At 34.9% G+C, this 60948-nt stretch overlaps 3 protein-coding genes across 4 annotated transcripts; 2 read left to right on the forward strand and 1 right to left on the reverse strand.

Moving 5' to 3' along the window:
• Positions 1–209: 209 nt before the first annotated feature.
• Positions 210–4597, reverse strand: LOC100264457 (U-box domain-containing protein 44). Of its 2 annotated transcripts, XM_019224604.2 has the most exons (4): positions 3476–4597; positions 3101–3401; positions 812–2280; positions 210–717 (listed from the first exon to the last, which is right to left on the reverse strand). In XM_019224604.2, the coding sequence occupies exons 1-3, from the start codon at positions 4379–4381 to the stop codon at positions 827–829; spliced, it is 2661 nt and encodes an 886-aa protein (XP_019080149.1). In that variant the 5' UTR covers positions 4382–4597; the 3' UTR covers positions 210–717; positions 812–826. The 2 variants fall into 2 exon arrangements, with proteins under 2 accessions (XP_019080149.1, XP_002265222.1); XM_002265186.4 differs by having other exon boundaries at positions 210–2280; positions 3476–4596.
• Positions 4598–22005: 17408 nt separating this feature from the next.
• Positions 22006–23881, forward strand: LOC104881230 (protein FAR1-RELATED SEQUENCE 5-like). The gene is made up of 2 exons (XM_010660617.2): positions 22006–23565; positions 23849–23881. Exons 1-2 carry the CDS (start codon positions 22006–22008, stop codon positions 23879–23881), a joined length of 1593 nt encoding a protein of 530 aa, XP_010658919.2.
• A 6936-nt stretch (positions 23882–30817) lies between these two features.
• Positions 30818–47628, forward strand: LOC100261020 (uncharacterized). Its single transcript, XM_002265415.4, has 8 exons — positions 30818–32073; positions 35883–35967; positions 36227–36323; positions 36548–36611; positions 36729–36785; positions 41173–41210; positions 41322–41403; positions 47230–47628. Exons 1-8 carry the CDS (start codon positions 30982–30984, stop codon positions 47317–47319), a joined length of 1605 nt encoding a protein of 534 aa, XP_002265451.1. The 5' UTR covers positions 30818–30981; the 3' UTR covers positions 47320–47628.
• Positions 47629–60948: the final 13320 nt, after the last annotated feature.

Genomic DNA, 60948 nt, shown 5'->3' on the forward strand with positions numbered 1-60948 from the left:
AAAGATAGTCGTAATCATGCTATAGGACAATATGCATATCATAGGGTTTATACTCACAAAATGAGAAAGTCAATCTATTTATCCTTTGAAAGAATGCGAAAAAATAAGGCAGGGGACATTTCATGAAACTCCATACAGCATAAACTATTGGTTAGTCATAAGGGCAAGTCATTTTATATTATTTTTACAGTTCAGTTAGAAATTTCAACTTATCGAGAAAAAGAAAAATTTCCAGTAAATATATATAAAAGAAAGAAAAACAAAAACAAAAATTGAAAACATAAAAAAATAACATTGTTACTTACAGATGTAAAATTTTACAAGAACAGCAGTACAGCATAACCTCCACCCTGGTTATCTGTTTTCTCTTTGAAATTACAGTGCACACAATCAATGGAAAGTTACCTTACACAGGTGAAAATTCACCCAAAAAAACAAGAGGAATAAGGTGGATGGGGGACATGGGGGTTAGTGCGTTGTGGCGATGCTGTGTGGGGATGATTTACATGCCAATGGCTAGCCTTGTCACAGTCAAATCTAAAATATGGCTCTACTCAATTTGTGATTGACATACCAGGAATTTGAGGAAGAAGAATTCTTCATCACGATCTTCATCTTCCATTCTTTATTCTTACAATATCAAAACCACTTCATGTGCATCCATATTATTGTTTCTTTAATACGCATCAGGTGTTGTGGATTCTCATGGCTCATCCACTAAATAACACAATACAAACAGAGGAATGGAAAAAACGTATATCAAAAGGTATCTGAAAAACAATGTAAGTATTACTTGCACAAGGTTGCTTACTTGATATGAACTGTCTCAAAAGTAACTAGATTGGGCTTGCAAGAGCTCAAGTTGTGCCAGTAACTTAGCAATTGTTGATTTCAATTTGGGATCGCCCTTCTGTGCCAGATCAATGAGCACTACCTGAGCAGATTCACCATACTGTACCCTGTGAGCCTCAACCCTAAAAATCCTCTCTAGTATCCATAGTGCCTTTTCTTGAGCTTTGACAGTCCCCAATTCCAAAACCTTTATAATAGGCTGAGCGCCTGATATTTTGGTAATGTGATTGATTCCATGTTCCCAAATTTCATCCAGGGCAAGAGTTGCAAGAGCACTGAGAGCAGCTTCATCTGCTTCTCTCTCATCACCTTCCAAGATTTGGACCAAGGGAGAAATAGCACCTGCCTTGAGTAAACAAAATGTACTTTTGACAAAGCAGAAACCATCGTGAATTTCACAATATGCATCAACAGAAGGAGGAACACAAAACCATCTCGATGATCTGGACTTCTGAAGAGATAATGAATTCTGTGACAGCTGAGCTAGTGAAGTTGCAGCTCTACATTTAGCAACTGGCGATCCACTAGAAAGCAACTTCACAAGCAAAGGTATTACTCCATGTTCTGCTGAAAAAAGTTGCAATTTCTTATCAGAAGGAACTGTAAACCGAATGAATACACCTGCAATGCTCTCCACTAACCAGCAGGTTGTGGGGGTTGAAGTTGCAGGGAAGGAACTCATTATGGAGACCAAAATTGGCAACAAATTTGCCCTCTTAAGAGTATCTGTCGCTTTTTTGTTATTAACTGGGAGATTGCTCAGTATGCCAACAGCAGCAGCCTTTTCACTATCAGATGTTGATAATGAGATAATATTTACAATAATATTGAGATGGGTCTCACTGAGCTGCTCTGTGAACTCTGCTGGTAAATATTTGGAGAGAGTGTATAGTAAATTCAAAGCACCAGTTCTGGTCTTAGTGTTGGTTTCACTCAGGAAGGGGAGGAGAAGCTGAATCGCACCATTTTCCTTCATTTTATTTCTGACTTTGGACGCACTGGAATGAGCAGAGATGCTATTCAGTGCCTGTAAGAGGTGATATTGAATTACAGGACTGGAAAGGTTTAGAAGTGAGAGCATTTGTTGAGCCACATCTTGGTTGACAAGAATAGATTCGGACTGAGCTATCCTTGCCAGAATAGCAGATGCTGGCTCCCGAAGTGTCATGAGCACAGATGTGACAGAGAAAAGGAGCTGAAGCAAAGCAACTACGATCCCTGAACTGATCAAACGTTGGATGTTCTCAGTCAACATGGACAAATTTTGCAATGCGCTTAAAGCAGATAACTTGGATTCAAGCTTCCCAGCATTAAACATTTTCACAAGGGGTTCAATTGCCCCATCTTTGCCAAGGGAACCTCTGCTTTGATCTGTGAGCTCCATTCTTGAAAGTGCTGTTGCCATGAGAATTTTACTCATGTCAGAACCTGTAGACATGGTAAAGGAAAAATTAATCACACTCGACAATAGGAATTTCCTGAGTTCAGAACACCGTGAGACCTTTTAGATTAGAGTGCCACTAGAGGGTCAAATTGTTAAAATCAAATTGCTAAAGGTGAAAGATAGAGAAATCAAAATAACATATACCTAATCGGCCAAGAAAACGACTACACTTCTTTACTAAAGATTTATGGTTTATTAATTAAAATCACTACATATTTACAAACAGTTTCTCTGGTTATGTAAAATCACACAAGCTAAAAAAAAGGCAATATGTTATCAAATCTACCAGTCAAGCTCCAACTTCATCACCATGATCAGCAAAACACATCAAGTCAAATAGTTTTCTGTGAGCATACAACTTCTCAATCTATTGAGTCTGTGCTTTTGCCACTGTTTTCTTTCCTTCTTGGTTTCAAACAAAAATAAAATAAAATAAAACGAATCAAATACCACTTAAAAAAATAAAATAAAATAAAAAAATTGAAGAAAGGAATAAGGGCTCATTTTCTTAGGCCATCCACTCCTTAAGATCAAAGATACACCATGCTTGGTACATCGACCCCACCATATATTGTAGTTCAATCAACAGAGAATAGACACCAGCCCCTAACCCCAAATGTCGTGAATTTTGAGGTTTATATGCAATTTCAAAGTTTCATGTAACTAAATCCACGAATTCATTTGCGATGACAAACTAGGACACTAAATTGGCAATGGAATCATAAAATAATTAATACACATCAAAAGGAGGGAAAAAAAAAAAGGCAAAAGTAAAGGAAAAAGAGATTCAATCATTATAGTCACCTTCCTTTAAGTAATGCACTAATGGCTTAAAGTACCCAGCCTCAGCCATATGAAGAGCATTCTGAGTATTACTAGATAATGCGCTTAACAACTTCCCTGCATCACGTGAAGCAACTGAATCTTCTCCATTAAGAATCGCAACCAACATGACAATACACCCTTGAATTCTACCAATCCGCCTATGAACTGCAGGAAGGTCTGAGAGGTCAAGCAACAGCCCCACAGCCTCCCTCCGTTCCTCGACATCCCGAGTCAAATATTTCACAATGGTTGACAATGAATTTGGGTCTGCCAACTTCTCCTACACATTACCTGAAAATGTAAGATCAACAACAACATTGGAACTATAATCATCAGAATTAGAATGTCATATACCTTGTTTTTAGCATTCTCCACAAGGTTGCGCAGCATTTGAATTATAGTCAACCTATTGTTTGGCTTGCTCGAACCCAATCTATTGGATAGGATTAGAACAACCCCTTCATCGTTAATCCATTCATCATCCACCATTTGGTCCCTAATGAGTGACCTCAATCCCGAAAGTGCGAATTTGAATTCTTCATCATTACCATACTTCAATTGTAGCACAACATCATCGATGTCAAGATTGATAATCTCCTCCTCTATCTCTTCTATCTCCTCCACCTCCGCCACCTCCTCCGCTATCTCGTCTTCTACTCCGAACTCATTTACAAATTCTGTTTCGCGATCAAACTCAGATTCTTCGCGGTCGGGGCTCGAGCTCGTATCAAATTTTGCATTCATCTCCTCCACTATCTCGTCTTCTACTCCGAACTCATTTACAAATTCTGTTTCGCGATCAAACTCAGATTCTTCGCGGTCGGGGATGGAGCTCGTATCAAATTTTGCCTTCATCATTTCCTTATGCAATGCTCCAATCTTTTCTTTAACATCTACTGACAAAAAATCAAGACTAGCAGACAGAACCAGGCCCAGAGATCGCCCCAGACCTCGAGTCAATTCCTCGATTTGCTTAACCGATATTTTGGGGTTAGGGCTTTTCATCAAACCCCTAGCTCGACCAAGCTCTTTCTCCAGCGACTCCACCGCTTCTCGAATCGAAGGCGTGTCCATGACCTTGTTCTCCCTCAAATCATCGAGAATCGGTCCGAACTTCGCAACCAGAGATGCAAATTCAGCCAAAATTTCCTGCTCCGTCTCAGAGTCCTTTGACAGAGACGCAACCTCGCCGGCCGACGCCTGTCGCTCCGCCTGTCGCTCCGCCAAAAGCTCCGAGAACGTCTTAGTTTTGCTCCCCATGCTGTGAAGAATCTAGACAGAAGACTGAGGGAAAGTGGGAGCCAATATTTTCTTCTTGGTTTGAAGACTTTGAAGATAGGTTGGATTGAATTTGAAGAGAGTGGGAGTATGGTAGATTCTAGGGGCATTTCGGGGGATTTGTCGTGTTTCTGCGTTCTTTCTTTCGTTCTCATTCTTCTCTCTGGAGAAGACGAAGTCAAAGCTCACACGCTCGTTTATATCCGCCTCTTTTATATTCATTTATTTTTATTTATTTATCGGCTCTCTCTTTCAAGCGTTGACTTTGAAAGGCGATTTGGGGACTTCTCCTGCCTGCCTGTTTGCGTCAACGTTATTTAAATTATTATTATAAGCTTTTAAATCCTTTTAAACTATATTTTAATTTATACCCGCAGCACCCCCCACAATCGCCGGCGGAGACAACTAGTCTTTATTTCCCCTCCCCCCTCCCCCCTCCCCCACTAACAACGGCGCCTGTATTTGTTTGAAGGGTTACCCTCCTTAAATTAACTGTTGGCTCCGCCACTGTCCACGATTGGCATAAAGAAAAAGCTTATGGTTTAAGGTAGAGATACAAAGATTGAGGAAAAGTCGGATGTTTTGGGACCTGATAGTTATAATAATTATATTAGTTTTTGTCCTATCATATTCTCTTTTGTATATTAGAACGATCTCTCTTGCATGTAAAGATAGACATGGTTGATCGAATCACATTAAAATCTCGTGTACTTTTATATATAACTTACTTTATTTTATATTATTCCCTTAATATATTTGTATTAGAGCTTTCGCATGCACAACAAATAATATTAAAGCTTTCATTTGCCCGAGACTAATAAAAGTATTTGAGGATAAGAGATGTACAATGATGGAGTGTATTGTGGTGATATAAAAGACCATGTTATATGAAAGGATTATTGCGAATGAAAAGACCATGTCATTGGATGGACCGTGAGTATGAAGAAATCATATCATAGAGTAAGGATTCGAAGGATCAAGTATTATAGACCTACAATTGGAGATAATGGATGTGCATTTAATATATTTTTTTTTCATTCAAAAACTTAAATTTCTGCTTAGTGTGATTAGGAAAATTTTCTAATCTAGCACATTGGGTGATGACCTTGATTGTGGCTTATTAAAGGAGTTTTGTGCATTGATAAAGGTTTATCTAAGGAGAAGAGATATATAGTGATGGAGTGTATTGTAGTGAAATAAAATATTGGTTTGATGAGATTTGTGCGGGAGATTGTTGGAAAATATCTTAACATATGAAAATGTGTCAGATGACTATTGACAGTATAAAAAATGGTCAAGTTAATAATAAAACCTAAATGTTTATAAATGGATGAATTATGTTCACTTGACAAATTGTAGAATCTCATCCAATAATTGTTCAATCTAAATTGAACTATTTTGCAAAGGAAGTGTAAAATAAAATAAAACTAGTGCTCTAAAAGCTTACCCTGATTCCATTTTTTTTTTAAATAAAAATTAACTAAATTATTAAATTTATGGATATTGATTCAATGAAGAAGCAAAATTACTATTTTGCCCCTTGCACTTCAAGTTATTTTTCATGTGAATACTTGTTACACAATTTATTTTGTTAAGTTATCATTTCACTTATTTTTTATGCACACTTGATTTTCTTTCTTTGTCTTGTTGTTGTAAGAGTCTCATAAGATCACTCTTTTAAACGTTAAAGCCCATGATGCTAGTTGTTAAACTTTAACCTCTTTCCTTCATAAAAACTTGAGTTTATTTATTTATTTATTTTGTTTCATGCTTTTCAATGAAGAAGTTTGATTGGATGATTGAATCAAGACAAAGACAAAAAGGAGGGCAACCAATGAATGATTGGGTTAGTAGATATGATGGAAGAAATATTAGGCAATTTATCCAAAGGCAAAAACTTATTCTTATATGTTGAATATTATATATATCACTTAGGTTGTACAACAATTATATATCACCCATGATTCAAGGCTTCTATAAAAATTATTAGATTCATGACATGTTTGGAATGATGGAATAGAAAATGAGAATAAGAAATTTGTTTTTTAGAGATAGGAGTAAAAATAAAAAATTTAGGTGGTGTTTGTTTTTTTACTTAATTCTAAATAGAACCTTAATACTTAATAGTATTAAATATTAGGTTGTTTGTTTTTGTAGTATTTTATTTCTATTAAGTATTAAAAAGTAAAAAAAAAACCAACATGTTATTTTTTCTATTTAAAAAAAGCTACATATTTTGGCTTTTTCTATTTAGTAAAAAGTTTATAATAAGTCATGAAAAACTAGAAAAACAAACAACCTAAATTCTAAAACTAAATTGCTTTTAGCAAAAAGCCAAAAAACAAACACCACCTAAGTCTCGTGAAAATTAAAACTCATTTTTGTGAGGATTTGATTTTTTTTTCTTCCATATGATATTGTGATTTACTTTCATTCCCATCTTATTTTCATTTCTATTATCACATACCAAATACGCCTTTGTTGTGTAGTACAAATTCAAGAAAATTCACACAATATGGAAACTTAATTAGACTTTGATTCGTCATATGAGAAAGTTAGCATTGTGATCCTCATGGAAGGAGAACTTAAACATGAAATTAGATTCTTATCATTTTTCTAACCAACTTAATGCCAAAACCATAAAGAATAAGTTTTATTAATTAAGAATGAGAAACAAAATACTCTGAAAAATCTTTAGAAAGAGATTCAATATATAGGTACACTAAATGATTACATGGATGTTTGTTCATGAATGTTGCATTGTTTTCTTTTCCTATATAATACATGTATTATATATTTTGATGGGTAATTATTTTTATATGTCCAAAAAATTGCAAATTAAAGGCTCTTAACAAAAGGAATAAAAAATAAAAGTATATCCATAGTATGAAAAGTTGGGGACTATCTATGAGGATATTACAAAAACCATAGTGGATGCTTAGTCTTCAATGTCTTAGTCCTTTAAATATTATTGGTAATGAAAATGTGGCTAGCACGGGTTTTGAGCTAATAAAAAAAAAATTAGTTCAAAGATCATGCTAGCTATTTTCCTCATTATTATTAATACATAAAGATCTCTATGTTAGGGGTAAGAATGAGTCATGATCACCATATTATCCTCATAGATGCACCATGACTTATCTTGTACTAAACATATTTATTTTGATTTATTTTTATGAACATATATGAATTAATTTTATTATCTATAAGTCTATAATAAACACAATTCATTTATTATAGATTCTAATAGATATAAATTAAGATTGCAAACTAAAAGGTCTCATGGTACAAAAAATTAGGGGAACACATATGTACTAGGATACCATAATATCCTAGTATGGTTTCAAAAGGTGTTGTCGTTTGGATATAGACACGACAATCTACATATGTGAAGTCTCAATTAAGTTACCTAAACATTACCCCAAACTTTATCTACCTTTTTCTACAAGATTATAAGGAGGAAATCTTAACATTAATTTCCATCCTCTTTTCTTTAGTGCATTTACCTTAATTTTTCTATGGTATCTAAATATAAGAAACAATTTTTCTTAGCATTGTATTTCCCTTTTTAGTAGCTTTTAGGAACCAAATATAGCCCAAAGTTTATTAATGCATGATTGAAAATGTGGCTAGTTCAAGCCTTGACCTAATAAGAACATTCAACTCAAATCACATTAGTTATTTGTTCGTTGTTATTAATATATGAAATATTTTGTGTTAAGAGGAAGATTATGCCTTTGCCACAAAGATTTGAAAGATCAAATATTGTATACTTATGATTGGAGATAATAGCTACTTATTCAATATTCTTTCATTCAAAACTTAAATTTCTACTAAACCTTATTTGAATAAGTTTCCAATTGAGGACATTAGGTGATTGCTTGATAATGGCATATCTAAGGAGTTCTATGCATTAATAAAGATAATTGAGAAGAAGTTGGATCAAAAAGCAGAATATGGAGTTTTTGTTGGATATAGCAATCTCACCAAGGGTTACGAAATTTATCAACCCTTGAAGAGAAAAATTATAGTAAGCAGGGATGTCAAATTTGATGAAGTTGCAAGATAGAATTTGGATAAGTCTAAACAAGAATAGGTTTATGCAAAAGAAAAAAAACCAGAATTACAAGTTGATGATGTGATTGATGATAAGCTTATAAGAGGTACTAAGTCACTTATAGCAATTTATCAAAAGTGCAATATGGTTGTGTTTGAACTTGTAGGGTATGATGAGGTTGTTAAGGATCCAAAGTGGATTGCAACAATAATGGAGGAGATCGAGATGATTTATAAGAATTAAACCTGAGAGCTGGTGGATAGACCACTACGTAAGAAAGTTATTGGTGTGAAATAGGTTTATAGAACCAAACTTAATGTTGATGGTTCTATAAAGAAATATAAGGCAAGACTAGTTGTAAATGGGTATGCTCAACTAGTTGGTGTAGATTTTTCTGAGGCATTGCACCTGTAGCAAGGTTGGACACCATTGGATTGCTTATAGCACTTGCAACATAAAAGCAATGGAGGATCTACCAGCTTAATGTAAAGTTGACCTTTCTAAATTGCTATTTGGAGGAAGAAATTTTTGTTGAACAATTTGAGGGTTTTGTTGCAGATGTAAAGAAAGTATACTTGTTAAAGAAGGTGTTATATGGATTGAAGTAGACTCCAAGAACCTGATACAGTAAAGATTGATGAGATTTTGCAAAAGAAAGTCTTTAACAAGAGCATAGGTGAATTAGCTTTGTATATCAAAGTTATTAATGATGAATTGATAGTTGCTTCATTATATGTTGATAATTTTCTTGTCATAGGAAGCAATGCAGAATTAGTAAAGCAATTTAAGGTTAAAATAATGCAAGCATTTGAGGTGACTAATCTTGGAGAAATGACATTCTTTCTAGGACTAAAAATTCAACAATCATAACAAATGATCTTCATTGGAAAACAAAAATATGCCAAGGAAGTGTTGAAGATATTCAATACGGAGGACTATAAGTCATTATGTACTTTTTTGGCTCAAAATGAGAAATTTAGTAAAGATAATGGTGCTTCAAAGGTTGATGAGGGATTATGCATGAGTATTATAGGTTATTTGATGTATTTGATACCAACAAGACCTTATATAATGTTTTCTATATCAATCCAAACATGGATCAATTAAAGCGAAAATTTTAAATGACATGCAAAATTTCAATCGGATACAATGTGAATTCTGAAAATATCATATCATATATAATAATATCGCATATACACAACACAAGACTAATGATATGGAAATGTAATGCATGTGTGTGCCCCCTAGATCCTAAAATTTCTCCCCCTTTGGCAACATCATAAAGAAACGAAGGGGGGGGGGGGGGGGGGGGGGGGGGGGTCTCGAATATATCAAGGCGGAGGTGGAGGAAACACTGAGCGAAGGTAGGCCATCATCTCCTCATGCTGCTGATTCATACGCTCCTCAAGACGCCCAAGTCTCTGATCGAGATGCTCAAACTGAGAGGTGAAGCCGGTCTGATACTCATCTATGCGATCCTCCATAGAGTGGAAACGAGTATCATTGATGACTGCAAACTCCTCCATACGAGTCTCGAGAGAACTGATCTGAGCGGATAAATCCATCAAATGAGCATGATCAGGTGCGTGAGGTGCCTGAAATGGTATCTCTACATGAGAAGGCTCAGTGAAGAATGACTCAGATGGTCCAGCTGTGTATGTCTGCTCAGATATCATAGGCTCAGGAAAGGATACCTCAAACTGAACACTTTCCGTCTGAACTGGAGGAGGAATGTCACACTCAGGCATGCTCTGCTCAAAGTCCCTCTAAGGGTCTAGCCCACCCTCCATCTCTCGAATCTCGGCCTCCTCGTCATCTCCAGGATGCTTCTGTCCCTGCTCCTGGTCCTGTGCTGGTGGTCGCTCAGCTCTCCTGATCCAAGAGCCATCAAGGGTCTTCTCAAACTTCATCCGCCCCAGAGACTGCTCGTCATATGTGTCATACGTGGTTGGGGCCTCAAAATCTGTCTCGCGGCTCAAATCAACCCCGACATCCTTGAATACTCTCGTGAGGAAGCGACCATAGGGGAGCACGCGGGTCTTGCTCTCACAGCAAGATATCATATGCATCATCATCAAGTACCCGACATGAATCCATCTCCCTGTCAAAATGGAATCCACTATGAAAGCCTCGAGGTAGGATACCTCGTCTCAATGTCCGCCATGTGGCAACAGAATGGAGCAGACCATGTGATGGAGGATACGACTGATCACTGTCAGGCTATGTGTAGAGGGTTTGCCCATCCCTTGGGCATCAACAAGTCCATACAGCCTCTGAATAGCCTCTCTAGGCTCAAATCCCGGCACCGTGGGCCACACCTTGGACTCATACGCCCTGAGTCCAACTGATGGGATATCGAAAATCCGGCAAATGCTCTCCGGACTCAAGGTGATCTCAACTCCTCTAACAGTGGAAGTGATCGGTCCTCCAACCCCGTAGGTCACCCGTGAGTAGAAAGTGCGAATCAGAGTCGGGAAGATAGGCTCCGAAATAGTCACCACTGGCAGCCATCTCATCCGTCCAAATATCTCTTCAAATCCAAAGTACTTAAGCTGGGAGAAATTGATGCTTCTTCCTGGAACAACTTTCCTCTGGGCGAATTTTTGTTTATGTCTCTGGAAGTCTTCGACAGAGCCGAAAAGAGCGGTGTCGTACCTCGCCTTTCGGCGAGCCTCGGACTGATCTGGTTGAGATGGCCCAGCAGGGCGCTTGCCCTAAGCCCTGGAAGCGGCTGACTCTCTCCTAGGCGCCATCTGAAATGCTAAGAGGAAGAAGACAAGGCTGAAGAGAGGGATGCACACACACTTGAAAGCCCTCACGCGCGGGAAGACACTCACGCAGGCTCTGACGCGCCAACTGAGTAGGAAATCGCCTAAATGCGAAGCCCTGGGTCCCAAAATCCAAAACCCTAGCCTCCAAAATCCAATCTGTACCTCTCAGAAGGCTGTAATGGTGTCAAAAATCCCTTAAGGGCAGTTGGAACGGCACAAGGCTTGAAGAACCAGAAGAAAGGGGTGAGAAAATGAGGCGCGGGAGGCTCTTTAAATTCTCATCCCCGACAAACCGGTCGACCAGTTAGTGAACCGGTCGACCGCATGGTCAACGGCCAATGCGGTCAACGCTTCGATTTATGTCCATTTCCGTGTCTCGTGCTCCTCCCCCTGCCCTTTTCAGTTGAAATCCCCAATTTTTGTCTTCACTCTCTTGTAGTTGCTTTGTCAAACTGATTTCATAAGTCATTCATGACCCTAAGAGTTCTATTCCATAGGTAGCTTGGTCAAATCTTTAGCTTCTTGAATAATGGTGACCTTTGTATGCCACTTTGAGGGGAGAGACCTCAATATCTTCATCACCTTTTTGGATTCATTTATGACCCTTCACACTGCTGTAAGGCCATTGGCAAATTCAGTGAACCTAGTGATCATCTCAATAATAGATTCAGTTTCTTTCATGGCACCAGCTAACTTATCCTTCTGTTACATGTATGTTTGACCTCCAATATTATAGCAATGGCAACTTTGGTTAGAGACCGGCTAGCCTTGCATCAAGCAGGCATCCTTAATCTTGTAATTGATTTACGGCCTACTGTGACTGCTGTGGACACTCACATGCATCCAATCTTCCATATAAGACCCATGAAGCCACATTCTAAGGGATAGGGTCCTGGGGTTTTGATGTAGAATGCAATTCAGTCTTTGAAGCCCAAATCCACATCCCATAGCATGGCCCCCTCATCCTACTGCCATAGGGCCACATCGAGTCCTCCCTTATCTTTCCTCTCAAATAGCCCCATTCTCTCCTCAAGCCCAGACATTGAGGCGATTTTTCCATATTTTTAAGATAGCCTCCCCGAACTAAGAAGCCTTTATCAATAAGTAGTGGCTACTAACGATAGATTAGTTGCCGATTGCAGATTCTAAGCTATTCAAGAACTACATCATCACAAATAAATATGATACACAATTTTCATAATTTTTTTTTATTTTTTTTTATCAAAAACGAAGAAGATTATATTAATAAAAGAACAAATACAGGAGAGAAAAAAGAGACAAAAGAAAGAGAAAAAAACCAAGGGAAGGATGAGAGGTCCTTCCTACACAAATACCAAGGAAAAACACCCAACAATAGAACTCTAAAAACAAAAGAAACCCATCAATCTCTAAACTCTTGAAACGCAAACCCCAATCTAATTGAGTTGTAGAATGCTTAGAGGAACTCCTCTAAAAGCTTCAGTACAAGAAGCCCATAGAGAAGAATAAAACCGGATCAAATCCCAAACCATCTCTTCCATTCTCCCTTTATCCTCAAAGATCCTATTGTTCCTTTCTTGCCACACCATCCAAATCAAAGTAAGGCAAGCAATTTGCCAAAGTGTCTTACCTCTTAATGAGTTCCCCAAGCCTTTAAAAGAAATAACCAACATGTCCTCAAGGCTCCTTGGAGGGACCCAAATCACACCTACTAGATTGAACAACCTGTGCCAAAGTCCAATGGTAACGGGACAATGAAGAAAAAGGTGGTCAATCGACTCTCCATTTCCTTTGCAAAGAATGCACCATTGAGGACAGAGGGCTTTGTAGGGTCTTCTCAATTGCAACTTGTCATTAGTGTTTACCTTCCCATGTACTACTAACCAAGCGAGGGCCTTAACCTTTGAAGGGACTTTTGAGCTCCATAAAAACTTGGCCGGAAGGAACATTAAAGGATTTGAAAATTTTGACAAGGCATAGAAAAAAGATTTCACTGAAAACGAGCCTGACGAAGACAAAGACCACACTCTTGAGTTTGATGAAGAAGGGGAAAGAAGCACAGAATTAAGGGAGGACATTAATCTCTGAAGGAGATCAATTTCTGAATCCATTAGATTGCGGCGAAAGTTAAAATTCCAAGACAATGGTAAGGAATTGCCAAGGACATTTGAGACAGTGAGGTTTTTCACATAAATAACTCTGTAGAGATCAGCAAATTGAGAACACAAAGTTTGGTTTCCCCACCAAAGATCTTCCCAAAACCAAATTCTCTCCCCATTGCCCACCAATTTTCATAATCTCTAGCTATTTGAGATAGAGGTTTGGCGAAAACAAACTTCCATTTTTCTTTTACTTCTGCAAATCTATTCATTTGTCCTTTCAACCAGTTGTTGCAGTCATATACATGGAATGTTGAGCTAAAATACACATAATACCCTCAAACCATGTTCAAACTTACAAAAAGTGGAGAAAAAAAAAAAGAAAAGAAAAACAACAAATCATCCTTAATTACTAACTCTAACAGGTTATAAATAAGATTATATGATTTTAATTTATTATAACTGTGATTCTCAACATGAAACAAAGTGTAAAATCTTCAACAAAAGAAATTATTCTTAAGTGCCAATCATATGTACGGTTTGCCACTCTTTAAATCCACATGTGCAAATAAACATAACAAGAATTCCAATAAATAAATACACACATGGATGAATGCAACAAATTACCTGGAAACATGTTCAAGCAATGCATGGGCAAATTGCAATTTGAAGAAAGTGCAATTAACTTCTACTTAACCATGAAAAGAATTAACAATTGATCAACGTAAGAAATTCTTCATATGATAAAACAACAAAAATATCCTATCCATAATACCCTTTTGATCAATAGAGAAAGAGAACTTTTTTGGTTGAAAACACTTCTTAACAAACAATGCGGTCCCTAAATATTTGGAATCTACAAGAGACCACCAAACACGATAATTTCCAAATGGAGGTCTGGAAAGAGCACGCATTAATATCTGCATGGTTCAAAAGAAATATATAATTGCTATTACTAGATATCCGATATTGGAGTAGCATGGGTTAATTTTCTTAGCTTTGAATTACCAAATTTCCACAACTCAACTCACAGAGCCCAAATCCCAACTATTTGGAGTTAACCACATAAATGTCTTTTGGCCATTCAACTTTAAAGTTATATCATCATTTAGGTCTTTAGCAATCATGTTGTTTATTACAAGTTAAAATGACTTGTTTTTCTTTACATAAAATTGTATATAGTCAATTCTAGAGAATGGTGAAACTGAGAGACAAAACATGTTGGTGGTGTATGATTAAGCAAAAAGTATGGCTTAAAGAGCATAACAGAAAACCAAGATTCATGTAGACAATAATAATACTTGGGATTAAATCTTCATGCTGTTGAATTATATTCAATTTGGAGATCCATCAGAGAGTTTTTTTTCTTTTCTTCATAAAATTAGTGCATATCAATTCAACCTTAAGTGATATAAAACATAATGGTGCCATAAAAAAAGCCTCAAGCATATCTTGATAATCGGAGCATCTTCTTGAATACTCACAAAAATTATCACATCAAATCCTCGAAACTTGGTAATTCTTCAGGACACCAACAATTAAAATGCTAAGCAAGGTCATCATAACAATTGAGAACACCATCCACACTCCCCACCCCCCACAAATAAATAAATATAAAAGAAAAAAGGAAAAAATTGCACTTCCCTGATTAAAATACTTAGGCAGAAAATGTTATGGAGTCAACTATTTTCCTTTCAAAGGGATGATTCCATTATCAATGTGATCATTCTGAATTTTGAGTTGAAACACAGACCTAAGTCCTCTTGAATCCCCATTGGGGCTTGAACTTGGAACCTCCCACAAACCCTCCCCAACCCTTTACCACTTGAACAAGGCCTCAAGGGCATTAGGTCCTCTTAAACCTTGAAACAAGTTCTAAAATTTTGGGTCAGCTATACATTATCCTTTTCACATTTTTTTAATCCCATCTAGAATCATCTTCTGTCACACCAAATGGCCATGCACTAACTTGAAAATTTTGTAGAGAAATGTTCTTGAGTATTTAAGACTTCTACTGAGGATTAAATTTTCATTGTCAACCCAATATGACCCTCCTCATTTCTCCTAGGCTGAGATCAGCTTTTAAAAAAATTGACGTTCGAGACATGACACTTGTGGGAATGGAAGTGATGGGAAACGCTTAACTACTATACCTAGTGTTGGACATAACAATAGGCAAGTATGTAGTATATAATGCACATGACAAACAATAAGTTTCCATTGCTAGTAAAATTCCATTTGACCATTAACATGTGTTGAGCATGAAAATTGTTGGTCAGAAGTAAACACTACAGTTGCAGTTGGATGTGTAATGGAAATTTAAAGGCTCACAACAATGGAAATCAATGGCTCACAAGTGAGGATTAAAAATTAAAAGTTAAAATAGTGCCCTTCATGGGGAAGTTAAAATTGCTCCCATGCCATCGGCCTGTTACCAGGAATCTCATTTTCATTAATAGCACCATTCTAGAATTGAGATTTGAACTTCAAATCTATGCAAAACACAATGGAGATATTTGTTTTCATAAGACATCCAAATGCACCTCAAATAAAATGTATTTAAAATAGTAAATCAAGAATGGTTTTCATAAGGAAAAAAGAGGGCCAAAACTTAGTACGATAATTCATGCAAGCAGGCAAGCATATCTCACCCTATTGTATTAATGAGTAACCGGTCAACCGGTTTTCTTCAACCGGTTGACCTGTGCACTCGACCGGTAGACACTGGTCATTTCTTGATGCGCGTCCCAAAATGGCCAGTGGCTACCGGTTGCAAACCAACATGCGACCGGTTGATGCTGTTTCTCAATCGGTTGACACTGCCATTTTTTTTTTGCCAAAACCAAAATGGGCACTTGCTACCGGTTGATGCATTGCCTCAATCGGTTGAAACTACCCAACTTTTATTAAAAAAAAAATATAGTAGGCTGACCATATTCGTAGACATTATAGTAGATTAGACCAAGGGAGGAGAATACATACGTTTTACGAGGAACCAATACTCAATATAACCTTCCTAACGCATGATTTTTCTATGCTTTTGATAGAAATAGTCATGACCTTCCTTTTGTCATCCGAAACCAGGGATTTCAGACTCAATATTTAAAACACAAAAATATTCATGGCACCCAAATGGGAACCTAAATTATGTGATGTCCACCAACAATTTTAAATATACAGAAGAAGGTTTAAAGAGATGAAAATAACCTATATATCAAGAGCTATAAACAAAATAAGCTAGATATAATATATACATGTAGAGGAAAATACATCATCCATATGCCATCATCAACATTGAGCGAATACATTTACGCCATTTATGTGAATGGCCGATCACTACATCCATAAGTAATACGAGAAGTCATAATTACAAAAGGTCATTTATATTAGCCAAATGTCCAAAAACAGAATGAAAGTTTAATAACTATAAAACTAGTACAAAATGTAGAAGGGGTCATATATGGTCTGGTCCATGAAGCGGGAAGTGGGATCGCAAGAAGACCATCATCTCATCATGCTGGCCTCGTATAACTTGCATACCCTCTTTCACTTCTTCGTTTAAACCATCAATGTGATTCTCCAGAGATGTCAAACGTCGGTCATTGGATAATACAATCTCCTCCAAGCGGGTACCAAGAGAGTTAATCTGGGCATTGAGGTTATCTGATGCCTCAGAGTCGTCCGGTCCAATTAGTGAAGGATGATTTGTTAACACCCTGGCTCTTACACCACCTGTTGACGGTATTCGTGTGACATTTGCTTTTGCATAAGTTCTTCCCTGTACATCTTGATCTTCATATTCTTCATTCTCGGAGGACCCATTGTCTGAAGACACATCAACCTCTGAGGGGGGAACGGAAGACTTCCTTGCTCATGAACCATCTTTCATCCGAACAAAATGCATGCGCCGAAGTGAAGCCCGATCATATGTATCAAATGATTTGAGTTTTTCCCGTCTGTCTCATTGCACAAATTGACGTTGAAGTATTTGACAATCTTTGTGATAAACATGCCATAGGGGAGAACTGAATCTTCGCTGATTGAACATGCTTTCATATGTTGGAAAATTATGTAACCAACATTAACCTTTCTTTCTGTGAGAATGCTGTCAACCAAAAAAGCCTCCAAGAAAGATACATCATCTTGGTGTCCTCCTTTAGGGATGAAAATGTATGATATCATGTGATGTAGGATACGACTCAACATAGTAAAAAAATGGGAAGTTGGTCTACTAGATCTCGGGTAACCACATAGCCTCTGTATAGCTTCTACAGGTTTGAAACCTTCCACCCTTGGCCACTTCTTAGCTTCATACAAACAAAACCCTTCATTTGGAATCTCTAAAATCCGACAAAGTTCAGCAACATAAAAAACGAGCTGTACACCGTTAATCGTGGTAGTAATGGGTCCTTCATCTTCGAATGTCATATTGGAGTAGAAACATTTGACAACCTTGGGATAAACGAACTCTTTGACGGAGACAATAGGAAGCCAACCCATTCTCGCGAAAAGCACATTGAAATGGAAATAACTGAGCTTTGCAAAATCAATGTTCCTACCCGGGATTACGGTCCGATTCGCAAAGTGAAGATGAAATCGTTGGGCTAGGTCAGGGGTTGCAAACGTAGATCGATCAAAGGTGCCTCTTACGAACCTCCGGACTTGCTTCGACGCTCGGTCGTTTTCCTTTGTTGGTGGTGCGTTGTGCTCTATCAGAGGTGTTCTGCTTGCTATCGCTGGGTTGTTGTCGGTCGGAGGTCTTTTTGTTGGTCCCGCGCATCCTTGATACCGCCGTTCTCTTCCCTTTCCTACCGGTGGAGGATGTTTCGACCGGTGCTCGTTTTGGAGCCATGAATATTCGGAGTGGCCTTCAGGTATTGCGTGAGGATGAAGAAGACTAGAGTGGAAGACGGACGAGTTCAGATCTTGCGCGAGGATGAAGAAGAATGGAGTAAAAGACAAAGGGGCTGAGGGTTACAAGTGGTTTGAACGTCGGTCAACCTTCCTAGTATATGGAAAGACATCCTAGTTTATGAACTAATAAAATTTAATTAGCTTAATGTCTTACATTATATTTGCTACACTTTTAATTTAATAGTTTCCATATGAACTCATTTAACCTATAATGGATTAAATGAATAAATATTTTGATGTACCTTAAATAAACTAATTGAAGTTAATTTCACAAAATTTATATTAAGGAAAATAAAATATGACAACCTTTTTGATATGTACGATGTAGTATAATGAACTCACTAAGATATAGTCACACCTATTAGATTAAAATTGTAATTAACTAACATAGGGGCATTAAAATTAATTATGGTTGTATGACAAATTGTTCGAATAAGTACGATATACCATGGTGAGTGACATAAATTAATGAATCTGAATTTATTTAAAATTTCCATAAGTAGAATATCATAACATATCTCATTTTACGTAATTAAGTCTAATTAATTAACCTTTCTCATATATAGGATATATCATAAACCATTAATTAAAAATAAATTACGTTAATTCATGAAAAAATATAGTATAATGAACTCACTAAGATATAGTCACACCTATTAGAATAAAATTGTAATTAACTAACATATACTACCATATGGGCATTAAAATTTATTATGGTTATATGACAAATTGTTCGAATAAGTACGATATACCATGGTAAGTGACATAAATTAATGAATCTGAATTTATTTAAAATTTCCATAAGTAGAATATCATAACATATCTCATTTTACGTAATTAAGTCTAATTAACTAACCTTTCTCATATCTAGGATATATTATGAAGCATTAATTAAAAATAAATTACGTTAATTCATGAAAAAATATAGTATAATGAACTCACTAAGATATAGTCACACCTATTAGATTAAAATTGTAATTAACTAACATATACTACCATAGGGGCATTAAAATTAATTATGGTTGTATGACAAATTGTTCGAATAAGTACGATATACCATGGTGAGTGAAATAAATTAATGAATCTGAATTTATTTAAAATTTCCATTAGTAGAATATCATAACATATCTCATTTTACGTAACTAAGTCTAATTAACTAACCTTTCTCATATCTAGGATATATTAGGAAGCATGAATTAAAAAAAAAAATCTCGTTAATTGATGAAAAAATATAGTAAGTAGGAAACGGTATGAAAACATAGTTACAATAAATAGGCTAAACAACAGTAAGAAATGTCAATATTATCAATTAAGTCCATATCTCCCCTTTATATTTTGCTAAGTTATACATATATCCATTTCAAATGGGTGTAAAAAATATCCACATTAGGCTGACTTTCCCACCTAATATAAATGTTATATTTAATGGCACCTAAAAAACTGATGCAAATATCCAAACTATCAACCACTAAGTGTACCATTGTGGTGGTAGGTTTTCAACATGTGGCAGCCTATTAAAAAATGTAATAACTCCATCAACCAACCACATACATATGTTAGTATATATTTGGGAGGGAACATATTGTAAGGAGCTTGGAGACTGAACGAGGTCTGCTATATGTTGGAGAACAGGTCACAAAAAACATCCAGAAGACAAATCTTCAGGTCAAGCTGCATCACACTTGGACTTTCCATTTTAACGGTATGATCTTTAACTCAATAAAGAATAGGTAAACAAATCCATAATACATTTTTTAAGCTGAATGCCCTCATCTTTGAAATGGATGGGGAAATATTCCCAAAACCTAATAGTGATTTTTAAATGGTATGTAATGATGTTAAAGAGTTTGGATTTTGATTGTCTATAGCACATTGTTAGTAATATGCATCAGTGATCTATTGAACAGTTGACATTAATTTATTTAATATAAGTGATTCATGTTGGCTGTAAAAATCACACTATCATCAAAATTATAGGGTAATACATATTTGACTAACTTAAAAGGAGAGAATCAACCTTAAGAAATGTGTATTATTGACTCCCAATATGGGGTAAGTTTGGAATAAGTTTGGCGGCGTACCCAAAAGCTTCCATGCTTTTAGATAGAATTATATAAAAGTGATTTTCCATGTTTTTAAAGAAAGTGCATGAGAGGTATTAATTATTGTGACTGGCAAACTCCTTGAAGATGGCAACTAAGATTAATGATGGAATTTTTGTTAACATAGTATGCCTAAATAGGGCAACATTCTAAATTTCTGATAATGAATGAAGGCCTTAATGAAATGAACAACGAAAAGAAACAATTAGCTAATCTGTTAACATATAATAACAGTGAACATGTACCGGTCGACCGGTTAAATAAGACCGGTTGATACATTTTCTCAACCAGTAAACACTGCCAAATTTTGTAAGCAGCACCAAAATGCATCTAGTGAATTTGTAGGTCAACCACTTTCTTCCACATTATAATAGCTTAGAGCAAAGGAAGAGAATAGATTCGGTTTACGAGGAACCAAACAATTGTACCAATTGTTTTTTTATGCTCATCAAGACTAACAACACCATCCCCTACCACAAAAAAGTTGGACAATCTGAAATATTGTTCTTGCACAAGGACCTCCAAAAGCACTACAACCTTAGCCTCAACAGCAGAACCATGTCTACGAAGTTGAATTTAACTATTACTTCACTTGGTTGTGTAAGGTCAATTTAAATTATGGTGCGTTTCTGTATAGATGTCAGACGTCAATCATTGTCTAACGCCATCTTTTTAGGGTATTGGTGTCGCATTTGCATTTTCACAAGCTATTTCCTCAACATAATGATTTTTAAGTGATATTTAATGATTTTAAAAAGTTTTGCTTATGATTGTGTATAGCAGACAAGTATCAATTTTGTAACATATGACCTTTTAAATTGAAAATCATGGGGAAATTATCATGTGTGCAGTCTACACCGGTTCTATAATTTATCAAATTCTCAATTTTTATCCAAAAATGAGAATAGATGACGTTGTGGAATTCGGTTTATCTTCAAGTATGCAATCAATTGATACAAAAGTGATACGATAATTTGTTAAAGTATTATTGGGGAATTTTTTTACCTTATTTATGTAATGTAGATGATGCAATCGGTGAAGGAGAAAACAATCAAGCGGGAGTTTGAAGTGAAGGAGGAGGACGTCGTCAATGACGATGCATTTATCGGTGCCACTTACCATCTGGGTGGAAACGGTTTGAAAGAGAAGGTGTTGAAGGGTATTTCAGATGAAAAAGTCTACAAATTGCAATTCGATTGCATAGATGAGGCTGAAACATTTTACAATATGTTAGCAAAAGTAGCCGGATTTAGTATTCGAAAAGATGATTTGAAGCGAGACAAGAATGGAGATATAATATCTCGAAAGTGAGTGTGTTCTAGAAAAGGACAGTGAGCAACAAAGTTTATTGAAAACGACAAGCGACAGCGTGAGCCACGATCATTGAGTAGAGTTGGATGTGAAGCTGCATTTCGTGTAGGCTTGAATAGGAAAGATGGAAAGTGGATTGTAAAGGAATTTATAGGAGATCATAATCATAATTTGGTCAATGCTATCAACACACAATACTTTCGCTCTCATCGAACAATAAGTAATCCAGATAAGACACAAGTTGATGTTTTGCGTAAAGTAGGTGTTAAAACCACACAAATTATGGACTATATGGTCAAACAATCAGGGGGACATGAGTACGTCGGTTTCACACAAAAAGATATATACAATCACGTTGATGCAATGCGTAGAAATGAAATTAAAGACGGTGATGCAAAAGCGGCAATGGCTTATTTGTGTGGAAAGGCAGAAATGGATTCTTCATTTTTTTTATAAATTCAACATTGATGAAGAAAGTCGACTAGCAAATTTGTTTTGGGCTTATTCAACTGCTCGAATGGATTATGCGTGTTTTGGAGATGTCTTAGCATTTGACACAACCTATAAGACAAATACCTATAAAAAGCCGCTAGTAGTGTTGGTCGGTGTTAATCATCACCACCAAACTGTTGTATTTGGTTGTGCGTTATTGATAGATGAAAGTGTTGGGACATATGAATGGGTGTTGGAGACATTTCTTGATGCAATGATGAATAAGAGACCCATATCTGTTGTAACCGATGGGGATAAAGTTATGCGTAAGGCAATTAAAAAAGTATTACCTGATACGTGTCATCGATTGTGTTCATGGCATTTGCAACGAAATGCATTCACGAATGTGCATATTAAGGACTTCTCAAGCATATTTGCAAGGTGCATGTTCATGCGTGGGAATGAAGAAGAATTTGAAAAGGTTTGGCATGAAATGGTTGCAAATTTGGGACTTAATGAGAATCGTTGGGTGACCGAGATATATGGGAAACGTAAAAGATGGGCAGAGGCGTATTTACGTGGAAATTTCTTTGGAGGGATGAGAACCACACAAAGGTGTGAGAGTATGAATGCATATCTAAATAGATTCTTAAAAATTCGCTTGCGACTATATGAGTTTGTACAACAATTTGATAGAGCCATACTAAGAATACGGCAAAACGAGGCAAAGGCAGAGTTCGAGTCGAACAATTCTTCACCCGTGCTTTCAACCAAACTATCCATACTTGAAAATCATGTTGCGACGGTATACACGAAAGAATCTTTCCTTAAATTTCGCGAGGAGATGAAAAATGCAGAGTTATTCTTTGTGGTAGGTCTTGTAAGTGATCATTCAATGCGGGCATACACATTATCAAAGTTTAGACATACGAACTTAAATTGGGAAGTACAATTTTACCCGGATATTGTAACATTAAAATGCTCATGCATGATGTTTGAGTCAATTGGCATCCCATGTTGCCACATAGTGGTGGTTATGAAGGTGGAGCATTTAGAAGAGATTCCTCAGTCATGTATTATGAAGAGGTGGACAAAGTTAGCAAAGGTGTATACAAGATCAGTACCAGTGAATGAGACGGATAACGACATGGATCGGTTTGTACGATATGGTTCATTGAGTTTGATGTGCAACAAGCTCTCCTACTTTGCGTCAGATACGTCATCTTCATTTATAGAGGCCAAAAATGAAATACAAAAGTTGACGGTGAGAATGGAGGAACTCTATAACTATAATTTGAAAGGGAAGAAAATAGCAGCAGATGGAGCGACAGGTACTAACCAAGTTCGTGATCCAAATATTGTGAAGACTAAAGGGAATCCAGGCAAAGTGGCTATGAATGTTCAAAAGGGAAGACGATGCAGTCGTTGTAAAATAGTGGGTCACACAATTCGAAAGTGTTCAGAAGCTACAATCCCTCAAAATGCTCAGCCGGGTTATATGGTATGTCATATTCAATAAAAAATTGCCCTTAAGATTAATTTTTGTAGTTGTACTTACATAAATGACTAACATAATTGTTTTGATGGCATTATGAGTACGTAAGAGGAAACTAATTTGTCTTCCCAATGTGACATTCAAATGGAAATGATGCCTTCAACAAATTCATCAGTTGACATTTTTGCAACCATACATGTATGTACAATAGGCTTGTTATATAATTTCCAAACATTGATAACATCTAATTCAATAATAATTGACAACACTTAATTATTGAAAAATGCAGGGAATGTTAGGGGAGCATTTGTCGAATGACTGATCTGACATGTACATAGATTGTGGTGAACTTAATAATGTAAGATCGGGAATAAAGAAACACTTTTGACATGAATTTCAGCTATGCATTATTTAATGATTAGGTTTAATTAATTGGAATGGAATTGGACAGCTGAAAAAAACAATAGAATATGCATGTGCAGATAGCAGGATTTCAGCAACATGAACAAAATATGTCAACACTATGTCAAGGTGGGGATCCAAACAAATATCCAAATGAAAAGGAAATGCAACCTTTTTTTTATTCCTTAACTGAGTAAGGGATTGTAGGTATTAAATCAGTATTTATATTAGTTGACGTTATCACTTCCACTAATGTGTACTTTTAACTTAACTATTTAATGAAAAGTTTGAATTTTGATCAAGAGTCAAGTTGATTGATAGAATGCAAAATCCTCTACATTTATAAATTAATTGATAACAAGTGATAAAATGATTGGTAAATGGAGAAACCGATTCATTTATATCATGTCGAAAAAACGGTTAATTATACAGATTTAATTAAATTCAATTGTGGTTAAAGTTTGACAATTAGGTGGTTATAAGTTAACTATAGGAAAGTAATCAATATGATATAATTCATATGAAATAGGTAAATTTAGTGATTTTACTCAAAATGGGTAAATCGTAGTTAGGTAATTTATAATGCCAGTTTCCATCAATTTCAAACCTTTGAATTGAACTTAATGGTACCTTGTCGAATGTTTACGTAGTGAAAAGTTATTGGTACAACTCATACCCTTTTTGTGGACGGTAGTCGTACTCCTAAATTGCACAATAGCATTGCAGGAGGCAACCGACTGAGATTTGGCCTCAACCGGTTGAGGAATTTTCTCAACCGGTTGAGAAATTTTCTCAACCAATAGCCACTGGGCAAAAAATTCCTCAACCGATTGAGGAATTTCCTCAACCGATTGATACAGGCGGTCGACCGGTTTCAGTTTGTTAAAAATACCTAAACCGGTTGAGCAAATTCCTCAACCAGTTGATACCCATCTTCACCCGTTTGCCACTGGTTAAAAAACCATCAACCAATTGAGAAAATGCCTCAACCAATTTGCTATATTTTTCAACCGGTTCCCACTGGTCAAATCATTCGTCAACCGGTTGAGACAATTTCTTCATTGATCAACCGCTTTCCACAACTCAAAAAATTGCTCACTCCCTTTAGAAAAATCTTCAATCACTCAATTGAACGTCGACACCGGGTGATTCTGCATCCAAAATTGTTTGAGGTGGTTGGGACAAATCCATCAACGAGTTCACACTGCATCCATATGAGGAATGTTCTCAACCGGTTGGCATAATGTGTATGCCTATGAAAAGTGGACTTAGCTAAATCGGTGGACTGGTTCTTACCGGCTAAACGTCATTCGTCAACCGGTCTACTAATGTACTAACTATATATTGTTAGCATAGATAAATGAATATTTACAAATCTGATTAGGTTAAAGATTGTACAAAATCACACATGTCGAACATGAATGATACCAATATATTACAATTTCATTTTGCCTACCATATTGAGAGAAGAGTATTTGGATATTCAAATAAAATGGACTTAATCATTAATAATGTATGGTCATCGAATATCACAACTTCCCAATAAACAAGACGATATGTGGAGATGGAAATAATAAATATTAGAAAAATAACAAATATCATAATAATAATTTTTTCATTGCTCGTGTCGACGTCTTTGTACAAACAATAGCCACAATGGTTTGTTTTTCTCTATTTCCCTCGTGTAAAACTAAATCACATGCTATTTCTCGACGTATTTTAACAGAATTACAAAAGTCGGAGCTCGTCATCGAATCACCATTTTTGAATCTCTGCATATGTCTAATGACATGCACTCCACAGTTCCACCTAAGAAAGAGAAAAGAAAAGCAAAACAACTTATTGAATGGTTGTCTAATTATACCTCAGAAAAAGAATAGTAATGTGAGTTATGTATTCGTACTAACCCATTCTCTTGGGTCAGAATCGAAGGAGCCCAATCAATGGAGAATTGGAAGACATCTTTCCCTATGTCATACAGTTTGAAGAACGTTTGACAAAATTCAACCTAATTAATTATGAAAGTGTTAATAAATATGGAAGAGAAAAAAAATAGAATAGAAGAAAAATATAAACATGAAAGCACACCACTGTTTTGACACTCTGAAACCGAAACTTGTCTCGATTCTTCGATCGTAATGAATCCAAAATTTGGATATGAGAGTTTTTGAAGTCAATGACGCACAGATACCAATGACCAGGGCATTCGTCATGCATTGGAATAAATAGCTGTAAAGTTAGAAAAACAATATATATGAGTTGGGGCACAAAAAATCTACTATATTATAGGTGAAAATAATATCTATTCTAAATTTCATATATGCAATTAAACATTAGAAATAATTACTAACCTTCTCGCAATCATCCAATTCGCTAATGTACTTACTCACGATGGATGTTTTTCTATCGAAAAAAGGATGAGGACTCCCGCACAAAATCATTTGCTAATAAGAAAACATAATACGAACATTAGTATATTGTACTTAATATGTAAGTAAACAACAAGAGAAATATGAGCTTACTGAAAATGTCGTGGGAAGATAGCATCTTATACTTCGTATACCTATGAATTGTCTTTCAAAATAATTTAGCTTTGAGGCTTCTAGATTTATTACCTGTTGTTGAACAATAACTTCAATAAATTTATTTAACTAATATAGCACGCATTTGATATAAATGAAGTAGGTACTTACAACATCCATCAAATTTTGTCTAGGACGTAAGCACTCAAAACCTCCACGAACTCCATGTTCATGACCAAAGTCAACAAGAAGCTCACTAAAATAATAATATGTTCAAACAAACTTGAGTAAATTGGAAGCATATGAAGGCTAAAATTGTAACAACACAACTATGAATGTTCTAGACGCGACAAACCTCTTTGACAATGCTTTATTGAAAACATAATCAACGACAAGAGATTGAAGTACATTGAATGATCGAGTATCCACCACGTCTTCATGAATGGACATGGGGATTGACTAATTCGAAAACAAGACATAATTATTAACTATATATGTTAAGTATCAAAAATAAGAACAATGATATTAAACTATTTGTATTATACCTCTGATGCTTCACGTTTTACCATCTTCCTTAATTTGTGTACAAACGGGGAGACCTTGAATTTACTTGGTTTCCTCTCCTTTGATGAACGTGTTTTCATGACATGATTAGGATAACCACATAGTGCTCGTAATGGTTCCTAATATGGAAAATGCCATTAATATACATCTATTTACTATGTAATGGTTAAGTAGTTGTAAAGAAAATAATTTTTTCTTGTATATGATACATACCTTTCCATAATCTCTTCTACTCCTTTTGATGTTCGTCTGGAATGATATGCACTTCAATTGATGTAGCACATGCATCCTCATTCTTTTCATTCAAGTCCTCGATGCATAACTTCTCATTTGACAAAGTGTGAAGATAATGTTCATTCACATTCATATTGTTCGTATCTTCCAAACTTCTCTCGCATGAGAGCATGTCATTCTTCGTTCCTTCCTCGTGCATTCTCAAAGGTTTTCCGCTTGACCTAAGGAAGAGACCTTTAACTGTAGTATAATTCTCCTCAAATTTAGCCAAAATTTGATCACAACTACTACTACTTGCACCATAAGCCATATCAATTAGATGTGTCTTTAATTGTTGAAAGGTTTTATCCATCTCCATTAAGTTCCCACCATCAACCTAGTGATATATACGAACGTGATTAATAACATCATAATACAAAGGTTCAATGCTAATATAGATAGTCACGATGAATATTGTAAAACACTTACTCGTTTAATAACATTTTTGTTTAGATTGATTACAAATTTCTCATCGTACTCATTCTCACTCGCCATTGTCGTTGCATTTCCATCAACGCAATCCCTTATCTCATTTTCTATCACCCATATTTTGAGCTACAATATATTCATCAAAATATAATACATATAAGATTTTAAATCACTAAAAACTTAAATAAATAGTAAACGACTTTCAAAACTATAACTTACATTCTCATTTGCATATACACCAAGTTTTTTCAATCTTCGTTTCCTGTCCAATACTTCATCATCTCCCCAAGCAGTAATCCGAGGAGAAGGTCGAGTATATAGCGGTAGAAATTTCTCTTCAAACGATATATGCTCGTGGTAGAATAACTACGAGTATATTTGACATAGATATATAGTTATTTCATAAATTATATTAAAACAAAATCGTATTTCACTATGATGTAAATTAATTACAAGGACATTACCATTAAAAACAATAAGCAACCACAAACCCCACTTTGTTGTTTCTTCTTAAACTCTTCAATCCCGTGCACAAGATAGGACAACACAAATTCTGCTCAATTCATCTTCTTTATTGAATCGATGGCTTCCACAAGATGTAAGAAAGAACGATTCACAAAAAGCTTCATTGTTGGGCACAATAATGCACCCAACACAAATAATACAAAACGAACTTTAAAATTGTTTCCACCCTCTTTATCCTCCCTAATTTGATTTTCTAACATCACTAATGGCAATCACCCTTTTTTATCACAATATTTTTTACATAAATCATTCTTATGGCCAACATCTTTGTTCATGCCAATCTTCAACCCTCTTGCCCTCAATCCCATAATAAATTCAACATCAATGGGGGATAATTTGATACAAGTATTATACAACTGTAACATATAAGTGTTCGGATTAACACTATTTATCAACCAAAGACATAACCCATGATCAATTTTCCTACATCGAAGTTGCAAGAGGCTACTAAATCCTATTTCTTCTATGGCTGTCTTTTGCTTTGGTTCTAATTTTTCAATCACTCTAATCACTCGCTCGGGGGAGCATCGAGTCTGAAGATATAACTGAAAAGATACACAAACATCAAACATGTTTACATTAATATAATTTCCAACAAATACATAAGTAAAGAAATTAAATATTCATTACAAAAAAAAATTACCTTTGGAACCACACCCTTTTGAAGTGAATATTGTTTTGAACTTTCTTTGGACTTTGCCATGAAATTTTCTTTTTCTACTTTAGAAAGTGCATTCCACTTCTTGCCCAATTTTTTCCTCAACTACATTAATTGGTCACATAATTTAAATTCTAATTTTAAAATGTAATTATATTAGACATAGCAATATTACTCCTTACATCATCATTTATCTTCACTCCTTTATCCTTTTCTTTCATCATGGCTAATTGATCGTTACTACAAAACAATTTCAAACAAATTTAACAATAACAACCACAAAAAATACATTAAAAAACATATTATTTTACATATTTCTATTTTCCCTTGCTAGTAATGTATCCAAGCGCCGATAGACCTCTTTGGATTTCTAACAACTTCAAGACCATCGCGTTCACTCCTAAAAATTAAATCAAATCATTTAAGTCAATTTTTATAATATGATTTCAGATATAATAAATCAAACATAATTTCACCACCACATTATCTCAACATAAGTTTTTTTTCACATTTCAATAAATTTTATTTTTATATCTTACTACAATCAATCAAATGCCAATTAAAATACAAATACCATTACAACTACAACATCCTCCCTAAATATCTTTACATTTAAAATGATGACAAAATTAACATATAAATTTTTTTCAATGTTCAATAATCTAACCACACTCTTTTTCTATAATGTAATCAATCCATAAATCTAACAAAAAACATGAAATATAATGGACACAATATTGTAAAACACATAATTACTACTCACATTTTTTTCCCTTTATATAGAACTCGCCAAATAATTAGGATACAAGCGCCTTTTGAGTAACAAACAATTGTGTCCTTCTCAGCTTTCTTTTCCTTAGTACTACACGTCCTCTTCTTCTTCTTCCAGCTACGTCTTCAATTCGGGTTTTTAAACCATTAAATTTAGAACCTGAAAACACCCCCTTACACCTCTTAAACAAAATATAAAATATGAAGAAAACATAAGGGTTATGAAGATTCCACTAAAATTCTCCATGTGAAAGAACCGAAATTCTCCGTGTGACAAAATGCAGGGGTAGGGGGGAGAGAAAGCAAAAATTCAGAAAATTTACATAAAATCTTCGAGAAGAAGAATCTAGCAGAAAAAATAGCTGACCTGGACATCAGGAGAAATGAAGTCTAAGACTCGGATCTTGGCACCGACCTCGCCCACAATCCTGAGCTTACGGTCCTTGAGGGAGACTTCTTTGATGAGGTCAAGACGTCGGCTTGGAGGAGGTTGGCCCGGTTCACGGCGATGGTGGTCTCCACCCACCTGTGAAGACGTCTTTGATCCCGGTTGACGGCGAAGGTGGTCTCCACCTAGCTGTGGAGACGTCTTTGATAAGGTCTGTGACGTCGGCCTCGAAGAGGTTGGCCTGGTTGAAGCCGACCGTGGTCTTCACCCAGCTGTGGAGAATTAGTGGAGAGAAAAACGGGAAAAGGGAGAGAAAACAAAGATGAGAGCAGGAAATGGGTGAGCTATGGAGGAAGTCGGCAAACAAAAATGAGGAAGTCGACAAACAAAAATGAGAGCGAGAAATGGGTGAGCTGAGGAAGTTGGCTATGGAGGATGCGTGAGACAGCCAGCTATGGAGGGGCGGGAAATGGGTGAGTTGAGGAAGTCGCCTATGGAGCATGCGTGAGACAGCCAGCTATGGAGGGGAAGAGAGCAAATTAGGGGGGAAAAAGGGGAAAAGGAGGAGAGATGGGGGAGAGAACGGGAGGGGGAGGTACTCGGTAGAATTTTTTTTGAATTTTTTTTTTCTTTTTCATTTGGATGGCTGAGATTTAATCATTTTCATCCAATGGATGAAAAAAAATGGAGGCATAGTACCGAAGGAGGTATTGTAGAATTTTCCGCCAAACAAAGGCTCGCGTCGCGGGCCGAATTAGTCCAATGAATCCAGGACCAAGAGCATACTCGCAGCTGAGCCCACTCTAATTAACCATATTTCCAGAACCTCTTCTACTCTATTCCGCCTGTTGACACTTGATAGTAGGGTTTACAACATCCTCCTCCTGGCAATGGAGCTCGCCAACGCCCGGAGCGCACTCAAACGCAAACGAAACGACGCCATTGAACCCTTCGACAACGGCACCGCCGCCGCCGCTACCACCGACGTCTCCTCTATTGACCTCTCTCTCCTGGAGGCCGTAGAGAAGTCACAAACCACTGTGGAAGTTCTCGACCTGAAAACCCTAAAAAAGCTGGTCCTCGCCTTCGAGCGCCGTCTCCGTGACAATATCGAAGCCCGGTTGAAATACCCGGATCAACCCGATAAGTTCGCTGACTCCGAAATTGAGCTCCACGATGAGATCCAACGCCTTAAGACCCTCGCCGGTGGGCCTGAACTTTATCCCGATTTGGTCAATCTCAACGTAATCCCTTCTATTCTCGGCTTGTTGTCGCACGACAACTCCGACATCGCTGTCGACGTCGTTGGGCTCCTCCAAGACCTCACCGACGAGGACGTGTTGGAGGACAATGACGAGCCGGCTAGGGTTTTGGTGGACGCGTTGATTGAGAACAATGTGTTGGAGCTTCTGGTTCAGAATCTGACCCGGTTGTCGGAGTCCGACCCGGATGAGATGGCCGCGGTCTATGCTACCCTCTCCACCCTTGAGAATTTGATTGAGGTGAAGCCAGCTGTGGCGGAGATGGTCTGCGAAAGGACTAAGCTGATGCGGTGGCTGTTGGGAAAGATAAAGGTGAGGGAGTTCGATAGTAATAAGCAGTATGCATCGGAGATTTTGGCCATTTTGTTGCAGAACAGTGCAGCAAATCAGCGGCGGTTGGGGCAGATGAATGGGGTTGATGTGGTGCTTCAGGCGGTGGCAATGTACAAGTCACGGGACCCGAAGACAGCAGATGAGGAGGAGATGGTGGAGAATTTGTTTGATTGCTTGTGTTGCTTGTTGATGCCGTTGGAGAATAAAGAAAGATTCGTCAGAGCTGAGGGGGTTGAGTTGATGATCATTATTATGAAGCAGAAGAAGTTGGCTTATGGCTCCGCCATAAGAGCACTTGATTTTGCGATGACAAAGTATCCACCGGCATGTGAGCGGTTTGTGGATGTGTTGGGCTTGAAGACTGCATTTGCGGCTTTCATGGGTAAGGCAAGTGCCCAATCCCCTTTTCATTTTTGTAGGATTTGTGTTTAGGTTTATGCCTTGAAGATGATATCCTGTAAAGCATTGCATGTTTAATGGAGTTTGTGGTGATAGACATGGGAAGTTTAGGACTATGAGACTTTGGGTGATATTATCAAACTACTTAAAACAACTACAACAAGTGTAAAGAAGAATGGAGATAATGGAACCCCTCATCTTAACTCCCAATAGGCTCTGGACTACTTATCCAACTAGCAAAAGCAACAAGCACAAGGAACAATCCAATCCACTTTCACCGTCTTGATTCAAGGCCTTCCTTATTGTTTGTTGTTTAGAGGATTCTTGTTGTCATGATTTTAAGCTTTGTTGAAGTTAAGTTTAAGAACAGTACCTTTAGATGTTCCCTTTCTACAAACTGCATCTAAAAATTTGCCATGACTTGCTTGGAGACTAGATTGTTATTGATGAGTTGCTTTAGTCTTTTTAATCAGGATCCTCTCAGTGATCTTCTATAAGTTGGTATGTTATTTTCTTGGAAAAATGGATCAATAAATTCGAAACCAAAACATCTGCCAATCAACAACAAAACACCTTCCTACTTTCATCCACCCTGTTGAACACTTGGAGGTAGAATTCTCATTTTGGTTAACAATCCCCTTCTAGCAAGATTCCCTAGAAAATTTTATCAAATTCCCGTTGTTAATTCCTAAGTTGGTATGGTCTGCTTTTCCTGGGTTCAAACCCACTCTAACTCTACGCCTAGCAGTACCCTTGTGGGGCATGACCCTGAAAATCACCTGAATCTCCTTCTATTGAGATATTTATCCCCTAGAAGGACACCTAACTTTTGTTCCAAAGACTTCAAGTTGGTTTTTTTGGGCTCTCACATTAACAACTTTATAAGGAAGTTTAGAATTTGAATTACCTTTTTTAATTCATTAAATGTAGATTTTAACCTCTAATCAACTTCCTCCTTGAATAGAATCTTTACTTTCGAATAGTGAAGGAGGATGTGGTCTGTCTTTTCTTCTTCTTCTTTGCATATGTAGCATCTAATTTGGGATCATCCAACCCTTCCTTTTAAGCTAATCCAATGTTAGTATCTTGCCCCATATAGCTTCCCATGTGAGAAATTAACCCTTGATGGTACCCATGCATTCGAAACTATGCCAAAAGGAAATGCCTCCACCCTTCTATATGATTAAGAGGGATAGAAAGACTTAACTGAGAAATGCCACTCTTTGTGTTCAACCAAACAAAATTATCTTCAATGTCCATAATAATGGTCTGCTTTTGCAACCTCCCAAAGAGGACTTCTATCTTGTCTAACTCCCAATCATGAATTTGTTTTATAAACCTAGGGTTGCAATCTAAAGGTCTCTTTATTCACTAGTGAGAGGTGTTTAGATATATGAATCATGAAAGATTTGAATAAATTTCTTTTTCTGCATATCCAGACAGCTACAATCTATGCAATTTTATAATCCTTTGTGCATGCTATATAAAAAAATATAAATAGATGGCCAAGTGTATCTCTATTGTTCAACTGCTCTTTGCTCGATTTTTAAGCCTTTCAACCATCAAGATTTCTATCTAGTGTTAATATGCTTTCTTGTAAATTTTTCTATTAATTTATACTTTCTAAAACTTGTTTCATATTGTGAGCCAAAAGAAATACTTCAACAAGAGGGGTTTGGATTTTCTCATGTGATTGCCGAATCAGGATGTTTGTTAGGTTGTAGCAATGCATGTCCTGATGAAAGGGACGGAGGATTTCTTGTCATAACATAGGTGCATAAACTGATCCAAAAAGGTAATGTAGGTGCATTAGACAATTTGTGAATATTTGCAAACATTATTTATAACATTTAGGACTTGTTGATCAGTTGGCTTAAGTTTATGTTTACTAGTTTGAATTGAAATTTAAAAATCTTGGAACTTTAATGGATTCTTTTGTTGCTCCTTGTTAAAAAGTTCTTTCTTTCTTTCATATATACGTTTATCATATATCCTATTACTAAATTTACCCATTTAGGTTTCTTGAATTGCGACATGACGGGTTATTTTGAATGGAAAATAACTGTAGGTGGTGAATTGCTGCAGCCTATATGAAAGAGAAATATTGCTATAGCTGCTTTTTCTCTTTATATATCTATATATAAATCATTTTTTTGCATTTTCCATATGCAATGGCCATTCCTTTCTACTACTCTATCTCCTCCTCTCTCTCTCATGTCTTTGTGTGTGTTTGTGTGAGTCCACGTCTGGACATGCTAATCTCATGAGATGTGAAAATGGTTTTATTGCAAAGTACTAGAGCACCAACATTTTGTGAATTTTATTTTCTAAAGTTGTGAATTTTTTTTTCAACTACTTAAGTGAAAGTGAGTGTTGTTTTGGTGGTGGAGGAGGTTCAACGAGGAGGACCAAGTGTTGGAGACTTCAAGGGAGGAGTTCCTTATGGAAGATTGGTCTTCTAGTAAATTAGTTGTGTTCATTAAGTGTCTGGACATGCCAATGGAGGGTTATGAGATTGGAATTTTGAATCTTCTTAGAAAGTTGAAAGCCAGGAAGGAAATGAAAGGTAGGGAGTTTGGTAAGAGGAGGAATAAAGTCTCTTCAAAATTTACCTATCAAAAGAAGAAAAAAAGAGTCTCTTCAAAATTTGAAAGAGAATTAAAAAGATTGGAATGCATGGTGAACTTTTTAGGGGCAATAGGCAGTGGGAAGGAAGTTGACAATGGAGGTTGGGATGTAGTTCCAGTTTGTAAATGAAGATAAAAATTATCTCTTGGAATGTTAAGGGGGTGAATGACGGTGATAATTGGCCTCTAAGAAGGAGAGTGAAGATTTCTCTACTGGGGGAGCTCTCCCGTTGTTTGACTTTGAGGATATTTTTGATGTTGAGAGAGTGCTCCTAAGGGGTTTACAAAGGTTTAAGGAAAAGGTGCTACAAATGGATAGGTAGGGAATCTAGAGGTAGGATGCTATCAAAAAGTTCACATAAAAGAAGTATGGGCGAGAGTAGTGAGGCTCCCTCTACACCTTTGGTGTGGGGAGATTTTCAGATAGATAGGTGATTGTTGTGGGGGCTTTGTAGCAGTGGATGAACTGAGGGGAACGTTTTTTTTTTCCCAAAGAGTGTGATTTGGAACCTCGGGTGCCTTCCAAAGTTAGTTTTTTTGTGTGGGAGGCTAGCTTAGGAAAGATTTTTACAATTGATCAGCTCCAGAGAAGAGAGTGGTCTATGGTAAATAGATGTTTTCTTTGTAAAGAAGAGGAAGAATCCACGGATCACATCCTCCTCTACTATGCCAAGGTTAGTGTTCCTTGGAAGTTGCTGTTTTCTCTTTTTGGTATCCAATGGGTGCAAGCTGCTACAGTTAAGGAGGCTTTCCTAGAGTGGCATGGTCCCTTTGTGTCAAAGGTCGTTTGAGAATGAAGAGCATTCACATCATTATTTGAAGATTTCTTTCTTAAGTATTTGTTTTAATGGGTGAAGATGTACATAGAGATAGGTTCCATGTCTTTATTTGATTTTGTAGAGTGGTTGGATTCTTGTTAAGAGAGAGTGTTGTTTTTTGTGTTCTCTCTGGTTCAATGTGCTTTTTGGCTTGTTTTGTATATACATTTTGTGTACTTTGTTGCCTCATTTTTGGCGCTTTTTAATATAGTTGCATTTGTTGCCTCATTTTTGGCGCTTTTTAATATAGTTGCATTTGTTGCTTATATATATATATATTTTATTTTTTTATTGCTTGATTTTGTCCAATTGGAAGGTTATGATTTTATGATTTGTTCATGTCTTTTTTCAGATTCCTATGAGCAAGAAGAATAAGAAAGAACGCTACCAAGAAGAGTTAGAAGAGCGTATTATATCATTGATTGCATCATTATTTGGTAAGAAGGCAAGTGAATATCATAACTCAAAGTTTCTTATTTATATAAATATTCATATACTCTGAAGAGGAATATCGTCTTCATCATTTTGTGATCAACTGGTAGAATTTCATTACCTAAATATAGAAGCATGTAAATGTGTATTATATTGGATTTATTCATTAGCATGCACTATCCATTAGTTTCATAGTTTGTAAGTGCATTCTTTTCATCTATAATGATAACAGTCAATTGAGTTTCTCGGGTATGTCCTTTGCAGGTGGAATCTTGAGGGGTTCTAGAAGGGATAGATTGTTAAGTAAGTTTGTGGAAAATGAGTGTGAAAAGATAGACCGTCTTATGGAACTTTACATAAGGTGCTGACTGGCTCTTTGTTTCTATCTTTTAATAAGTGAAATGACTTCTTGAATTGCCTTTGTTTATGCTTATCAACAACCATGTCTCCTTTCTTCCCCACACCTAACGGTAGAACACAACTACAAAACACACACAGACACACCTCCATCCACCCACACACCTCTGATGGGGAGCTTTTGTGTAAGGCTTATATTAGAATCTCATGAACTTTGATCCTTTTCAGATATTCGGACAGAGTTAAAGCTGAGACCAAAAGGATGAACCAACTTAAACTTGATGATTTAGAGGTTGTTTAACTTTTCTTTCATAGTTTCCTTTTTGATTAGCATAGTAAGAATATAAAGCCATTTTATGATGACTTTCTCTTTTATTTAGTGCTAATGTTTGTGCCTTGCATTTAATAGATGGATGAAGATGAAAGATACAATCGACGACTGGAGGCTGGACTTTACACTCTTCAGGTTAGTGGTTTTCTTTGGACATGTTCCTATGAACACTAATTAATTGGCATGAATTTGCAGAATTTTCTAGCTCACATATGATAACATTATGCTACTTTATTTATAAATAAGAGTATAGAAAGAAGCCACTAAGCTATTGTAATATATTCTATGATGAAATGTGCAGGTAAGGGAATTATTTGTAAGTCGGAAGTTGAGAAGGCTTTTGATCATGTCAATTGGGACTTCTTATTAGTAGTTTTGGATATAATGAGTTTCGGCCTTAAGTGGATAAGTTGGATCAAGTGGTGCATGTCAATGGCCTGTTTCTCTGTTTTGGTAAATGGAATCCTTTCTAATTACTTTTAGAGTTCTGGAAGGTTAAGGCAAGATGATCCTTTATTTCCATATTTGTTTAACCCAGCTATGGGGGCTCATTCTTCTATTCTAAATAGGGAAAGCATGGGGGATTCATGTCATGTATCTCAATTGGGGGGAGAGGAGGAGATGGACTGGAGGTGTCCCATTTACTATTTCCTGATGACACTCTTATCATTTATGATACCTCAAATGGGAAATGTGAAGTACTTGAATTGGACTTTCATGTGGTTTGAGGCAATCTCAAGCATCAAGATCGATTTGGAAGGAAGTGAGTTAATTCCTAATGGGAAGATTGCTAATATGGAAGAACTTACTAGAGTCTTGTGGTACAGAGTGGGGACCCTTCCTTCTAGATATCTTAGTCTTTTATTGTAAGCTCCTTTCAAGTCAACTCAAGTGTGGGATGTGATTGATGAGAGATTTCAAAAACAATTTGCTATGTGGAAAAGATAATACTTATTAAAGGGAGGAAGACTGGCTTTGATTAAGAGTACCCTTTCTAATTTGCCAATTTACTTGTCCCTCTTCACTATTCCTGGCAAAGTAAGTTTGAGGCTAGAAAAGATCCAAAGGAACTTCCATTGGGGGAAAAGCCCTTGAGAGCAAGCCACATTTGGTAAATTGGTCACTAATTTGCCAAGAGAACCGAAGTGGGGGTTTGGGTATTCTACCTTTAGCAAAGCTTTGCTTGCAAGTGACAATGGAGATTTGCTTGTGAGAGTGACTCCCTTTGGAGGCAGATAATTTCAAGGAAGCATGGGAGGAAGTGGGGTATGGTCTCTAGAGGAGTGAGGACAGGGTATGGGATGGGAGTGTGGATGGCTATTAGAATTTAGAAGTGGATGGGAAGACTTTAAACTTAGAACGATCTTTAGGGTAGAACATGGGTAGAGAGTAAACTTTTGGACGGATAGGTGGTGTGAGGAGTGAGGATGAGCCCTTAGATGAGGGCTTTCTCCACGCTATTCTCCATCGTATCTACCAAAGATATGCATGGGTAGCTAAGATGTGGGATGGCCTATGAGGATGATTTTTCAAGATGGTCCATTGTTGGAGTCCCCTCTCACAAGATCTCCCAAGGGATCAAAGAGGAAGGAGTCTTCGGTTCCTTAAAGGGCATTGGCCTACTCTTCTAATGATTTGTCCATTTCTAAGTTGGTGGCATTTAGTTGGTTTCTAGGCATGTTAATTGAGGGGTTTTAAGCAAAGATATTAGCGCTTATTAAAAAGATGGAGGCATGGGGAAGAAGACGAAGGCTCCAACAAAGAAGAGGAAGGCCTTAACATCTTTGAGAAGGAACTTTGAAAATTAGAATACTTTATGAACTACAAAGGAACAAAAGGAAAAGAAAGTAGGAATGGAAAGGATGGTTAAGAATTAGGAATGATGAAAAGAGACATCGTCAATGGATTTTAGAATTCTTTTTTGTAATTTAAGAAAGGCTAATGATGGGGAAAAAAGGAAGATTATTAAATCTCTCATTAGGTCTTAGAAAGTTGATAAGGCATGTTTGTGGGAAATAAAGTTAAAGAAATGTCAATGGAGTTGGTGAGGAGCTTAAGGGTAGGAAGACTTTTAGATTGAGAATAGTAAATGCTTTGGGGGCAATTAGTGGTATTGTGGTCTCCTGGAATGATAAAGATTGTTGGAATTAGTTGGAATGGAAATAGGTCGAAAGGATGGGTGACCATTATTTTATGAGCCTCATTTACCCTTGCACCTTTGCACTATTAGTTATCCTTTGCTAGCCAATTGGACCGGACCATTTCTACATATGTAGCCTTCCACACCTTTCTCACCTTCACTTTTATTCTAAGAGGGGCCTTTTGGTGTACCTTACATGGGCAAGGCATTTTGGTTATGGACCTCGTGACCCAAACATCTTAGATATTCATCCATCATGATCACTAGAGTCATTTTGCTTAGCCATTTTCATATCATTTGGATTCTAGTGACCTGATCCACTTTCTGTGTCCCTAGTTTCACTTTTTGGACATTTTGGTTCTTACAGATGCATCCCTAGTTTTCACTGTTAGGAGATTTCGGTTGTAGCAATCATGTCCCACATTCTTTGCTTTTAAGAGATTTTAGTCATCTTGATCATGCCCCTAGTTTCACTTTTAGGAGATTTCAGTTATTGTGGCCACCTTCCTAGTTTTTTATTTTTAGGAGATTTTTGTCATCGCCATCGCATCCCTCATTTTATATGCAAAAAGATGGGATACAGTCTAAGACCCAAACTACTTAAAAGAAACTTTAATAGATGAGAAGCAGTTTGAGCCTGAAATCACCTAAAAGATAGAAACCAGGAACGCTGGCGCGATGACTGCCATTTCCTAAAGAAACAAAATTAGGGATGCGGTCACAATGGAGGAAATCTCCTAGAAGTAAGAATCAAGGATGCAATGTTTGAAATCCCCTTACACATCTACCCACTAAAAAAATGCTGCATGCACTCTACCTTCTGTATCACCTCCTTTTCTTGTAATTGGATCCACATTATGTCTCCCACCTCAAACTGAGCCTTTCTTTTCACTACTGTGGAGAAGACTCCCTTCACATTCCAAACTGTTCTTCCCACCATTGTTGAGGATCCTCCTTCCGAAAGCGCTTTCTTAGACACTAAAGCAGGAGGACTCACCTAGATAGGATGGTGTACCCTAAGGCCTTTCTTACTAGGAACACCAACAAGAATTTGTTTGCTTTCCCAATACACATGGCACATTGAAGGAAACGACTTGGCTCTGTTATTGTGCAATTCTAGAAAGTATCTGCTTCCCATTTCCTTCTAAACCTTGCGGTGGGGTTTTCAACATTCTCTCTTCTGCAATGTATGCTTTGTGGCTGTTTGCCTTTTGTTAATATATTCCTTGCTTATTTATCAAAAAAAAAAAAAAAAAAACATTCTCTCTTCTGCAAGCTTCTACTCCTAACAACCAAGAGCTCTGTGAACTTCATCAAATTGAAGAAACATTTGCCTCTCTCTAGATCTATACCTTTTCACCATCCCTTGATCTCTTCAATAGAAAATTCATAACTTGGATTCCACTCCAAACCAGGCCTTTCTACCCATGGTCATAGGCTTTTTGAATTTAATGGATGTCAACACGACATCTATTTCTAATTCCTTTTTTGATAGGTAAAGCAAAAGTACCTGGCCAGCTGGAAAAATTGGAGTAGATATAAAATTTCAACAGGTAGACTCTAGACATAGAATATGTATGCATGTGTGTGTTTAAGGTTTGGTTTTGTTTTGCTTTGCTTGTGTTGTGTATGCATGATTTATAGTACATTGTGTGGTGCTTTTCTTATGCTCTAAAGGCACATCACTTTCTTCTCAGTGGTTTTTTATGTGTTGGTGAGGCTGTCAAGCAATAGTCCATAAGAAGGAAAGTTTTGTTGTTGAAATGATCAAAATGTTTAAGGTTCAACCTTCACATTTAGCCTGTTAAGGAGTTGACTTAGATCCAAAAGGCCAGAAGTAGGAGCCAAATTGCTTCATTTGTTTATGAAAGTTCAATTCCATCTTTGTTGCATGAAGTATGCAGTTGCATTTCTGGATTATATTGTCCTTAATGAGTATGGGTCTGCTTATGGATTTTAACGGGGTGCTTTTCTAAAAATGAAAATGATATGTGATAAAAAAGGCATGAATGTGTCACATGTTTTTATGAACAAAAAATATCATCCTCTGTTCATATTATCCTTTTGGATCTGGGATATTCTAATTCCAGTTTTACATGGACTAGAAAAATGGTTGTGGTCTGAGCTTAGCAATGATGGCTTGACAGAGTATTAGTAATTTTGGTTTGACGAAATGATTCAGTCATGGTCTTCCATTCTGTTGTCTCCAAAACCATACTGAAAGTTAATCATGATAAGCTAAGTCACTTCTATGAATTTCATCCCAAGATCCTATATTTAAAATCTTTTTTTTTCCTTTCAATTTTAAGCATTGGATTTTGTTGTTCTGCTTAGAGCTTTCAATATTTTCTTCGTTAATGCGTAAACCTTTTTATCCTGCAGTTGATTTCAATCATTTTGGGTCATCTTTGGTCTTCTGAGTAAGTTTTTGCTTCCAAATTATATTCTTATCTGTTTGTCTATGTGGTGTTATTTACATATTTGATCATGATTTTGCTTGATCCCTCTGTTTGACTTTGCTAATGCTTTAGGAATCCCCGGATGCGAGCGAGAATTGAACTACTACTCAAGCAGCAAAGAATTACCAAAGAGGACATCATAGATATACTTCAGGTAATTTTTTGATATTATTAACCATCTATTTATTATTTTGTTTTTTTGAAGTTTATTGCATATTTATATTTTATAGATGATGGTCATGCTTTTGAAGTTTGATATTGATGTAAACTGGGTAGTCATAAAAGTGGTGATATTTCATTCAGTTTGGATCTTTGGTTAAATTGTCAAAAACATTCATTATATAAATTTTATGGAAAACAGTTTTTAGTAATAAACCAATTTCAGTTATGTCCTTTTGGACTCGTTTTAATTTAATGTATAGTTTTTACCTATAAAAGAGAGTAATAAGCAAATTTCTTGGAAGAAATTGTTATGCTGTTATGCATATGACTTCTAAAAGTCAAAAATTGCAGGATATGTCTTTGGCTATGGACATGAAATAATTCAATAAGAACTTCACACAATCAACATAGGCTTTAAGTGCTGAGTTTGAATGTAGGTCTTTAGAATCTAATTGTTCAGGACATATCCAAATCAATTTGATTCAGTAATTCTCTCTCTCCCTCCCTCCCTTCCTCCCGCACCAATTACTTGAATCATCCACATGTTCCCTTTTTCCATGCCATTTTATTTAGAGCCACATGCTGCATAAAATCATTTGCTGTATGTCTTTTCCTTTGCCCCAAGTTTGATAGGCAGGCAGAAGACATGATCTGAATCTTCTATGAAACCCATAAGGGAAAGGTTAGCTCTCTAAGAGTCAAAGCCATTTGAAAAAAGGGTTTTAGGGGAGTCTTTCAACAGTTGATATGAATTTTCCTTCTTGGAAATTCTGTTGTCGTGCTTGTTTCATATACACCAAAACAAGAAAAAAAGCACCAAATTCCACATTTTCCTCAGATTTTTTTTTAATTACATTTTAGTTCTGGTCCAGCTTAGAGGAAGCAATCTGAGTGGAGTTTGGAAAAATCCATTGTAGATGAAATAAAGCTAGAACAAGGTCTCAAAGCTTCCAGGCTTTGGCACTATGAACTAGAATATGACTAGCTAACTCCTTCACCCAATACAAATAACACATGTTGACCAATGTCCATTCTCTTTTCATCAGCTGATCAACTGTCAAAATCTTCTCCCAAATGGCTTCCCATATGAATAAGCAACCTTGGAGAAGATTTTGGTATTCTAGAATTCCAGATTGGGACCAGAATTCCAGATCTGTGTAGCTGGAAACTTCTTAAAAGATTTCAGAACTTGGAGAAAAATAAAGAAATAGAGGCAGGTGTCATACTTGGGATCCTAGAAGCTTTGGCTATGAGAGCCTCATTCGTGATAGACACCTGGGTAATCAATGCCTCCATGACAAGAAGGTGATTGGGGCCCCAAGCCTCCACCGAGATGTAGAGGACATTTTGGGTTTGGTGTCTCTTCACAAAGAAGAAAAAGCTCTAGATTCCACCATGGACCTCCAACCCTCTCTTCAAATTAAGGGTTATGGGTTCCCCTGCTCTTTGGCACATACCAACTAAGGATGAAAATATCAATTTTTACAAATATATTGGTAGTTGAGTTTAATGAATATATTGGGAAATATCGGTGAAAATTTGATAAAAAAGGGGGATGAAAATTAATCAAAACTCATAGATGTTGGGAAAACTCCAAAAAAATAAAAAAATAAAAATAATGATAGGAGATAAACAATAATACATGTATTGAAGTTATTTTAATGAAGAAATTGATATATGTATGATAAATTTGTAACATTAGGCAATAATATATTAAATTTGAAAACATATTAGTATTAAAATGATAATATATTTAGTTTAAATGTATTAAAGAATAGAAAACAAACGATGATATATATATATATATATATATATTTAGAATATTGAAAATTTTATTTATAAATTTACATTTGACTTATATTTAATTATTAGACAAAAGACATAATAAGATAATTAAAATTAACTTATTTAAAATAATTTTATTTTTAATTAATGTATAATATAACATATAAAAGATACTCATAATATGTGTATTGATAATTTCATGTGCAAATGCAATACTAAAGAATATTTCGTCCAACAGCATGGGCCTTTTATCGCAAACACAAGGACCTGGGTTCAAACCTTGGTCATGTTATGCTTTAAAGTGTTTTCTTTCCTGTTCAAGTTAATGCTTTAAATTGTTTTTATCTCGTTCTAGTAAAAGCAATCCCACATCAGAAACAGGGAAGAAAATAATTGCCTATTTAATGAGGTGGTGTCCCTTGCATTGTCAAATATGACTTGTGGGCTGTGGGGCTGAGGCCCATCACTTGGCCCAGTACCCATTAATTTAGAATTTTGGTATTAAATGGAAATGTGGTGCTGATGTTGCACTGAAAAAATCGGCCATATTACTGAAAAATCGGTAAAATATCTATATATTGCCAATAAGTCGGCGAAAAATGGGAAAAAAATTCCAAAATTTCGGAAGAAAGAGATATTGGCCCCACTTATCGTGTCAGGGCTGTCTGATACCCAATAAATCAATGAAATATTGCTGATTCATCCAGATGTTTTCATCCTTGATCCCAACAACATGGGGCTATCCTCTGGACTGTGTGGCTGCCCCTCTAAAATAGTTGGGCCCAGCCTACAAGAGACTCTCCCTCTTTTTAAGGCTTGCAAGGCCCTGACTAAGAGAGCCCATTGTGACTTTGGCCCTCTACAGAAAGGTGGGGCTGGCCCTGGCCCTCATCTGCACCTATTGAGGACTTTTATGGCTCAGTTTGCTTTATCAGACTGCTTCTCCACACTTGAGCCTACTTCATTGTAAGATGCCTTCTCATCCTCCACAACTTCACTTTGGGTGAAGCCCATCTTCCTGTCAGGCCTGCAGTCACCCCCAGGCAGATTTTCCCTCCATCTATAGCAAGCCTTAGGGGACCGCTGTATGTTCAGCATTATGTTGCAGAGGGGATTAATTTGTGGTGCCCAGCATTACGTCTTAAAAAATTGCTGGTGTCATAGCCTGTTTTACAGCATCTTCCTTTTAACTTGTTGGATACTGTATGTTCAAATGATACCCTACATGCACCTTCCCACTTGTTCCATTCGGATTAAGTTATGGATGACATCCTATATAAACATGCAACATGTTGCATGGGTTCAGATGTAGGTGTTGGGCTTGTGTCTAGGTGTTTGATCCTTCACACAAATTTTTTATTCGGAGATTCTGCTAAAAGGGATCTTAATAACAATTATGGACACTTGGAAACAATATAAAAGTGCAAATAAAAAAAATAAAAAAAATCAACTAGATATTAATAAAAGACAAAGATATCTGTGATAAGAACTCTCCATCTTTTATCTTTTATCCGTATCTTTATCTTTTTTATCCCTAAATATTTTTTATGCATCTTCCAGTGTATTTTTTCAATGTAATTGTTTGTATAGAAGTTGAAAAGAAAAAACCTATAAAAGACAAACAGCCTGATCTGGAGAGTATTAGTACCCACACCCATACACTTGTGATGTGTTGGAAAATCTGAAACTAGCTTGGGTTATCTAGAAACTTAAAAAATTTTCAAAACAGTTTATTATTTAGCCAATAAAAACATGTTTTAATTACAGAATTTTGGTTTAAGTTCTGAAGAGTGCTTTCTTTCTCCATTTTCCCGATGTAAATGATATGTAAAAAATCTCATTCTTCTTCCTGCAGGAACTGATATTCCTAAATGCATTAGATTTTAAGTACAATACTGATAGACTTCACTAGTATTTTGATTATACTGTGCAACTTTTGCTACTCTCTCTAGTTTGGGCTTCCCACACATTTCTGACCTTTAAACATCCTTCTCATGATAAGCAACATAGTGCTTTCACAGCTCATCTCTCCCCTTAATTTTAAAGAAGCAACTCCTCCACCTTAAAAGGGTGCGCCAAAGTATATGTGATGTATACAAGAAGTTCCATCAGGCGTGCAAAAAGGAGAGAGAGCAAAAAATAACCTGCCTCTATCTACTTCGAGGTCAACCAACTATAAAGCTTATTATGGACATGGAATAGTCATATATGCACACAAAAAGTTACACATAATCCCAAAAGGTACACATAAAAGAAGATTTGATTTCTTGATCTGACTGCTCAGTGTCTTTGAATGAACTCCTATTTCTTTTCATCCTCACATCCAGAAAATACACAAAGGAGTGGCCTTCCAAGCTTTCTTCCTCTTCTCCACAAAAGAATCATGGCAACTGAGAAGCTTTCTTCTTACTGAAGAGTACATTGCTTTGGTCACTCCAAAAAACTAGTTGTCACAAAATTCTTGCTTTGCAGTAGTCTTGGAGCATATGATCAGTTGACTCCTCTTCCCCTTTACACATGGCATCCGTTCAGTATACTCCATTCCCTTGTTTTGAGTTGGCCTAGCATTAAGATCATTTCGCATACAGATTCCTAAGCAAAGAGGCTCGCCTTCATAGGAAACCCAAGGGTTCCACATTGTGCTTGTTGGGAAAGCCTCACTTCTTCACTATGATAATGAATAGTAGTTAGATTTAAAAAAGAATTTGCCACACATAGTTTCCTTCCAAAAAAAATAAAATAAAATTGATGCTGATTATAGTTTTCTAAAAAAGGTCTCCACTCCCTCCAATTCCCAATCATGCAACTATCTGTGAAACCGGGGATTCCCCTGTCCCTCTTCTCCAACTTGCTCCCACATCTTTGCTACTTGAGTGTCTTATCAGCGGCTATAGAGAATAGCACCGGAAAGGATTCTTCCAAAGAACTTTCCTCACACCAACTAGCTTTCCAAAATTTTATCCTCCTTCCATTACCACAAAATGTGTCTTATTTTTTGTATCACCTCTCTTTGCAACTCCCCCTTTATACATCATCTCCAAGATCTAGTGGTCTTCCTGGATTATATTACGTAGCATCTTCAGTAGTGAGTGAAGACTCACTTTTGCACGTATCGCACTTGGATCAAAATATGCTACTTCTAAGCATTTTTGGCTTAATATATCTTATAACATTCTTTTCACTTAATAGCAATTGAAGTGTATGAAGACATGCCTACCTTAGCATCAGGAGCACAATTCTACCTAGAATTATGTGATGCTTTGTGTCCTTGAGATATGAGATGCAATTTTTATTGAAGGTTAAAGATATACCTGGAGTGATGTACAAGGAACCTTTTTATTTTGTTTTATTTTTTTATTTTAATGACTCCAAGAGGGTAATGTTCCACCTAGCTTGGTAGTTAGATTTGCTGGCTGTCACTTTGTCCTCAAAAGTCATTTTCCCTCACCAAAATAGCTTTATGCTGTTCTTGCTGGTTTCTTATCACTTGATTATCATCATGGGAAGTTTGAAAGAAATGATGATTGGAAAAAAATAATGAGGTAAAAGGGTAGGAAAGAAAAAAAAAAATGAAAACAAAATAAGTTGAGATAAAAAATATTCTCCTATTTGCTCCAATTTTTACCCCTTCTATCAGGCGAAGTGAAGAATTTTGAAATGTAAAAGTTTCTACATAATACCATTTTATGGTGAACCAAATAGGGCCTTGAGATTTTTTTCCCCATATTTTCCATTTTATGTTACAATTATCCTCTGGATAGTCACTTCAGAGGTGACTCATTCATTTATTTTTTTGGCCTTGATTGGTTCTAAACATCACTTGTGTGGCATTATGGAACTTCTATGATAAAGAAGTTATTTTGTTTGAATTCTGATGCTTCAAAAATTAAAACTAAACTCATTTGAAACAAAAACCTGAATTATAGTCCTTTATTTATGAGTGATGAATGACATGTTCTTCTGTGATGGTCAGTGATTGGAATGTGTATCAGGTAACACTGATGAATATGTGTGCATGTGTTGTGAATTATAGGAATATCATGACAACATTGGAGATGTTGATGGACCGGAGGAAAAGGAGCGTGCACAGGCAAAGATCCAAAAGTTCATCTTAGCCTTTTGACCAATTGAATGATTCCTCGCAGTTCAAACCTTGAAAGAAGGTTTTTGGTTCAGGCAGGCATGTAATTTATATTATCGTTTATTTGAATATACATTGGTTGAGGGTTAGGTTTGAAGTGGATGCATCAGTGATGTGATTTAGTCATACTTCGGTTTGGTACTGATTGAGAATATGTCAGCTTAATGTTTAAGCTTCTCAACAGCCAAAAATGCCCACATCTAATTACAGTTTTTAGAATATGGTGGCATCACAACCGGACTTGACAATTTTTGGAATTGACCCAATTTTTATCTTACACGAGTTTTACTAGTTGATATTGTAATTGTGTTGAAAATGCAAGGAGGCCATGTCATGGTTTTCAGAAGTAAAGACATTATATAGAGGATTCAAAATAAAGACAGATTGGGCTGAAAGGAACGTTTTCAAGATTCTATTCTACGATGATTTAGAAGGTGCATAACGCACGCCCTACCGGCCTATTTGACCGATAAATTGAAAGAGGCAAGTGAAGGAGCTAAAAACAAAAGGAATGGATCCAAGGGGGTTCCATCTTTGTCACATACCGTATAAGAATGGAAGGAAGGAGCTAAAAAGAGTGGAAGGAATTGACTTCCATCATTGTGAAATGAGAAATAGCCGTCTCTAAATTGTGGTTGCATGGCAAGGGCTTTGTCCAATTCCTTCCAGGTAACTTGTGGCCCTGTAAACAAGAGGGGCAACTACTTACACCTCATATTAACACCTTTGGAAGGAGAGGAAGTTGTCCAGTTTGTGCCTCCTGTTCGCAAAGGAGAATTTATTTGTTTATTTATTTATTATTATTACTATTAAAGCTTCTGCCCTAAGGAAGGCCCTCTGCACTCCTTCCTCATGGCATTAGGTTGCTTCATTTTAATCCATTTAAAATTGATTAAGCCTATGTTTGATCCTCAAAAAATAAAAGGAGAAAAGGTGGGAAGTAAAGATAAAGGGCAAAAAAAATAAAATAAAATTATTTGAAGTAAATAAATTATTTTAAATGTGTTTTACTTATTTTAACTCTTTTATATGAAGATTAGATAGTTTAATTTAATTTTTGAATTAATTTTAATTATATTTAACATTTTTTTATATTTTTTCTAGTATTTTTTTCTTAGTACTTCTCGGGAACCAAACATAGCCTTAACTTGAGGGAATTGCTAGAGTTCCATATAGTCCTTTCTTAGTGTTGAAGCCCCTTAATAATCTGCTGGAGGGAGGCAGAATTTGGAACTCTGCCCCTCTAGATACCAAGAAGTAGGAGAGGATCAAGATCTCTGTAGAAGGGAGATATAGGGAACATCAATGGAACCCCCCCTGTTAAGAGAGGGAAATAAACAGACCTATGGATATAAATGGTTACTTACACACCTAAGAGTACTAGTAACAGGTGAATGTGTGCCTCTAGCTGCATACTAGGTCAGAAACTAAACGAATGAAGTCATCAACCTTGCTCAACTCAATAATATAATGAGAGTCCATGAAAACTGGACATTCTTGATTCATAAAATACAATTCAAAAACATACAAACAAAATTCTATTTTCCTTTTGTCTTTTCAAACCCTGATCTACAAGATGGTTGAATGGCATGGTAGATGCATGTAGTTGTTCATCTTTGGCCCTTGCATGGGGACCAATTAGTAGACAACAAAGCTCGTGTGCAAAATCCACCATCTCGGAAGAAAAAGGGGAATATAAAAGGAAGGAGACCAAGACAGGGAGAATGAAAATGAGGAACCGCCGTTGAGGGTGATAGTGAAATAAGGGACAAAGGTAAGAGCATATTGACCTTAGTTAACTAGTATAAAAGTATTAGAAATACAAGGGCCAGAACGAAGGCTTACTTGGGCTACCATGGAAAGAAAGCATTGTGGAGCTTTAAGTGAAGAAATGCTGCATAGGATGATCAAGGCTGTATAGTGAACCAAGGTTCAAAGTATCGGCCGAGTCCTATCCACCTCAACACTAGTTGCAATAAGTCTGATACTAGGTATGATGAGTCCAATTACGAGATTCTCAATTTCATCCCATTAACCTTGTTAAAATATTCAATTTTAACCATCATGCCAAAATCAATACACCTCAAGATCCTCCAAGTCAATGATTAATACCACGGCTTTGAATCATGTAGTGAACAAATGAGAAGAGGATTGGTCATTGATCAAGGAATGGGGAGTAGATGGATGGCTAAATATACGATATAGGGACTGACTGTAGGCGTGGGACAAGAAAACAGTCATGAGGAATGCAAGTTGTCTAGGCACAAAATGGGATTTACACAAGGGATACTGAAGTGGCATGGGCAAATTGAAGTATGAAGCAATCCAAGGCAGTGACGTCCAGAGGAGGAGAATTAGTAGGCACGATGCGATTGAATGGGAATGTAGGATGGAATATGTTGGGAATGTCATATTTTTAGTAATAATATTTTAACTAGGTTCAGTCTTTGTATATATTTCATTAGGAACAAAAAGATATATGGCGGAGAATATATTTCCCCTCCTTTGCCTATGAGTAGGTGCTGTATGCATAGAAATGGGCTTCAATCTTGCTCAATAAACATATTCTTTATTTAATTTCCATGGTTTCTTAACTATCTCCAGGCACTCTCTTGAATTATTATTCCTAGTAAATTATGAGAATTAGGCATTGTGCCTCTAAAAGCCGATTCAGAGCTTAATTCTAGGAGGGTGTTTCAGTGGATTGGGATGATCTACCATTAGAATACTAGCATTAGTGGGGTTAGACATGAAAAAGAACTTAAGTCCTTTACTAGCAAGGCATAACAGAGAGCCTAGTATAGGCATGAAGGTCTTAGACTCACATGCGTAGGAGCTTATCAAAATCAAATTGATAAGATTCGCCCATTTGACTACCATAATGTGTCAGCCTGAAAGTCCATTTGACACCAAATTTAAAAGTGTTTTTACCTTAAAAAAAAAAGTGTTTTTGAAAAAAATTAAATTTTTGATAAAATTTTAAAAATAATTTTAAAAATCTGAAAATTACTTTTAAGGTTGAAATTTCACTTATAGTGTTTTTTTTTTTTGGAGAAACACTTATAGATAATTCTCCTAAAAAACACTTTTAAAGAAAATATTTTCACTAAAAATACTTTGAATAAAAACACTACCAATTGAAATCTTAATCTAGTTTACACTTTGAATAAAAACACTACCAATTGTAATATTAGAGTTTGTTTGGTGGGGTTTTTAGGAAGCGCTTTTAATATTTTTAATACTTGAAAATTTTTATTATTTAAATATTAAAAATGTTAGAAACATTTTATAGAATCACTCCCAAATGTACTCTTAATCTAGTTTATTGTCCCATGAAGTGCATCCATCATAAACATTGTGATTCTTAAGCTACCACTATTGATAATTACTCTAAGAAGGTAGAACCAAAGATGAAAATGTCAATTTTGAAAGATATATGGGTAACTTGATTTTACGGATATATTAAAAATATCAGTGAATATTTTGACATGAAATATTGATGGGTAAAAAATTAATCAAAATTTATGAAAATGTGAGAAAAAACTTTAAAAAGTAATAAATAAGAAATAATATACATGTTCAATTTTTTCCTAAAGAAATATATGTATAATATATTTTTGTGTCATTTTTTTAATAATATATCGAATTTAAAAACACATTAAATTTAAAATTATAATATATTTAATTGGAATAAGTTTTTTCATTTAAAAATATTGATAATTTTATTTATAAATTTATATTTGTTTCGGATTAAAATATTATATAAAAGGTATAGTAAGATAATTAAAATTGATTTAATTATGATAGTTTTATTTTAATTAATTTATGTAGTATATATTAACCTCTATACGAAAGCTTTATAGAACTGGAGATTTGATTTAGTGGTACAAGCAAACTAAACCTATGCTTGAGTGCTTGGGTTCGTCGAACCTCCAGATTGGTGGTGGTTGCGCACCTTAGGAACTCTCTCCATTAGCATCGAAGGTCTTATATAAGCTCAAGAAGACAAAAAATGGTGGTGAATATATTGAGGAACCCACCTTAATAGGCCATGACTGTGACTCTATGGTCTCTTTGATAGAAGTTGTACTGTATGTTTCTCCTAAGAATTGGTATCATATGTTTGAATTGGTACAAGTTTATGATGGACAAAAATAATCTAAACATGCTATACCAATCATTAAATAGCAATTAGGTCATAAGAGGAATTATAAACAGATTGAAAACGTACTTCTCGCCATTGCCATTCTATAGGTTAAAATGTGTTTTTCAATTTTGAGGTTTCAGGTACTTGTAAACCTTTCTCAACCTCCACTTAGATGATGTTTTAAAAAATCGAAAGAGATTGCAGGCTTAGGGGACCTTACCCATTAGCGTTCTGCCCTTTTTTAAAGATTGACTTTCTCCATCACCGAATCTGCTTGGAGCATGCATAGAAGAAAGGGTAGTGATGCGAACGTGGTTCCGAGCATGAATCCTCGTTCCTAAATTGATGAAATGATGTGGACCATATTCCGAATCACGTCTTCGGTTTATTACCGAAGATTCAGGAGAAATAAAATCCCAACAATTTCAAGATCCGTTACAACTAAAGAATGGTTAGGTTGAAACCTTTTTATACAATCAAACGATCCTATCTCTTGATTAACCTTCTTCCTCGCCTGAAAAAGCCATAAAACTTGAATATGTTTGATCAAACTTAAGACTAGCATATAATTCGCGCATTCATTACTAGCCCATTTTTAAAATTATGGGATGTAATTCCTTTTTGTCTCATTTAAGCACGGAAAGGAACTGTGCAGTAGCCACTAATATAAGAAATAAAATGTCTAGAATTTTTAGCTTGCATTGTCATGGAGGTTTACTTGCAAGCCTCGATGAAAAGAAAAAGAAGGAACAGGTTTAGGCTTTAGATTTTTGTTGTCTAAGAGTTCATTTCAAGAACCTTGGGACAAAAGTGTCCACACGCATCAACATTTTGTTAACTTAAATTCTATTTAATAACTTTAGTGCTTAGGGTTAATACTAAACAATCTTACATAATAGTCGTAGAGTAAGCTCAAACAAGATGAAAGGTAACCGTTAATGAGGGGTTAGCAAAGAAGCATGAATCATGCTACACTACCAAAATGAGATCCAAGATAGGAACAACAATTCTAGGCCTGACCCATCACCTGTCCAGATGCACAAACAGGACACTGAACAGATGCAAGTTGTACGGGTTCGTTTATGTGCACTCAAGGTGGTGCCACGCAACAATGATTTGTTTGGCCACAGGAGTTGAAATTGAAGCACTGTTGGCATCTGTAAAATTTCTTTTCTAATCTTTCTAAAAGAATCCAAAGTAACTCTCCTGCAGCTTCAATAGCACTTAACCATTCATCAGGGTATGGAACAGCACCAAGTGGAGGCTTTATTACAGGAGCATCTCTTCATATCATTCTCAGACTTCTTGCTGCCATCAAAGACACAGATTGAAGCTCATATCTCTAACTTTTAAAGCGTGTAAAACAAAGGAGACTCTCTTTAAAGAAAAATGGGGAGTATAAGGGCCCATTTGGCCGTGGTTTTTAAAATTTGTTTTTAAATGTTGTTTTCAAAATAGAGAACAAAAAACAGTTTTTCAAAATTTTTTAAAAGCAAGGGGTGTTTGGCGAGATGTTTTACAAAATAGATTTTTAAAACAAAAAACAAAAAACTTGTTTGGAAGAAAGAATTTGTATTGTTTTTAAAAATAAAGTCTTACTTTTATTTTATAAAATTTTTATAAACTTAATTTATAATAATATGAATTCAAATTCAAGCTAAGTCTTATTAAAAAATAAAAATTAAATATATGATTATGTATGATTTAAAAATAAATAAATATATTTTTTAACTATGAAACAATTTTTTTATTCTAGTGAAGTAAAAATTACTATAAGATAAAAATAATTTTAATATTCATTTTTAATACAGGTCAAATAATTACTTTAATTAATTTTTTTTTAATTTCTTATTTAACCATGATTTCTTATGCTTGTTTTTAAAAATTAAAGTCTTATTGAAAATAAAAATAATTTTGTAATTACAAATAAATTAAAATAAATAAATAGTTTTTAGTAAAACATAAATAGTAATATTATAATAAAATCATAAATTATATTTTTAGTAGAGAATATACTATTTTATTATATGTTAAAAACATAAGGATTTTAACACCTATGTATTTTTTTTTGTTTAAAAAGGAATAATACTAATTGTAATAATATTTTATTTAAAATAAATAATGAATAAAGTTTTACCTTTTTAACATATAAATAAGTCAAGTTTTTTATTTTTATTTTTTTATTACATATGCACACATTTAGTACTTAATTTTAAACATAATATTCTAAAATGTTTTGATTTAATCTATAATTAATTGGATTGGTTTTTGATTGCAAAAATTATTCATAAAAATTAATAAAGTATTAATTATGTTTTACTTAATTTATAATATATTTTTACTTAGTCATTTTTTTTAAATGATTGTATGTATAGGATAAATGGTAAAGTCGTAACTCATGGTATATCGGTTTTCCTTCCTTATTTTTTTTTCAATGATTAGATTTATTTTTGAGTTCCAAATTATTTTTAAAAACTATTAAACTCATTAATAAATTTAATAAAAAGTGTCAATTGATTTGAAGTTCATATTCCAGTGAAAAAATTTATAAAAATTTAATTATATGCAAAAAATAAAAAAATAAAAATAGAGCATTATAAACTAGTTTTTATCCATAAATTTATGGTATTAATAAGTTTATTATTTGGGTTTTAAATTATTCTTAAAAATTATTAGACTTGTTAATGAATCCAACACTCTAACTCTGATTTAATTTGGAGTTCATTTGCCTAATTAAAAAAAACGAAAAATAATAATTTTATATAGAAAAGAAACAATAGAGTTGTTTTAAACCAATTTTTGCTTGTAAATTTTTTGTATTAATGAGTTTGTTATTTAAGTTTTAATTTATTTTTAAAAATTAATAGACTTGTTAACAAATCTAACACATTAAGTCTTGTTTAATTTGAAGTTAATTTGCTTAATGAAAAAAAATAGTTATAAGTTGAAGAGAAATAATTGAGTATATGTGTGTTTTAATTGTTTTTAAAAACCGGTGATAACAACTTTTACTTGTTCTTTAAAAGTTGTTTTCTATTTCATTTTATTTTTAAAAATTGAAAATAGAGAACAATAACCAAATAGTGTTATGAGTTTTTAAGAACTGTTTTTTGTTTTTAAAAAAATAGTGTGTTTTTATTGTTTTTAAAAACCGGTGATAACAACTTTTACTTGTTCTTTAAAAATTGTTTTCTATTTCATTTTGTTTTTAAAAACTGAAAATAGAGAACAATAGCCAAATAGTGTCATGAGTTTTTAAAAACTGTTTTTTGTTTTTAAAAACAGAAAACAGTTTTTAAAAACTCCGCCAAATAAGCTCTAAGTGATCCAGGGGTGTTAACTCATATCACGAGAGGAAACTTTACACAAAGTTCCATTACTATTAATAGGTAGCTCTACAATTTCTTATGGGTGCACATGCATCCTAGGTAAATTCAGTTCTTATGGTTCTTCATTATTTGCATATGGTATTTTTTTTCCTAGGTGCTCATTTTATATGGGCTTTTAGTTTAATGTTTCTATTTAGCGGGCCTTGTGAGAAACATAAGGTACCACTTTTATAAATATGTTACCAATTTTGTTTCCAGTCACCCACAACCCAAGCATACTTATGGTCCACTAAGGTGGGGTCCTCAATATATTCATAATTTTTTCTCCTCATGTTTTGATGTGGGATAGCTTTTAAGCTAAATGTCACAAGAAATATTTGGTTAAAAGAGATAAAATAATCCCTAAATTGTGAATCTAACACTTCTCATGTTTTTTCTTCCAAAGTAACCCATTTTTGACATAAATGTCATTTGTCATTTCAAGTATTTACATGTAAGTTTTAAAAAAGAGGGTTATTTTTACTCGAAAAAAATGAGGGTATTTTTATCCAAAATGAGGCTAAAAAATAGTGGGAGGATAAATTTCAAAAATTGGGTTTTGAAAACCCCTTTTAATCAAATAACGCATGTCACAATCTACTCAAATGACCCTCTGTTAAGTTTATATAGAAGAGTGTGGAAGAATTTGGAGAAGGTTAGAGACACCCACACATCTCTACATAAGGGAAGAAAGACATGAGAAAAGAATATAGTGTTATTGAAAGTTCCAAAATCATCTTGTAAATTCTTGTAAATAGCCTTTGTATAGAGAATTCTAGAGAATTTAAGAGATGTAAGGAGCCTTTGTGAGTTTCAAAGAGTTCCTTGACTTGTCAATAAATAGGTGAGGGTCTCATTTGGTGAAACACCAAACATGGGTTTAGTTCACTAGTACCGCTTGTTCTATAAAGCTTTCACACATAAGTTAATATATACTACATATATTAATTAAAATAAAATTATTATTAATAAATCAATTTTAATTATCTTACTATGCATTCTATATAATATTTTAATCCAAAACAAATATAAATTTACAAATAAAATTATCAATATTTTTAAATGAAAAAACGTATTCCAACTAAATATATTATAATTTTAAATTTAGTGTATTTTTAAATTTGGTCTATTATTACAAAATGTCACAATATATATATATATATAAATAGTTTTTTTATATTTTATGAAAAAAAGGATGTTTAACAAATTGCTTTTAAAAACAGTTTTTAAAAATAAAAAACAAAAACTTGTTTAGATAACTTATTTTTAAAAATAAGTTTTTTATTTTGATTTTTTTAAAATATTATAAATTTAATTTATATGATATTAATTAAATTAAATTTAAGTCTTATTAAAAATGAAAATAGTTTTTTAATCAAAATATTTATAAAGTGTTCAGAGGTTTGGTTAACAATAAATACAAAGATGGTAAAGCCTTATGAGATTTGACTTTTCTTTCTTCTTTTACCATCTGTCTGATCACTTCCTCGTCTTTTTCTTCTCTTTTTTATCACAAACAGAATACGTGGCTTGTACATAGCTTTACTAGTTCTAAACTTCTACTGCTACATTAAATTCTTGTAGTTGGAGACGCATTTACTACTTCAATGTTGTCATTGCTGACATCATCCTTCCATTGCATTTTGCAGATTATAATAACTTTCATCATCAAGGTTTTCCCAAAATGATACGTTAGCACTAAGGTAAAAAGATGGTTCTGGTATTTTTACATTGAGTTCGATTATAAAATCTTTTTCTTGAGGAGTAATAAGAGGTTTTGGAACAATAATATGTTCTAACAGTTTTTTTTTCCATATGGACATGATTTTTGTTTCTCAAATGAGATGAAATAATTTGTTTCGGGTTGGTCTAAGATCATAAATTTGAAGGGCTCTAAAACGAGTAAAAAATTATGGAAATTCATTTGGACGGGTCATTTCCCATTCTGGTTTTTGTTGAGGAATTAATGGTTCTTTATTATGTTTTATATAAACATGGTGATAAACTGACACAACTGATCCATCAGTTTGAAATAAAGGTAGAATGGCATCAAAAGAAATGACTATCTGTTTTTCAGTTTTAAAAAGATAGGTTAAAATATCTTTTAATTTTTCTAGGAATTTTTCAGGGATTTGAGATACATGGTTCATAAAAACATTTTTTAAAATTCCCTGATCCATGAACTGAGGTACTAATTAAAAAATTTATTTATTTACAACAGACATATTCACATAAGATAAATATATAACAAAGAAAAATTCAGGATCATGATATGCCATATACCTTGTTTTTTATCTCGACATTTTTGTTTTAAAATGTTTATACAAAAGTTCTTGATTTAAAAAAAATGTTTTTATAAACAATGTATCTCAAATCCCTGAAAATTTCCCCAAAAAATTAAAAGATATTTTAACCTATCTTTTTAAAACCGAAAAATAGATAAACATTACTTTTGAAACCATTTCATCTTTATTTCAAACCAATGGGTCAGTAGTGCCAGCCTATCACCATGCTTATATAAAACATAATAAAGAATCGTTGATTCCTCAACAAAAACCAGACTAGGAAATGACCCATCCAAATGAATTTCCAGAATTTTTTACTCGTTTTAGAGCCCTTCAAATTTATGATCTTAGACCAACTCGGAACAAATTATTTCATCTCATTGGAGAAACAAAACTCATGTCCATATGGAAAAACAAACCTTTAGAACACATTATTGTTCCAAAACCTCTTATTACTCCTCAAGAACAAGATTTTATAATCGAACTCAGTGTAGAAATACCAGAACCATCTTCTTACCTCAACGATGACGCATCATTTTGGGAAAACCTTGATCATGAAAGTTATTATAATTTGCAAAAAGCAATGGAAGGATGATGTCAACAATGACGACATTGAAGTAGTAAATGCATCTCCAACTACAAGAATTTAATGTATCAGTAGAAGTTCAGAACTAGTAAAGCCATGTACAAGCCACGTATTCTGCATGTGATAAAAAAGAGAAGAAAAAGACAAAGAGGAAGTGACTAGACGGATGGTAAAAGAAGAAAGAAAAGTTAAATCTCATAAGTCTTTACCATTTTTGTATTTATTGTTAAATAAAACTCTGAACACTACGTAAATATTTGTCCTGCCAATTGCTAATAACTTGAATTAAATTTCACTTGTCATTTTTAATATAAATAAGTCATAGAGGAAGAAAGAGAAGCAAGAGAGAGAAAATTAGAAGCAAGTTAGAAGTGAATGATCAAAGTGTCAAGTTGTATCTTTAGCTTTGTAAATTTCTATGATCAGCAATAAAAAAATATGAAATTTCTGTTTTCATTTTATTTTCAATTTAATTTATTTGTGTCTTTTTTCTTACCCTTAGTGGGTAAAAGGGGTAAAAAGATAAAGTAGGGAAATGAAAATTATTTGAATTATAGTTAAGTTTTCTTTTAATCGTTAATATATGCAATATACATAGATCCTTTATATATATAATGTTTCCATCAAATTTAAAAAAAATAAAAAAATTGATCGGGTTATTTAGAAAGTTTTTAGTGTAAAATCAGGTTTTAAAACTAGAGTATTTAATCTTAAACCTTGACTTGTAACCCGTTTTTGCTGGAAAATTGGCGTGTTAAGGAGACTTTGTTTGGTTGGAAAGGGGGTATCACCTTGACATGAAGTGCTGTTTTAAAATTTTAACTTTATTTTTTAAAATTTTGAAATAGCTTATCTTCAAAAACTTAACTTTCATGTAATAAATGATTTCACACTATATTTTGATTATAATAATATATTATAATAATATGTAATAAATGATTTCACACTGTATTTTGAAAGTTTTATTTTAAAATAATAGTATAGTAAATGCATTCACATTGGTTTTGGTTTTAAACTTTGATTTTGAATGAAAAAATTCAAGGTTCCTACCATTGCCTTGATTGTGAATAGTTAATTATGGATGTTGATGGGAAAAGTTGGTATCAGAAGAACAAAAATATGTAAATGAGTTTAGTTCTTTTATTAAATATACAAATTTTGTACATAATATTATGGAATTCTTTGGATCAATTTTTAAAATTTCACATTATTATTAAAAATTAGAAGATTCATTAAAGAATTTAAATTATTAATTATGTCTCAACTAATTTAAAATCTATTTATTTAGTGAGAAAATTCAAAACAATATAGTTGTGTATGGGAGAAATAGTAAAGTCATAACCCATAATAATATCAATTTCACTTGATTTGAAGTTTATTTATCTAATGAGAAATTTTTTAAAAATATTGAGAAAATAGAGGCTGATTTTAATAGGGAAAATACCTAAGAGGAGGGAGGGGTGAGGGTGAATTAGGTTTTAAAAGATCTTTTTCAAACACAACAAATTCAAGTAAGGGAAACACAAATATAAAGAGAGAAGGTTAGAAAGAACAAACTCAGATTTTATAGTGATTTGACACCCTTTGCCAACATCCACTCTCCTCAAGTTCATAACCAAGTGAGAGTTCCACTATACTTGAAGCTTCAACTAACACTTTTACACTTGGATTCCAACTTCAATGGGCTCTTACACAATCTCTTCAAGTCTCTACTCACTTGAAACTTTTAACACTCAAATAAAAAATTTAAATCTCTCAACCTAGCTCAACAAAGGCTCAAATACAACAAAAGTGCTATGATGATTCACAAGGGTGCACTAAGGAACATGCAAATGAAGATTTAATGTACCAAAGAAAGAATGAGAGCTTTTGAGGCAAGAACAAGTAGGTAAACAAATAAATGCAAGTATTCTCTTCCTCATAAATGAAGTGGAGTTCTCAATTTATAGGTTTCTAGCATCAGGAGCCAAAAATACCAAAAAGCAACCTCCACTGGTCAAGCTAAGAGTCAATTGATTGACTAGCCATTGGACAATAAATGCATGGCAGGTGATCGTTAAGCCTCGACCGGTCCTTAACCGGACCTTGATTAGGAAGACATATCCCTCAACCGATAATGCAAGGCTATTGGAAGAAAAAGAAGATTTTTTGCATCTCTCAACCAGACCTCAATTGGGATTGTATAATCAATCGACTAGTACCCTAGCCGGTTGGCTAATATCTCGATTGGTTCACCATTTTTGGCCTGAAAACCTATATTTTTATGTTCTTTTCAGTTCTAACACTTAGGCAAGATCTTTAGGTAAACTAATATGCCAATTTTGAAATGATTTGCCTAAGGTTTATTTGATAAAACTTAGGTTTTGATTGAAATGTAACTTTAATGCATAAACCAAGTTTTTAAAGATGCATGAAAAGATATGAAAATCCTAATTGTATCTATGAATTCATCTTACATATGTTTATTATAATTAAAGGTCTTCCAACTGTCCTAATCTTGCATGCATTGTGTTTTTTGATGAATTTCCAAACTGACACCTAAAATTATTTATAATTCAAGCCAATTAGCAACTTAACCATGGTTTGTTATCATTAGAACATAATTAGGAGAACCCTTGGGTTAACAATCTCTCATTTTTTTATGATGATAAAACTTGGTTATCTTGGAGAAAAATAATCTCCCCCTCAAACCAATCATGGATCAACAATTAATATTTAAGAATTTAAAACAAGATGATCAAGATATATTAGAGAGTATTGCAACAAAGAACATCCAATGTAAGTCATCAAATTTATAGGCATATCATACATCATATGTCAAATGTATCAGTCAGTACATCATATATCTAATAAGCTAAAGTAACTAAAGATAAGCAATATACGATCCAAACAAAAAATGATATTCATATATGAGTCTCCTATATCTAGCCTCCTAGATTCTAAAAATATCTCCCCTTTTGATAACATAAAAAATGAACAAAAGGGGTTTCCAACTAGTCATCAAGACTGAAAAGGTGGAGGTAGAAACAGGGAATGCAAGTAAGCCATCATCTCATTATGCAGACACTCCATGCAATCCTCAATGCGATCAATCCTATGTTGGAGATACTCAAACCGAGAAGCGAACACAGTTTGATACTGGTCTATCTTATTCTCCATAGAGTAAAATTGTGTGTCACTGACCACTGTAAGATCCTCCATGCGAGTACCAAGGGAGCTAATTTG

The sequence above is a fragment of the Vitis vinifera genome, chromosome 13 (assembly GCF_030704535.1).
Source record: "Vitis vinifera cultivar Pinot Noir 40024 chromosome 13, ASM3070453v1".
Classification (NCBI taxonomy): Eukaryota; Viridiplantae; Streptophyta; class Magnoliopsida; order Vitales; family Vitaceae; genus Vitis; species Vitis vinifera.

Bases quoted from the DNA above. Each gene is read 5' to 3' on its own strand.
- LOC100261020 (XM_002265415.4), top strand. From the start codon at position 30,982: ATGGAGCTCGCCAACGCCCGGAGCGCACTCAAACGCAAACGAAACGAC. The intron at 36,612-36,728 runs GTTGTTTAACTT...TGCATTTAATAG, and splicing joins TTAAACTTGATGATTTAGAG to ATGGATGAAGATGAAAGATA. The intron at 36,786-41,172 runs GTTAGTGGTTTT...TTTATCCTGCAG, and splicing joins CTGGACTTTACACTCTTCAG to TTGATTTCAATCATTTTGGG.
- LOC100264457 (XM_019224604.2), bottom strand. From the start codon at position 4,381: ATGGGGAGCAAAACTAAGACGTTCTCGGAGCTTTTGGCGGAGCGACAG. The intron at 3,402-3,475 runs GTATATGACATT...GGTAATGTGTAG, and splicing joins TGGAGAATGCTAAAAACAAG to GAGAAGTTGGCAGACCCAAA. The intron at 2,281-3,100 runs GTGACTATAATG...CCATGTCTACAG, and splicing joins AGTGCATTACTTAAAGGAAG to GTTCTGACATGAGTAAAATT.
- LOC104881230 (XM_010660617.2), top strand. From the start codon at position 22,006: ATGAAATTAAAGACGGTGATGCAAAAGCGGCAATGGCTTATTTGTGTG. The intron at 23,566-23,848 runs GTATGTCATATT...TGAAAAATGCAG, and splicing joins ATGCTCAGCCGGGTTATATG to GGAATGTTAGGGGAGCATTT.